This window comes from Oncorhynchus kisutch, linkage group LG16 (assembly GCF_002021735.2).
Source record: "Oncorhynchus kisutch isolate 150728-3 linkage group LG16, Okis_V2, whole genome shotgun sequence".
Lineage (NCBI taxonomy): Eukaryota > Metazoa > Chordata > Actinopteri > Salmoniformes > Salmonidae > Oncorhynchus > Oncorhynchus kisutch.
Genome location: NC_034189.2, coordinates 37,462,493 through 37,523,190, shown reverse-complemented (window position 1 = coordinate 37,523,190; position 60,698 = coordinate 37,462,493). Strand labels below are relative to the sequence as shown.

Here is a 60,698-nt window from a genome sequence, read left to right as displayed (position 1 = left end):
GCTTTTTGTCTGCACTTTGTCCTTTAGACAAATGGTGCATGGAACTCTGAGGTCCACTTCTGAAAGATACCTGGCAAGAGTCTTTGCCCCCCTCTAGGTAGCCTGCACAGACCATCCAAGGGGAGATGGCACCCTGGTACACTTTCGGTCCACTGCAGTCCCTGCTGGAGAGCACAGGGACCTGGGCAGAATGCATGGACACACTGGTCTCCCCTGGAAAGACAGACAGACACACGTGCATGCTTGCGCATCTATTCAGGTGTTGAATTTGAGCCCATTCACCTCCGTCCACTGTGGCGCCCCACCCAGAGATCCAGCACAACATCCCCTCCTCAAATCTCTCCGCATAGTTCGGCAGGCAGATAGGCTCAACCAGACCTGGAAGAAAGGACTTGCTGCCAATGAACCTGCTGTGCTCCTTCAGATTTGAGGTGAAGAGCAGTTACTCGAAGGGCTCTGTTCAATACGTATCGCGGAAGTTCAGCACTAAAGTCCAGTTGAAATTTAAAGACAATGTTCCTCCATTGGTGGGGACTACATTCACAGTAAACCTTGCATACTGTATGACAGCTCAATCAGAAATGACCTTTGCATTTCTATCGCTCAATCTGTAATGCCTCAGCGATACAGATTGAATATTGAATAAAGCCCTAAATCACTATCAGTCAGTAGGACAGACAGACAGACAGGCAGAATTGGGAAAGTGACATATTTTTGGTTGTTTTGTGTCCTCTGGGGCTTCCATACCGTGCCAGACCTTGATGAAGCGCATGGAAGGTAGGTAGCTGGGTAGGGTGAGCAGGCCCTGGCTCTTTGGGATGGGGGCAGAGCAGTGGGTACATGGGGGTCCTGGACTGGTCTGGCTGCTGAGGGAGCTGACTTTGAAGGTGGTGGGGATCTCCAGGATTGACAGGTCTTCGTTACTCACAGACTCAACCACAATACGGACCGGGTCCGTTCCCTCTGCCCCAGACACCTGTATGGAGTGTGTAGGAGAGAGAGAGAGACAGAGAGAAATGGAGGGAGGGCGCGCGAGAGAGAAGATGGCTGGTGGGAGAGAGAAAATGAGAAAGAGAAAGAAAGAAAAAGCGATGAGTCTTCCTCGTCAGTTTTTCATTCATCTGAACAGCGTTGATGTTAAAACACGCAGACCTCGGGAGGTCAGTCTGGCTACACACCTTCCAGTCTTCGGCTGATCCATCAGCAGCAGTCTTGTCACTATTAGGCATGGCCATATCTCCTCACCCAGCTAATCATCTTGGCCCCATGGTAGTAAGATGACCACAGTGGAGCGATGGGAGAGTAAGGACTGCACTGACAAACATCAAGGATATAATGCTACTGCCTAGCTGAGTGACTGACCAATTGACCGACCACCACCAATGGAGAACCTGATAGCATAATTTTACAGTGGAGTTTTCAGGGAAGACACTCAGGTCACTATGCTGCTACAGGTGTTGGGGGAATTAGGGAGGGCGGTGGGGGGTCTGGGGTTTTAAGGTGAAAAGTCATATGCCTGCTTACTGGCTGTTCCGTATGATGTGGTCACTCAGGTGTAAAGGCTAATAGAGATGGATGTAAGGAGGCCATGCATCTGTGGAATGCTCCCTCATTTGAATTGCACAGTACGTGACTGATCATTGGCGCACACTGTATATGAGGAAGGTTTCTCTATTGTCAACAGTCAAGATCTTTGATGCGTACTTATCGGAGTCTAAGTGTATGACTAAAATAAAATACTATACGCTAGTATTTGTGTAGTGAGCAGAACCTCTAGTGATCTAACACCACCAATAGCAGTACTGTGTCACCAAGGAGTGGAGGGACAATGAGATCCATTACATCACAGGTCATTAGCTGGTGAGGTTACTGGAGAACCCTTTAGTGTTTGACCCTTTTTCTCTGCTTCCTGTGTCTTGTTTCCTTGGGTGGTGCTTCGGTGTCTATAAGTGTGCGGGTGTATGGCCATGTGCAGTGGCGATTTTAGCATATAAATCTTGGTGGGGCAACAAAAAAAACATGCCAGCAAAGCCACTACACAGCACAACACATTAAACAATACATTAATTGCACTATAACGGTGACAAACGGTGCCCACAAACTGTTAGGGCCTACATAAAGCAGTCCTAACAGGCTATAGGCTACATGTGCACCCCCAAGTCAGAACAGTGGGCTAAGATATGAGGGGGAATGAGAGGGAAAGGGACCAAATTATTAGGGTGAGGCACATGGGCTACTAACAGCTTACTACACAACATACACTTAGTATTACTTTCTTAGCTGCAGTAAGCATACAGTACATTCAGAAAGCATTCAGACCCCTTGACTTTTTCCAAATGTTGTTACATTACAGCCTTATTCTAAAATGGATTTAAATATTCTCATCAATCTACACACAATACCCCATGATGAAAAAGTGAAAACAGGTTTTTAGAAATTTTAGGGAGGTGACCAAGAACCCGATGGTCAGTCTGACAGAACTCCAAAGTTCCTCTGTGGAGATGGGAGAACCTTCCAGAAGGACAACAATATCTGCAGCGACTCCCCAGTAAAAGGCACTTGACAGCCCACTTAGAGTTTACCAAAAGGCACTTAAAGTACTCTCAGACCATGAGAAACAAACTCTTTTGGACTGATTGCCAAGCGTCACGTCTGGAGGAAACCTGGCACCATCCCCACGGTGATGCATGGTGCTGGCAGCATCATGCTGTGGGGATATTGTTCAGAGGCAGGTACTGGGAGACTAGTCAGGATCCAGGGAAAGATGAACAGAGCAATGTACAGAGAGATCCTTGATGAAAACCTGCTCCAGAGTGCTCAGGACCTCAGACTGGGGTGAAGGTTCACCTTCCAAGGCTTCAGGACAAGCAGCCGTGGCTTCAGGACAAGTCTCTGAATGTCCTTGAGTGGCCCAGCCAGAGCCCGAACTTGAACCCGATCGACATCTCTGGAGGGACCTGAAAATAGCTGTGCAGCGACGCTCCCCATCCGACCTGACAGAGCTCGAGAGGATCTGCAGAGAAGAATGGGAGAAACTCCCTAAATACAGGTGTACCCAAGAAGACTCAAGGCTGTACTCGATGCCAAAGGTGCTTCAACAAAGTACTGAGTAAAGGGTCTGAATACTTTAAAAACAAAACATTTTACAAGCATTTCTAAAAAAAAACTGCTTTTGCTTTGTCATTATGGGGTATTGTGTGTAGATTGATGAGGGGAAAAAACGATATAATCCATTTTAGAATAAGGCTGTAACGTAACAAAATGTGGAAAAAGTCAAGGGGTCTCAATACTTTCTGAATGCACTGCATCTCCCTGACATATTACATAATTTATGCAGCAGCAAACAATACATTTTTGGACTCACCGTTGCTGCTGTGCTCACTTGAACAGGAGGGTGGCGCAGTGGTCCTTCTTGTGGGCAAATTTTGTCATCACACTTTGTCATCTGGCATTCTCTGGATTTATGGTGCTTTCAAGACAACTGTTTGAATCATGACGTCAGTGATCTTCAGGTCGGAGCTCTAGAAAGAGGCCCGAGTTCCCGACTTGGAACTTCGAGTTGGATGCTGAAAACGTATTTTCCCAGTTGGAGCTCGTTTTCTTCTGAGTTCCCAGTTGTCTTGAACTCACTGAAATCTGATTTCCCAGTTCCGAGTTTCTAGTTGTTTTGAACGAGGCAGAAGTCATGCTGGATTGACAGCATGGCCAATGTATTCAACCTTTTCTGGTCCATGGTGTTACAAAATGAATGTTTATCCTTTTTAGCTTGGAAAACAAACCCTTTCAGACAGATGTTTTAAATCCTTAAACCAAGACTTGGACCACATATCCTCTCAAAAGCAAAATAGTGATTGCTTTGCAACGCTTGCAGTTAGCCAGATTCCTTCCAAACCACTCATTGTTGAATTTGTGATTTCCACCTTGTTGTGTAATGTTTATGGCCAATGACCACAGATACATTTTATCTACAGTATAATTTCTCTTCATATGACAAGGATTGAGAAGGATTTGCCAGTAGATTGTTGACATGATTCATGGTGATGAATGATTGCCTAGCTTGCTAGCTAAGGTTTTGAATGTATGATGTTGACATGAACAGTCCAATCAAAGCTACGGGAGATATAACGTGATTTGACGTCATTTTATCAGTGGCCAATGACCTTGAGCCTTCTTGGATGGGCACTTCTAATGTAAATCTATGGCAGTACCCAAGGGGGCCTGAGCTTTCTAGCTCTCCCTGTAGATTTTGCGGTGACGTAGGGCCCCCATGAGTGACAGAACACTGAGCCAATCACGGCGCAACTAGAGAACCTTACCAACCCCTATGCTCTGTATTATCCGCTGGATACCCCTCTATTTAGTTTTCTTTATTTATTTTACCCTTATTTTACCAGGTAAGTTGACTGAGAACACATTCTCATTTACAGCAACGACCTGGAGAATAGTTACAGGGGAGAGGAGGGGGATGAATGAACCAATTCAGCACAGAAAGCACTGAGCTAGGCTGAAACAACTGCATTTTGGAGCTGCCTTACTCAAGAAAGCAAAAAAGAGACCATGTTTGTATGCAGCTTTAATCAACTCAATACATTTTTAAAAATATTGTTTGCAAACTGATATGTGACACGTTTTAATGCCAAAATAACATGCTCTGCCCCATCTGCCCTGAATGGTAGGTCGCCACTGGCCATGTGTATGTGAATGGTCTTTCTCTTTCAACGTCTCGCCATACACGTGTAGGAATAAGGAGAGGGCATTCATAAATGAGGACAATGATGTAATGACAATATCTTACCAGCAGATGTCAGAACCTTATTCTTTGTTCAACCCTACAGCTAAAGGTTCTCAATGGGCTATATCTAAATGTGTCTTTCCAATGTGATAATTTGAATCCTATCTCCTAGCTTCCTTCTCAACTGTATTGACGGAGAACGTCCATGATCCCTCCTCCAATGGATTTCGAAGAAGGAGACGAGGAGAGAGGCTGCGAGGAATCGAGGAAAGATTCATTGAGAAAGAGACCTGGACGTAGAATTGTCCACATAGCCTGGGACACAGCCAGACTACAGTTAAACTATGGGAACCATGTTCATACAGAGAAACCCAATCGCCCATGAAGACAGCTAACTAAAAGCTAGGAAGAAGCTAAATCAGTGTTGGGTAGCTTGGTAGCTATGATTCAATTTCACAGTTTTGGGTACAGTGATATCACGAAGCCAAAGTTAGGCTCCCCTTTTAATCCCCTCCTCTTCCTCCTCCTCTCAGCTCTCTACTCTCAGTCACGACTGTGCAGATAAAGACTGTGTGACTCAGCAGCCCGAACCGAACAGCACGCACAGTCAGAATGAACACCTCAAATAACCACAACCATCCGGCTTAAATGCATCCATTATAATGATGTCTATTATAATGGTGATTGGTTAGCGCGATAGTTGGGGTCGCTATGGAGTCAGTTTGGGGGGTGAGTGTGTAGCAGATGGGGATTTGTGACGCTTGCTCCTTAGCCTGAAATTTAAAAGAGGTACGGCTAAGCAAGCAGCGTGACGTCTGCTCACATCTTCTCGCCTTGCCTCCTCAAAACGAATTGGAAAAGGTTTGAGAGACCTTGAACCTTGTCCTCCAATATGGTCGAGAAAGCGGCGAGGAGTACGATCCGAGGAATTGCGAGTGACAAATTGAAAAAGAACCCTCGTCTTGACTTGGTCAACAATGTATACGAAATGCTTCAGTCTGGTTTTAGACCCCATCATAGCACTGAGACGGCACTTGTGAAGGTGGTAAATGACATTTTAATGGCATCGGACCGAGGCTCTGCATCTGTCCTCATGCTCCTAGACCTTAGTGCTGCTTTTGATACCATCGATCACCACATTCTTTTGGAGAGATTGGAAACCCAAATTGGTCTACACGGACAAGTTCTGGCCTGGTTTAGATCTTATCTGTCGGAAAGATATCAGTTTGTCTCTGTGAATGGTTTGTCCTCTGACAAATCAACTGTAAATTTCGGTGTTCCTCAAGGTTCCGTTTTAGGACCACTATTGTTTTCACTATATATTTTACCTCTTGGGGATGTTATTCGAAAACATAATGTTAACTTTCACTGCTATGCGGATGACACACAGCTGTACATTTCAATGAAACATGGTGAAGCCCCAACATTGCCCTTGCTAGAAGCATGTGTTTCAGACATAAGGAAGTGGATGGCTGCAAACTTTCTACTTTTAAACTCGGACAAAACAGAGATGCTTGTTCTAGGTCCCAAGAAACAAAGAGATCTTCTGTTGAATCTGACAATTAATCTTAATGGTTGTACAGTCGTCTCAAATAAAACTGTGAAGGACCTCGGCGTTACTCTGGACCCTGATCTCTCTTTTGAAGAACATATCAAGACCATTTCAAGGACAGCTTTTTTCCATCTACGTAACATTGCAAAAATCAGAAACTTTCTGTCCAAAAATGATGCAGAAAAATTAATCCATGCTTTTGTCACTTCTAGATTAGACTACTGCAATGCTCTGCTTTCCGGCTACCCGGATAAAGCACTAAATAAACTTCAGTTGGTGCTAAATACGGCTGCTAGAATCCTGACTAGAACCAAAAAAAATTATCATATTACTCCAGTGCTAGCCTCTCTACACTGGCTTCCTGTCAAAGCAAGGGCTGATTTCAAGGTTTTACTGCTAACCTACAAAGCATTACATGGGCTTGCTCCTACCTATCTCTCTGATTTGGTCCTGCCGTACATACCTACACGTACGCTACGGTCACAAGACGCAGGCCTCCTAATTGTCCCTAGAATTTCTAAGCAAACAGCTGGAGGCAGGGCTTTCTCCTATAGAGCTCCATTTTTATGGAACGGTCTGCCTACCCATGTCAGAGACGCAAACTCGGTCTCAACCTTTAAGTCTTTACTGAAGACTCATCTCTTCAGTGGGTCATATGATTGAGTGTAGTCTGGCCCAGGAGTGGGAAGGTGAACGGAAAGGCTGGAGCAACGAACCGCCCTTGCTGTCTCTGCCTGATCGGTTCCCCTCTTTCCACTGGGATTCTCTGCCTCTAACCCTATTACAGGGGCTGAGTCACTGGCTTACTGGGGCTCTCTCATGCCGTCCCTGGAAGGGGTGCGTCACCTGAGTGGGTTGATTCACTGATGTGGTCATCCTGTCTGGGTTGGCGCCCCCTCTTAGGTTGTGCCATGGCGGAGATCTTTGTGGGCTATACTCGGCCCTGTCTCAGGATGGTAAGTTGGTGGTTGAAGATATCCCTCTAGTGGTGTGGGGGCTGTGCTTTGGCAAAGTGGGTGGGGTTATATCCTTCCTGTTTGGCCCTGTCCTTGGATGGGTCCACAGTGTCTCCTGACCCCTCCTGTCTCAGCCTCCAGTATTTATGCTGCAGTAGTTTGTGTCGGGGGGCTAGGGTCAGTTTGTTATATCTGGAGTACTTCTCCTGTCCTATTCGGTGTCCTGTGTGAATTTAAGTGTGCGTTCTCTAATTCTCTCCTTCTCTCTTTCTTTCTCTCTCTCAGAGGACCTGAGCCCTAGGACCATGCCCCAGGATTACCTGACATGATGACTCCTTGCTGTCCCCAGTCCACCTGGCCGTGCTGCTGCTCCAGTTTCAACTGTTCTGCCTTATTATTATACGACCATGCTGGTCATTTATGAACATTTGAACATCTTGGCCATGTTCTGTTATAATCTCCACCCGGCACAGCCAGAAGAGGACTGGCCACCCCACATAGCCTGGTTCCTCTCTAGGTTTCTTCCTAGGTTTTGGCCTTTCTATGGAGTTTTTCCTAGCCACCGTGCTTCTACACCTGCATTGCTTGCTGTTTGGGGTTTTAGGCTGGGTTTCTGTACAGCACTTTGAGATATCAGCTGATGTACGAAGGGCTATATAAATACATTTGATTTGATTTGATTTGTTGACCTTCCTTTCTGTAGACTGGGTTAGTGCTCTAAATAATTTGCTGCTCGATATTCCCACAGTTAAAATTGTCCATTATTTCAAGTCTAATTGAGAATAAATATTTTCCCTCTCTTTAAGTATCAACACGAGTCTGGCTTGGCTTGATTCAGTGGGCTCTATTGCGTGTGTGTGTATGTATGTGTATTAGCTGAAGGCTGCTACAGGTCCCATTATCTCCCAGTGATGGGGTTATACTGTTACCTTCCCAGTCAGTGTCACATTCTCAATATCCTACTGTACATTCATATCCATACATCTTCCATTGAATCCCTCTAGTCCATGTTCACATCATTTTGTATTCGTGACCATTCAGAGAGCCTATTCATTGGCACCATTTCCCAGCTCCCCTATTATTTCTGATAGAGGATGTTCACAATGTGACAAATATAACCTGGGGTCCAAGCTCTGCAGGCTGCAGTGCAGGGGGTGTCAGGGCCTCTATGATAAACCGACAAGGGACAAGGCCAAGCACACATCATAGAGGACCCCACACACAATCCCAATGTTTTGAGCTGCTGCCCTCCAAGAGGGTCCGGTCCCACTGTTCAGCAAGAACAGGAAGGAGGCAAGTTTCATTCCATCAGCCATCAGGCTGCTGAACAGTGGGACATAGGATGATGCAGGCCCAATACAAGGTCAGACAGTAAGCCGCAGAGACTTTGAATATGTGAAAATGTAGCCTAAATGTGTGACTTGCTACTAACTTTCCAGTTTTCCGTGCTGCATGTAATATATTGTGTTGTGTTTGTGTATTTGCATGCTGACGTCACAAAATGCCTTTCCATGTAAATGGTCAATAAAGTATATATTCGTGCGTGTTATACAGGATTCTTGGGACGACCCTACCCCATTGAAGTTGAAATGTACAATGGTTATGGTAAGGGTTAAGGTTAGGGTTAGGTAAGGGTTATGGTTAAGGTTAGGGGTTAAGATTAGGATTAGGGGTTAGGCTAGGGCATAGCTGCGGTAAGTAGTTTGTGGGTGGGCATGCTGCAAAAAAGAATTGCGCGCTACAGACGTCAGCTAACACAGGACTAGTAAAGGTCCAGTGCACTACTTTTGTGATTTTTTTTGTCTAAATGTATTTGAGTGTTTACCAGCATTTGTAACTTGAGTCTCATAATTATCTGTACAAAACAGTTAATCTGAAAACATTTGCTTGATATACATTTTCCAGTTTCTTGAAATACTTTGCAGATGCAACATATTTCTATGTGAAAACTTGAATGGTCTATTCATTCCTTTTACTAAATGCTCTTATCCAGAGGAACCTACAGCAGTTAGTGTATACATTTTCTTTCTGGCCCCCCTTGGGAATTGAACCCACAACCCTAGCATTGTAAGCACCATGCTCTACCAAATGAGCATCATCATCTTATCACATCATCATAAACCACATGATGTCTCAATGTACTCAATTACTGTATTGTGCATCGTTTTTCTTGATGGTGATGGAAAGTCTACAGGTACAAACATAGATGACCAGCATATGTACAATACAGTAATGTACATTTACATTAAGTGGTTTGTAAGTATGGTAAATTAGTACTGCACAAAAAGTGGTTGTTTTCCATGTTATTTGATCAAGAAACATATTTAATTTGATGTGGGCATGTTTTAGGTCGTTGCACATAACTGTACAGGACCAGTAAAGGACCAGTGCACTACTTTGTAATTTGTTTTAATCAGGTCTGTCATAGATGCTGCAGCACCTCTTCTTCCCGCGGCTATGGTGTAGGGACGTCCCAATGACCCCGGATAGCAATGCCCATAACGTGTAACATAATGAAGGACCCCAACCAGATTCCCACACTGCCTCTTGTTCCAAATAAATTTCTAATATCCTCGCTCTGCTTGCTCCCATTACAGTCCTTTTAGACAGGGTTCTTTGCTTCTATTAATAATTCTATAGTAACAAAATCCCTGGCTCCAAATGTTGGGCTCCACCTACAACATTTGTATTAATTTCATTCGTATTAGCCCCATGCTTCGCGTGTGCGCACAACACCTGCCCTTGAAATCCACCGATAACATCATAAAGGGCTACGGGTGGTAAATCAGACTCATTCCTCTAGTTATTTTTGTTGTTATAGAGGCAACACACTTCTATTTCACAATATTGCTGTCACGTCCGTTTCATTGTTGCGCTTGTGATGTCAGTGGATTTAGGTGCCCGTCACGAAAGCCTGAAGAATAATGATGTGTCTCGTCAATGAGCGTTTCTGTGTGGGTTCTATGTCCTTCAGTTTTGTGGCTGGATTCTGATTTTACCCTCACTGAAAACACCTTGGATTGTGGACTCGGGATCGCTGCTTTACGTGCAGCCCTGAACACAAAACCTGCGTTTGTTTTGCGCGGATTGTGTAGCGTGTTTTATTCTAACTTTATGCACGAAATGGAATGCAGAGTATTGTCAATTCAGAGTCATGTTGTCAGGGGATATGTTGGCAATAAATCGGCATCATTTCCGTTACAGGTAGGTATCTATTATATTCTGATTCAATGTTTTGATGAGCTAATGTAACGCAATTGTGCGCGCGTGCAGGTAGCAAAAGGTCACATGGCAAATACCCTTTTGGCGCTCCCAATGGTGATGACAATTCCTGAACACTCCAAATACATAGCAATGATGGTGTATTTGACATGTTATAATCATTAGACATTTTGTTATCAGCAGTGATAAATTGCGAGAATATTCATTCCATGTTCATGCCTGTCGGATTATGCACAACACTGTAGTATGGACGTGTGTGACATTCGTGACGGATTTTACTCATTCGGATTTTACTCTTGCAGCAATGCAATCTTGTCAATAGGGTCCGGGTGTCATCCGTTCATCCTCTTCCTCCTCATAATCAATACCATCGTGACATCACCATTTTCTCATCCTCCTCATCACATTAGACACTGCTGTGATTTGGGTACCATGGTGGTCATTATTTCCCTGAACAGCGTTGTTTGTCATCCAAATGTACAGATCCGTCATAGATGATGACCGTAAAGGCGTTTCAATTAGCTGGGAATCCTCAGTTTCTGCTGTCCTAAATTAGCTGGGAATCCGATGTTTCTGCTATCCTATCAGTCAAGAAAGACAGCAGAGAGCTTCTGCATGAATGACTGACGTATTTAGCGTATATTCCTCTGACTGACGTCACTAAAGAGGAGACAGGAGCTTTTAATATAATTATCTTGATTAAACCCTTAGGCCAAAAATTATTCACAAAAATGATTTACCTCCTGTTTCAATTGGTTATGTCAAGTGGCGATTTTAGCATGTAAATCTTGGTGGGGCAGATGCATGCAAGCAAAGCCATTACACAACACTAAACAATACATTAATTGTACTATGATGGACTGTTAGGGCCTACATAAAGCTGTCCCAAGAGCAGAGCCTTCTTTTCAGCACCATGGAGTGAATCATTACCACCGCTACACCTTGTCTGGCAGCTTAACATTTCATTTAGCCTCATTTACTGCCCATAGCCTATATGGCTGACTTGCTTAAACAAATGTGGCTTCTACTGACAATTGAGATGTACAAACTATGGCATAAGGGGACAAAAAGCGGATAAGAGGCAATCCGTAATTTCGATTAAGACGTTATTGAGCGAGTCTAGACAGACGTAGTCAATATAAGTATTTGTTCAGCACTTTTGAAATGTGCAGCGACAGAATTCAGGGCATGGGCCGTTCTTACACTATTCTCCCTGTACACCAAGTCAGAACCATAGGATGAATAAAAGGGGGAATATAAGCAGACAATGAAAGTTCTTTCAATATTCAATGATGACATTTCTCTAAAACAGGCTATAGGCTACATGTGCACTACCAAATCAGAACAGTAGGCTAAGTTATGGGGGGGGGGAAAGGTACCAAATTATTAGGGAGAGGCACATGGGCTACTAACAGTTTACTACACAACATACACTTAGTATTACTTTCTTAGCTACAGTATACATAACTCCCTGGCATATTACATAATTTATTCAGCAGCATGCAATACATTTTTCGTCTCACCTTTTTGTGCTGTAATCAGTTGAACAGGAAGGTGGCGCGGCCATTCTTCTTGTGGGCAAATTTTGTCATCAAACTTTGTGATCAAAGTCTGCCATTCTCTGGATTTATGGTGTTTTCAAGACAACTGGGAACCCAAAAAACAAGGTTGAATCATGACGTCAGTGATCTTCAGGTTGCAGCTCTAGAAAGAGGCCAGAGTTCCCGACTTGGAATTCCGAGTTAGATGACTGTTCAAAACGTATTTTCCCAGTCAGAGCTAGTTTTTTTCTGAGTTCCGATGTTTCTGATGTTGAAATGATCAGTCCTATCAAAGCTACGGTAGATGCAGTCAAAAGTTTGGACACACCTACTCATTCAAGGTATTTTGACTATGTTTTACATTGTAGAATAATAGTGAAGACATCAAAACTATGAAATAACACATGGAATCATGTAGCAATTAAACAAGTGTTAAAAACATATATTTTAGATTCTTCAAAGTAACCACCCTTTGTCTTGATGACAGCTTTGCACACTCTTGGCATTCTCTCAACCAGCTTCACTTGAAGTGCTTTTCCAACAGTCTTGAAGGAGTTCCCACATATGCTGAGCACTTGTCGGCTGCTTTTCCTACACTCTGCGGTCCAACACATCCCAAACCATCTCTATTGGGTTGAGGTCGGGTGATTGTGGTCAGGTCTTCTGATGCAGCACTCCATCACTCTCCTTGATCAAATAGCCCTTACACAGCCTGGAGGTGTGCTGGGTCATTGTCCTGTTGAAAAACAAATGATAGATGGGATGGCGTATCGCTGCAGAATGCTGTGGTAGCCATGCTGGTTAAGTGTGCCTTGAATTCTAAATAAATCACTATACAGTGTCACCAGCAAAGCACCCCCACACCATCACACCTCCTCTTCCAATCTTCACAATGGGAACCACACATGCGGAGATAATCATGCGGCTTTGTTTACTCTGTGTCTCACAAACACCAAAAATCTCAAATTTGGACTCATCAGACCAAAGACAGATTTCCACTGGACTAATGTCCATTGCTCATGTTTCTTGGCCCAAGTAAGTCTCTTCTTATTATTGGTGTCCTTTAGTTGTGGTTTCTTTGCAGCAATTTGATCACGATGGCCTGATTCATGCTTTCTCCTCTAAACAGTTGATGTTGAGATGTGTCTGTTACTTGAACTCTGTGAAGCATTTATTTGGGCTGCAATCTGAGGTGCAGTTACCTCGAATGAACTTATCCTCTGCAGCAGAGTTAACTCTGGGTCTTCCTTTCCTGTTGCGGTTCTCATGAGAGCCAGTTTCATCATAGCTCTTGATGGTTTTTGCGACTGCACTTGAAGAAACCATCAAATTTCTTGAAATGTTCCGGATTGACTGACCTTCATGTCTTAAAGTAATGATGGACTGTTGTTTCTCTTTGCTTACTTGAGCTGTTCTTGCCATAATGGACTTGGTCTTTTACCAAATAGGGTAAATATATTAAATGTAATATATTATATTAAATATACCTGCCCTACCTTGTCACAACACAACTGATTTTCTCAAACGCATTAAGAAGGAAAGAAATTCCACAAACAAACTTTTAGCAATCACACCTGTTAATTGAAATGCATTCCAGGTGACGACCTCGTGAAGGTGGTTGTGAGAATTCCAAGAGTGTGCAAAGCTGTCATCAAGGCAAAGGGTGGCTACTTTGAAGAATATCAAATATATTTTGATTTGGTTACTACATGATTCCATATATGTTATTTCATCATTTGGATGTCTTCACTATTATTCTACAATGTATAAAATGATTAAAAAAAAAAAAATGTAATGAGTAGGTGTGTCCTTTTGACTGGTACTGTATAACGTGATTTAACATCATTTTATCTGTGTCCAATGACCTTGAGCCTTCTTGAATGGACACTTCTAATGTAAACCTATGGCAGCACCCAAGGGGCTTGAGTTTTCAAGCTCTCCCCGGTTTTGCGGTGACGTTGGGTCCCAATGAGTGACAGAACACTGAGCCAATCGCGGCGCAACTAGAGAACATTACCAACCCCTACGCTCTGTATTTTCCTCTGGCTGCCCCACCCAAAAAAATGGGCTAGCCTGCTCAATACAGTGCAGGAGTCAGTGTAAACATGAGGCTTTCCACCAGTTACATTATGTAATTTTAGTTGAAGACAACTAGGAACCCTATTGTACAGGTAGCTGAAACTGCTAGTCCAAATATAAGTAAAATGGCTGGTCATTTAAAACGTGTAGGGCTGTACTAGCTTTGTGGACTATTTCCACCATATGATGTGGACTTAGACAAATTAAATGGGCCCCAATAGCCCAGGGGATGCTCACTGTTAGTCACTGACTCAACAGCTGTATAGGTACAATACATTTCAGAATTGCATGCATTAAACACTACGAAAAATGTATTTTTAGTTGTGGAATAATATAAATGTATGGGGGTGGAATTTCCCTTTTGGGGGCTGGTTCAATGGCATTTTTAAATGGACCACCTAATCTCTAAATCTGGCCTTTTGTATAGCCTAGATCAGTAGTGTTCAACTCTTACCCTACGAGCTCCGGAGCCTGCTGGTTTTTTATTCTACCTGATAATTAATTGCACCCACCTGGTGTCCCAGGTCTAAATCAGTCCTTGATTAGAGGGGAACAATGGAAAAAAAGCAGTGGAATTGGCTTCAAGGGCCAGAGTTGAGTTTGAGGGGCCTAAGTAATTAACCTACCCACCAGTAGAGGCTGCTGAGGGGAGGACAGCTCATAATAATGGCTAGAATGGATCAAATGGAATGGCATATGATACGATTCCACATTGTTCGTCTTCAGCACGATGCTTTGATTAATGCTCTGTCTGTCTCTTCCACAGGTGCTGGGGTTTGAGGTGGATTCAATCAACTCGGTACAATTCTCCAATCATACAGGTACATAAATGTACAGCAGGGTTGGGGTTAATTCTATTTACATTTTATCAATTCAGGAAATACACTGAAATCTTACCTACCAAGAGAATTCCTGTCAGTTATAGTCACAGCTGTGTACATTCCCCCTCAAGCGAACACCAAGACGGCCCTCAAGGAACTTCACTGGACTCTATGTAAACTGGAAACTATGTATCCGGAGGCTGCATTCATTGTAGCTGGGGATTTTAACAAAGCAAATTTGAGAACAAGGCTACCTAAATTCTATCAGCATATTGATTGCACGACACGCAGGGCTAATACTCTCGACCACTGCTACTCTAACTTCCGCGACGCATACAAAGCCCTCCCCGCCCTTCCTTCGGCAAATCCGACCACGACTCCATCTTGCTCGTTCTGTCTTATAGGCAGAAACTCAAACAGGATGTACCAGTGACGAGAACCATTCATTGGAAGCCACACTTCATGATTGTTTTGATCACTTGGACTGAAATATGTTCCGGTCAGCCTCAGAAGACCAACATTGATCTATACACTGACTCGTGAGTGCATTTATAAAGAAGTGCATTGGAGATGTTGTACCCACTGTGACTATTAAAACCTACCCTAACCAGAAACTGTGGCTGGATGGTGGCATTCACGCAAAACTGAAAGCGCAATCCACCACATTTAACCATGGAAAGAGGTCTGGAAATATGTCTGAAAATGAACAGTGTAGTTATTCCCTCCGCAAGGCAATCAAACAAGTGAAATGCCGGTACGGGGACAAGGTGGAGTCACGATTCAGCGGCTCAGACACGGGACATATGTGGCAGGGTCTACAGGAAATCTACAAAAACAAAAACAGCCATGTCACGACACTGACGTCACGCTTCCAGACAAACTAAACACGTTCTTTGCCCGCTTTGAGGATAATACAGTGCCACTCTTTAACAAAGACTGCGTCTCCTTTTCCGTGGCCAACGTGAGAAAAACATTTAAACTTGTTAACCCTCGTAAGGCTGCTGGCCCAGACGGCATCCCTAGCTGCGTCCTCAGAGCATGACCAGCTGGCTGGTGTGTTTACGGACAGATTCAATCGCTCCCCATCCTGGTCTGTTGTCCCCACATGCTTCAAGATTGTTCCTGTACCCAAGAAAGCAAAGATAACTGAACTAAATGACTACCGCCCCGTAGCACTCACTTCTGTCATCATGAAGTGCTTTGAGAGGCTAGTCAAGGATCATATCACCGCCACCTTACCGGCCACACTAGACCCACTTCAGTTTGCATAGTGCCCCAACAGGTCAACAGATGATGCTCTCGCCATCACAGTGCACACTGCACTACCCCCTCTGGACAAAAAGAATACCTATGTAAGAATGCTGTTCATTGACTACAGCTCACCATTCAACACCATAGTACCCTCCAAGCTCATCATCAAGTTGGAGGCCCTGGGTCTCAACCCCGCCCTGTGCAACTGGGTCCTGGACTTTCTAACGGGCCGCACCCAGGTGGTGAAGGTAGGAAACAACATCTCCACTTCGCTGACCCTCAACACAGGGGCCCCACAAGGGTGTGTGCTCAGCCCTCTCCTGTACTCCCTGTTCAGCCACGACTGCGGGGCCATGCACACCTCCAACTCAATCATCAAGTTTGCAGACGACACAACAGTTATGGGCTTGATCACCAACAACGACGAGACAGACTACAGGGAGGAGGTGAGGGCACTTGGAGTGTGGTGTCAGGAAAACAACCTCTCACTCAACGTCAACAAAACAAAGGAGATGATCGTGGACTTCAGGAAACAGCAGAGGGGCACACCCCTATCCACATCGAAGGGACAGCAGTGGAGAAGGTGAAAAGTTTTGTTCCTGGGCGTACACATCACAGACAGACTGAAATGGTCCACCCACACAGACAGTGTGGTGAAGAAGGTTCAACAGCGCCTCTTCAACCTCAGGAGGCTGAAGAAATTTAGCTTGTCTCCCAAAACCCTGACAAACTTTTACAGATGCACAATTGAGAGCATCCTGTCGAGCTGTATCACAGCCTGGTATGGCAACTGCACCGCCCTCAACCGCAAGGCTCTCCAGAGGGTGGTGCGGTCTGTACAATGCATCACTGGTGGCAAACTACCTGCCCTCCATGACACCTACAGCACCCAATGTCACAGGAAGGACAAAAAGATCATCAAGGACCTCAACCACCCGAGCCACTACCTGTTCACACCGCTATCATCCAGAAGGTGAGGTCAGTACAGGTGCATCCAAGCTGGGACAGACTGGACACTTTAATAAACGGATCACTAGTCACTTTATACAACGCCACTTTAATAATGTTTACATATCTACATTACTCATATCACATGTATATACTGTATTTTAAACCATCTATTGCACCTTGCCTATGCCGCTCGGCCATCGCTCATTCATTTACTTATATGTACATATTCTCATTCACCCCTTTAGATTTGTGTGTATTAGGTAGTTGTTGGGGAATTGTTAGATTACTTGTTAGATATTACTGCATTGTCGGAACTAGAAGCACAAGAATTTTGCTACACTCGCATCAACATCTGCTAACCATGTGCACGGTATATATGACCAATAAAATTTGATTTAATTTTGAATTCCAATTCTCTTCAATGAAGAAAATGTAGAATTAGAATTTGGTGTACTTTCTGAATTGCCTGGAATTGAAATGGAATTTAGAAGTATAGAATTACCATGTGTTGCTGTCTTGTATATTTTTAATCCTTCTTGATAGGAAATTATTTCACATTTTTGAGAGAAGAACAGTGGTACCGTTACTATCATTGCTGAAAGATCTTGCCATATTTAGCATATGCTAACAATCAGTCATATACACTAAAGCTACCTGCCTCGCCCCACCATTATATTTTCACTATGACTGCAATCAACCTTTATCACACGAAACAAAATCTCTTCCAGATTGAAAGTGGAGCTGTTGTGTGATGAAAAGATATGGGTTTTGTGCTTTGTGTCACATTCCTCATTGTGTCAAGTTATCAGTTGTCACTGGTTGTAATGGCTAAAGTGACGCCACATGTACAATTTGTCCTCCCTTAAGTGGAGGAGATGAATTGTCTGTCAGGGCCAGTTCAGGACAGGATTGTACAGGATTGTATTTAGCTCTACATGGGATCTGACTGGGGGATAGACTACACGCTGACAGTGCGGGTGATCTGAGAGAAACTGAAACGATGGTATGACAAGAGGCCGCTTTTGAGCCGCACTACAATATAGGCTACTGCACTTATTGACTCTCTCACTCTTACACACACACCTGCCCTGCTTAATAGGCCTTTGACGTTACTAAATAAAATAGCAAGTTTGTGGCCATCTTCAGTGCCACTGGTGTGTCTTGGATCCTCCATTGAGAAGTGTTCCCAGCAGGGTTCAAACCTGGGTCTTTTGTGCCCTACAAAACTGTGTTAGCCCACTAAGCCAGGTCTCAGGTCTCAGACAAGGTTACTCATGACGCAAGCTTACATGACCCACCTCCTTTACACTTTACTCCCCTTTGACTTCCGCCTGATGAACCCATCCAGGTTACAGCACCAATGTGACCAAATGTAGTTCTCTTGTATGTCACAAGATTGTGTTAGCCGGCTTAGTCTCAGGAAAGGTTACTAATCAACATGCGAGCAAGGTTCTCTGAACCACCCTTGTTACAGGAGCCCCGTTTTGAAGTCAGTCAGACTCACAGTAATCTCGCTCAAATATCCAGGGATTCTATGAAGACTGTCAGGCTGTGTCCCAAACCATGGACCCCTATTCCCTATATAGTGTGCTACTTTTGACCAGGGCTGGTCAAAAGTAGTGCACTATGTAGGGAATAGGGCGTCATTTTGGACGTAACCTCCAGGCACCGCCAATCACAGCCCAATCACTTCGCTGCCTGTTCACGCCTCGCTGCCCGACGAGTCACCTGCCGGCGGCCCAATGAGCGCATCACATCCACCACAGAGGAAACTCCAGCTCTGTTGTGATGTCAATAGTGACAGCAGAATGCAATGGATGCCACTAGTGCTATTGTGTAACAATTGTGCCAAACGTTTTGTTGTTGTGGATACTGTTATAGCCTAGGATGGGAGGGGGCTGTTGCTCTTCGAGCTGAAGGTGAATGACATGGTAGACACCAGTGTGTTTGTGTGTGCACACGTCCGTGTGTGTCTGTGAAAGGAACATGTGAATGAGTGCTAATTGAGATCACACCACTGTCAGGCTCCTCTCGGTTTCCGTCTCACTTCATGTATCGCTCCGTCTGGAAAACCACGGATGCCTGCCTCACCCTGATGAGCAGCGTGAGGGAGAGGAAGTGAGTGATTGTGAGGGAGATTAAAAGGGAGCAGAGGGAAAAGTCAACTGTATCTGACGTAGGTTTGGGGAAGGACCCTATCTATTGCACCGCATCAGTCAACATATGAATCAGCCAGCCTCGTGTGCCCGCTGGTGTGTTCTTGCTAAGTGTTCATTCATGGACAGATGTCCTGGAGAGCACAACTGTGTCAAAGAGCCAACTTGGCTGTGCTGACCTCATCCGCTTGAATGATCCAGGTCGCCCTTGTGAAAGAGGTTTTAACCTCAAAGATCTTTCCTGGTTAAATAACGGTAAACATTTATCTAGAAGGGTCTGTACTGTTCAACGAGGGGAGGCACTGTCCTGCTATCGTCACCCCTATTAGAGCTCTCCTCTCTGGGCTTGGGGCCCAAGCTAATCCCTGGCCCCTCAGCCCTCACCATGCTGTATGCTAGTCCCATAGCCCTCTCTGTCCACTTGTCACACGGCTGCCTGTGTCCTCTCAGCCTCCCTACGCTCCCACAGCTTCTGGATAATTGGGTAAACGTCCCCCATTTGCTTTGATACAGAGTTCACACCTAACCGACTGCATACAGTCCAACAGTACAAATCAACCGTGTTTAAATCCGCTTTAAGTCCTGAAGTTTACATGATACCTCTGAGTCAGGGGAAGACTTAGACAACCAGGTGATGGGTTTTCCTTACTAATCAGTGACCTTAATCCATCAATCAAGAACAAGAGCAGAGTGAAAACCCGCAGACACTCGGCCCTCCGTGGAATGAGTTTGACACGTGCTCTGAGTGATTTAAGCTTAAGTTTGTTATTATGTTCAGGTTTTAAGTTATTTAGAATGCACCGAGGGGGGAAAAAAAGAGTTGGTGCCTCTAGGGCAATTCAAACAGCTAATTAAGAACCTTTTTACTGAAGAATGTGTTTGTTTTCTATGATTTAATTAGCTTTTTGTGTATTGGTTTATGTTAATGTGTATTGATGTGTATTTGATACAAGGCTCATCTGTAAAAGAGACCTTGGTCTCAGCATGACTCTCTGTCAAAACAAAGATACAAATAAATTCAAAAATACAGATGTTTTTGGGACATCATGATGCCCAAAAAGTGTATCATAATTAAAAGACCCCATACACGTCGCTCATGAATTATCCGTCTGTGAATGGCTTAAAATGTGTTGCCACCTAAATCAGACTCATTCCTCTGGTTATTTTTGTTGTTAGCTGCCATTCTTATGTCCCTGCACTGGGTTAATGGAAACTAGTTTCTGAAAAGACTTGGCTCAGACTTATCCTTTATAAGCAGTTCCGTTTTGGCTAAGGATGAGAGGATGCCACCTCTTTACTACTGCTTAAGGGTGCCCATTGTTACAGGTTTTTACTGTGGTTTCTTTCGAGACAGGAACATGCTATATCGATTGGATCATTACTGTATCTACTAACTCAGCAGTCTTTTTTTCTCATAAGCACACAATCACACACAGTTCATTGAGTTGCTGTGTGGAACATCACACATCATTTAGATTCTGGAACATCATAGCAATGTAGGCCAAAACCCTGCCCCAGTCACAAGGGTCTCTCCGCTCATCACACATCAAACATTACTGCAATGAGGAGGATCAAGACTTTATTTATGTGAATGACTTAGGCTAGCCACTGCAGTTTTATTTCTGATTGTGTACCAAATGGCACCCTATTTCCTATAGTGGCAAAAGGGCTCTGGTCAAAAGTAGTGCACTATATTGGGAATGGGTACCATTTGGGATGTAACATTTTGTCTTTTCCCTTGCCCAATAGTATTCTTGCAAGGTTTTAAAGAACAGTGTTTTTGCTGTGTGTGTCTGTGTAAGTGTCTCTCTGTGTTAGCTTTAGGGGGGCAAAGAGAAGCAGGGCCTGATGGGTAGATTCAGCTCAAAACGCAGTGGCGGTTATCTTCCCAGTGGGGAAGGATACGCAGTGTCTATCTCTGTCTCTTCTTCACTCTGCACGTGCTGAAGAAAACGTGTGTGTGTTTGTGTATGTGTGTGTGTCTTGGATTGTGACGAGCTGAAAATGCTCTTCCCAGCAGCGAGTTATGCAATTGCGACAACAGAAAATTATGACGAATAGAGCCATTCCTTCCTCTCCTCTCCTCTCCTCACACACACACACACACACACACACACACACACACACACACACACACACATACACACACACATACACACACGCACACGCACACACACGCACACACACACATACAGAAGAGCAGCAGCAACTCTTTATTGCTCTCAGCCCCTCAGGCTTTCTTCTGGCCTGTTACTAGGCAACCAGCACCACACCATGTGATATGCTGGGTGACTCACCTGAAGTGTGACATCACAATTCCTGCGGCACCGTCTCACTGTGGCTGGGGGCTTCTCTAGGCCTCCTCTGTGTAGAAGAAACATCAACTGTAGTTTTAATCATTTAAACCATAGAAATTAATGAAGATACTAACCTATGTTGTGATCTGTCAGTTGGTCTGATGGTTTTCCCGATTCTCCACAATTTCCCCAAAGTTGCACTGGCTCAATCCCCGTCATAGATTGAAAAGCATTGGTGGACGGAGCTTTCACCATTGTTAAATCCATTACAGGGGAAGTGTTGTCACTGTCTTGTGGAAATTGTCATGTTGTCTCCCTGACCCCTCACCTCTAACCCCTGACCTCTGTCCTAGGCTACTCCCACTGGAAAGGCCAGGTGCTGACTGCTGACGAGCTGCACGTCCTCTACGAGGGGATCAAGCTCAACAACGTCCACCACTACGACTATGTTCTCACAGGTGAGACGCACACACAGAAAGAAGTGAAGGCTAGCGGTAGCAGTGCTAGCAGACTGGGGATGGTTGTTAGTTTACATCAAGTATTTATTTATGATTGGTTAGACTGCCTTGTACACGTTCACTGCTAAAAGTGGAATTGCAGTATACAGTCAAAAAAGAAACTAGAAGAAAAAGGAGATAACAGTTAGCTAGCTGAAGAAACATTTTATAGAGAGCAGCTAGCTAAGTCAATAGCTTCAGAGAGTGCCTGCTTCTGGTCAAGGTGTACATTCTCTTCAGACAGATGTTGTTCTCGTCAGTCCTCAGCTCCCCCTGTAGCTTTCCAGGGAGAACACAGGAAGCAGTAGATGGATATGAGCCTCATGAGGTCACCTAGACAGAGATGGTGTCAGGCTGCAGGGTTTACAGAACCTAATGTCAGTCAGGCTGTCAGATGTTCGCCCACAGCCACTGTTCTGTGGTAGCCGTCGTGCTCTGCTAGCCCTGGCCCAGAGAGAGAGAGAGACGGAACAGAAACGCTGGCACTCCCTGATGGATTACGTCTCCTCTCCTATCACCTTGAGAGGGAGAGGAGAAGAGAGAGGGAGAGAGAAAGAGGGAGCAGACAAGCAGAGGAGAGGAGAGAGTGAAGGTCATGGTTTTATTCTTTCCCGAGTCCTTGTGAATCTGTCAAGGTGTGAAACGTAGCTAAACTGGAATGTGTTGGAACAGCTACATTCTAATTACCAGACTATTGGTTGGTCAGCTCTTTTATTAAGACAGACTGCTAGACATTTGGAAGTAATTGTTACGGACACACTAGAGTAGTTGAGACTTAAGAGGTGAGCACAGCTAAAAACATCAGTTAGGCTACGTACTGTATATCACCAACAATTAAAAGGTTCACCTTAAATAGACTCTTAGGAGTGACCAAGACTCTTTGCGTGTGAGACAGACAGCATTTGTCAGTTGAAACTTTGTCTGTAAGAAACATAGCTTACAAATGGGACTTACAGATGTATCTGCGGTCACATACATGGCATGAAGTACACTGCGTATATCATCCAATAAGTGGATAAACTGAATGAGTGTAGTTTGAGTTAGAATCTAGCCGTGCCAATTTGCTCCCTATTCCCAACTCTTCCCGGGGCCCTAAATCTTTGTAATTAACAGATCGGTAAAATGTACGAAATATGGTGGAAGCTCAACTAGTACACTGCTCATGTAGTGCATAGAGATGTGTGAAAGTCACACCTTAGTCTGAAGTGTCCCCACTTGCGCTGCCAAGTAGCTAGCGTCAGGAGGGCGGTCACATATGTTTGCAAGCCAGAGGTCCTGTGTTCGAGCCCTCGGTATGAGCCAAGTTAGGAGGAAGCATTAGTCGCTAAGCAAGCAGTGTGACCTTATTTACACTCATACCTATCCAGACCCTTCAGACTGGCAAAAATCTAGGGTTAGGGACTAGGAAGGGAATTGGTGTTGAGACAGTTATCCCCTGTGTGTTTAAATTGGCCATGAGGACATGGGCTTTCTCACTGAGAGCCTGGTGGCCGAGCACAAAAGTGAGGCACCCACACAAACAAGCCTTACGTCAGCATTCCCATTGAATCTTCTCCCTCTCTGTCTTCCTCTCTTCTGGCCCTTATCTCCTACCTACTGTACGTACAGCCAGCACTGCAGCGACAGCAGGTCCTGCTCTCATGCACACAAACACTGCAGAAAAGACTCCACCTGCCTCTATGCAAATACAATGAGAATCTCAGGCGTGACATGGTCCACGAAGAAGCATTAATTGTGTCCACTCTGAGAAAGCACTGACACACTCACTGTCACACCATGATCCCTGATCCTCTCATTAGAGCCCTGGGTGAGGGTTTGGTTTTGTCTGCAGTGAACTGTATAAAACTTTATTGAGACATTGAGGAGTTGGATTTGACCCAGAATCATGTTCTCCCTTCAGGGTACACTCGAGACACTTCCTTTCTGGAGATGGTTGTGGACATCGTACAAGAGCTGAAGAGGGCCAATCCTAACCTTGTGTATGGTGTGTATCCCTCGCTGTCACCCCTATGTGTGTGTGTCTTGCACATCTGTTCAAATCAACAGGGTGGGGTTCGACCACTGCTGATCACAAGCTCAAGATGCCTGTATGGGTTATTGTTAGGGCCAAGAGTTTTTCCTGACCACCTGACCAGGGAGAACTGGTCTGGAAAAACTCATGGCCCTAGCTATTGTATCACCCTCTTCAGGTTGGTGTTGGCAGAAGGGTAAGGACACAAAGAAAAGAAAATGCTCACACTCTCATGGCTCCAGAAGCAATACATTTAATAGATTTGACATTTTATTTTTATTTCACCTTTATTTAACCAGGTAGGCCAGTTGAGAACAAGTTCTCATTTACAACTGCGACCTGGCCAAGATAGAGCAAAGCAGTGCGACAAAAACAACACAGAGATACACATGGGATAAACAAACATACAGTCAATAACACAATAGAAAAATCTATGTACAGTGTGTGCAAATGTAGTAAGATTAGGGAGGTAAGGCAATAAATAGGCCATAGTGGGGGAAAAAATACAATTTAGCAATTAAAGACTGGAGTGATAGATGTACAGAAGATGAATGTGCCAGTAGAGGTACTGGGGTGCAAAGGAGCAAAAAAACAAAAACAATATGGGGATGAGGCAGTTGGGTGGGCTATTTACAGATGGGCTATGTACAGGTGCAATCGGTAAGCTGCTCTGACAGCTGATGTCAGAGCAGCTGACAGCTGTTATTCGACAGCTAACCTGCCTTCATCCGGGTTTCAGGGTAATGACAAGCTTGATGTAGAATATAGCTTGCCGTATGCTTCCCAGTTGAAACAGGTCATGCATATATTATGACAACATTTTGTTTGTTTTGGTCTTCAGCAGGTTCTTTTTGGGCTGTTTGTGCACACAACATTTTTTCCTGAGGCAAGCCGAAGTTCGGTAGGCGAAGTCTAGCCCCCTTTGTCAGTGATTGGTCAACAGTACTACTCCTAGTAGGAGTGAGAACATGAAGTGTTGTCAGTCGACAAGTGACGACTAGTTTTCATGCACATTTTTTCACATGAGAAATACTGCACCAAACATCTTAGTCACATGTAAAATTGCGTGATTAAGACTAACCCCTGCAAAAACTGGGGTTAGTAGGTTGAAGCAGGAAGTAGGAAGTTTACATACACTTAGGTTGGAGTCATTAAAACTTGTTTTTCATCCACTCCACAAATTTGCTCAGTCTGGCTGGGAGGCCATCTCTATTAAGTCTTCCAAACTTCTTCCATTTAAGAATTATGGAGGCCACTTTGTTCTTGCAGACCTTCAATGCTGCATACATTTTTTGGTACACTTCCCCAGATCTGTGCCTTGACACAATCCTGTCTCGGAGCTCTACGGACAATTCCTTCTACCTCAAGGCTTTGTTTTTTTTCTGACATACACTGTCAACTGTGGGACCTTATATCGACAGGTGTGTGCCATCCCAAATCATGTCCAATCAATTGAATTTACCACAGGTGAACTCCAATCAGGTTGTAGAAACATCTCAAAGATGAAACAGGATGCACCTGAACTCAATTTCAAGTCTCATAGCAAAGGTGTCTGAATACTTATGTAAATAAGATTTATTTTAAATATATTTTTCAATAAATTACCAAAGAAAATTGCTTCATCATTATGGGGTATTGTGTGTAGATTGATGAGGATTTTTTTATTGAATACATTTTAGAATAAGTCTATAAAGTAACAAAATGTGGAAAAAGGGAAGGGGTCTGAATACTTTCCCGAATGCCCTCTATTTTAGATGAATTCTGCCTATTTTTTAAATTCTGAACCTAAGTATGCGGACGCCTTAAGCCCTTAATGCATTTAGGAAAAGTGCTGACAGGACCGGTGTATCTGTATCAGCGAGTCCCAAGTAAATAATTGTCAATTAAGTTGCAAACTAAGATTAAAGTTGACATAATTTAATAACGCCCATGCATTTCCATGTAAATTAGCTGAACAACATGTAGGAGCAGGATGAATAAAACTGCTGTAAGCGCATGTTTACAGTCTGTTCTGAGGGCAGTGTCGTATTCATTAGTGTACAACATAGCAAAACATTTTGCAACGGAAAATGAAAACGAAAATTTCTTTGTTCGTGTGGTCCATCCCCATTTCGTCCCATTCTCTTCTGTGTGGTGTCTAGTGACTATGACCCAGGTGTTTGATGTAATTAGCTGATGATGAACCTAGTCAGAAGACGTCTTGGGTCAGGTTAACTTCGATACAAAAACATCTGTAATGTCTGTGTAAAACTTGAGAGATCTGTGTTAGGGATTGAGTGTGTTCTCGTTTGCCTTTTCAGTGTGTGACCCGGTGCTGGGGGACCATGGCTCCATGGTGAGTACTTTGTGTTTTTGTGTTACGCTGCCTGTATTTCGTATGTTTTATTGAACAGAGCAGAAAAGATCATGAAAAGAGAATAGTGGGGAAGAGTTCATTGGAAGAGTTCATCATAGACAGTGGGTCGGATTTGAACCCACACTGACAGTGGTAGAAATGTATCCTACACAATCCAGGCCACCAGAGAGTACTGTGCCTTTTAATGAGGGATCAGATGGTACTAGTAAGTGATGTCACTACTCCTGCTCAATCTCATTGAATGGGGCAACGCTGACCTTCAGCTTTACCTGAACCAATGAGTTAAGCCTAAGACCGCAGCCACACTGAGACACATGAACGGAAATCGTATATGCACTCATCAGTTTTCTGTTCAAGACAACTCTTTTTGGATGAGCTGCATAGGTAAAAGGGCATGTTGAGCATTTTTTGATGGATAATGATCTCCATTGTCCGTTGAAAAACCACTGACACCCGTACGGGAGTTGTAGCGATGAGACAAGATAGTAGCTACTAAACAATTGGATACCACCAAATTGGGGAGAAAAAGGGGTAAAAATTCAACAACAAAAAAGAAAGACAAAAGAAAAACCACTGGCAAGTTTTTCAGACACAAAGTCACAATGTGGCCGTGGCCTTAGAGACCCACTTTCTGCTGTCCCATGTCCCTTCTCTTTCTGTCCCTGTCTTTCTCCCTCTATCTCGCCCCCCCCGAGCATCAGGGATCAGTTGACATTATGTCATTGTTGCATCAAGGTGTGGGTGTGTGTGTGACGTGTGAGTATTGCAGAGGGTGGATTGGGGAAGGTTAGACCACATCTCATTTCACAGTGACAGATGAAATTAACATGAGCCGAGCTGCCCTCGCTGTTTCTACGGAGAGAATTATGCGGAATAATTTGCTCGATTGTGACTCATAGTGCGTGCGTGCGTACGTGTTACAGTGTGTGTGTGTGTGTATGTGCGTACACTAGAGTTTGTATGTGTGTTTGATAGGTAGAGAGAGCACAAGGGCATACATGCAAACTGTTTGTTGATGTATATAGTGGCATTGAGAAAAATGGTGTGTATACTTGTTTGTTTGGACAAGATGTGCTCATCATTCTGATTGGCTCAATGCATCCATCCTTTCCTTGCTAAGCATCTCAGTAGTCTAAAGTTGCTTCCTTTCCTCGTCCCCTTTCCTTGCCCTCTTTCCTTCGTCTGCTCTGATCTGAGCTAGGCAGCAATTTCAGCTCGGTGTAGATAAATAAGGGCTGATGAGGAGAGGCAGCCACTTCAGGTGATTGAGATGCACCCTGTGTGTGTGCTTGCGTGTGTGTGTGTGTGCGCGAGTGTGTGTACCTGCTCACCGGTACTGATGTGTTTCTTCCTGTCTCCAGTACGTTCCTGAGAACCTGCACCCGGTCTACAAGAACAAGGTAGTGCCAGTGGCCGACATCATCACACCCAATCAGTTTGAAGCAGAGTGAGTAATAGTGAACCTATAAGGCTGCTCCTGCTGTGTGAGTAATAGTGAACCTATAAGGCTGCTCCTGCTATGTGTGTGTGTGTGTGTGTGTGTGTGTGTGTGTGTGTGTGTGTGTGTGTGTGTGTGTGTGTGTGTGTGTGTGTGTGTGTGTGTGTGTGTGTGTGTGTGTGTGTGTGTGTGAGAGATGGAGCGTTAAAGCACCCCAGGGATTGTGCCGTATCTGTTACTATCAGTATCACAAAGCCTCATCCACATCCTAATCAACTACATTGATGTAATTTTACTCAATATCCCATCAAATGATATACAGATACACTAAAGGCCTATGTATGGTGTGTAGCATGTCAGTAAGGTGGTTGCTACACTGAGTTGATGGTTCTTGATACCCAGTCACTCCTCTCTGTGTTTGTTTGCTTGTGTTTTTGTCTTTATTCTTCCATCATTGTTCCTGTGTTGGTTTGTGTGTGCTGTATTGGTTTGTGTGTGCTGTGTTGGTTTGTGTGTGCTGTGTTGGTTTGTGTGTGCTGTGTCGGTTTGTGTGTGCTGTGTCGGTTTGTGTGTGTCTGCTCCACTGCTTCTACCCTCCCTCCTTTCAACCCTACTTCTGAATCACCTCCTCGCTCATCACTACAATCCCTGTTCTAGTGGTGCACAGGGTCCCTCTGGTGGATACCCATGGAATTACAGATGAATAATAATATACTGTCCATTGTGTGGACAACACTATAGAAGAACACTAAACAGACTCTTCCTTAGACTGTTTGTTGGTTGCTGTTTACAATGAATGTGGTGTTAGTGTCAAGCAGAGGAGGCTGGTGGGGGGAGATATAGGAGGACGGGCTCATTCTAATGACTGGAATGTTATGAATGGAACAGATGTGTTTGTTCCATTTATTCCATTCCAGCCATTACAATGTGCCCGTCCTCCTATAGCTCCCCCCACCAGCCTCCTCTGGTGTCAAGGTTAAATTACCATGGGTGTGTTTGTGTGTGTGTGTGACCTTATTAATGTGCACATGTTTGTCCTCCAGGCTCCTGACAGGGAAGAACATTAGCACAGAGAAAGATGCAGTGGAGGTGAGTCTTAGATGCCATAGAACATGCAACAGATATATTATGTTGCAAAGTTGTCATCAAGTCATGTCAAACCTTGTACATAATCCATGGGCCATGTTTAAACACCAATAAAATGGATTCTTCCTTCCTGGAGGTATTCACTGATATGTAAGTAAGCAGATGGCATCCACACCATTGTTTTCACCAAGCCTTCCATGACAGTTGTGATTTCCTCAAGGCAAAAATAAATGGTGTATTTGAAAAAAATAATGTCTCAAGTTTTGAGGGAGTGTGCAATTAGCATGCTGACTGCAGGAATGTCGACCAGAGATGTTGCCAGATATTTGAATGTTCATTTCTCTACCATAAGCCGCCTCCAACTTTGTTTTAGAGAATTTGGCACTTTGTCCAACCGGCCTCACAACCGCAGACCACGTGTAATCACACCAGTCCAGGACCTCCACATCCAGCTTCTTCACCTGCGGGATCGTCTGAGACCAGCCCCCGGGAGAGCTGATAGAACTGGGTTTGCACAACCGAAGAGAAACTGTCAGAAACCTTCTCAGGGAAGCTCATCTGTGTGCTCGTCATCCTCACCATGGTGTTGACCTGACTGCAGTTCGGCATCGTAACTGACTTCAGTGGGCAAATACGCACCTACGATAGTCACTGGCATGCTGGATAAGAGTGCTTTTCATGGATGAATCCAGGTTTCATCTGTACCGGGCAGATAGCAGACAGTGTATATGGCGTTGTGTGGGCGAGCAGTTTGCTGATGTCAACATTGTGAACAGAGTGCCCCATGGTGGCGGTGGGGTTATGGTATGGGCAGGCATAAGCTTTGGACATCAAACACAATTGCATTTTATTTATGGTAATTTCAATGCACAGATATACTGTGACGTGCCATTGTCGTGCCGTTCATCTGCCACCATCACCTCATGTTTCAGCATGATAATACACAGCCCCATGCCACAAGGATCTGTACACAACTCCTGGAAGCTGAACATTTCCCAGTTCTTCCATGGCCTGCATACTCACCAGACATGTCACCCGTTGAGCATGTTTGGGATGATCTGGATCTATGTGTACGACAACGTGTTCCAATTCCTGCCAATATCTTGCATCTTCACACAGCCATTGAAGAGGAGTGGGACAACGTTCCACAGGCCACAATCAACAGCCTGATCAACTCTATGCGAAGGAGATGTGTTGCGCTGCATGAGGCAAATGGTGGTCACACCAGATACTGACTGGTTTTCTGATCCATGCACCTACCTTTTTTTAAAGGTATCTGTGACCAACAGATGCATATCTGTATTCCCAAGAAGGGTGCAGACGGGGATTGAAGCCCTGTCTCTGCTGGGGAGGCATGAATATGTGCTGGGTGTTACCAGCTCAACCATGGCTCTACATAGAAGGGTGCATTTTTTAAGTATTTGAATAGGGACGTGGCACCATTAGATGTAGCAGGTAGTTGACCTTTGACCCTTTTCCCCTGGCTGCTGCCTCTTTTCCCAGGTGATGGACCTGCTCCATAAGATGGGTCCTGACACGGTGGTCATCACCAGCTCTGACCTGCCCTCGCGTCTGGGTGACCGCTTCCTTGTGTCCCTGGGCAGCCAGAGGACGTGTAAGTGTGTGTGGTCAAGAGTGGGCAAACTAACAATGAACATTAGTAATTGATGTAACTGTCATGGTTTTATATCCCATCTGTGAATCATTGGTCATTGGTGTAACATTTCCTCTTCATGCATCTCCAGTGATGCCTGATGGTACCAAGTCCACCCAGAGGGTCCGTATGGAGATCCCCAAGGTGGACGCTGTGTTTGTGGGGACAGGGGACCTGTTTGCTGCGATGCTGCTGGCCTGGACTCACCACTACCCCAACGACCTCAAGGTTTGCAGTGTACACTAAAGCCAGTTATAAAACCTAGAGGACTGATTTGGCACCAAAGACTGAGGTGAAGTTTCCCATAGATCATTGGTCACTAACCATTTCTGAGTCAAAATGCATGTCGAGATCTACTGCTCAGATTTTTTTTTTTAAACATGACTTAAAAAAACGGAAGCCTATGCAACATTAACCAATTAAAAACAGTTCTGTAGCAATGAGGTTTGTTCAATAGGCTATAGGCCCAATATAGTATCACTGCGCATATTGGCTACGCTTGAATTGCCCTACCAAAGTTATTCTTCTCAGACCATTTTGAAATTGTTTCAAAATGTTTGGAATCAGGTACAAAGGTAAGACCCAGGTGCAGACTGTGTGAAGTAACAATGTTTAATGTAACCACAGGGGCAGGGAAACGACAGGTCAAGGCAGGCAGGGGTCGAAAATCCAGAGTAGGAGCAAAGGTACATGACGGCCGGCAGGCTCAGGGACTGGCAGATTGATCAGGCGGGCGGTTACAGGGTCAGGACAGACTAGGGTCAAAAACCAGGAAGACGAGAAAAAGAGAGGCTGGGAAAAGACAGGCGCTGACAGGACAAACGCTGGTAAGCTTGACAAAACAAGATGAACTGGCAACAGACAGACAGAAAACACAGGTATAAATACACAGGGGATAATGGTGAAACGGGCGACACCTGGAGGCGGGTGGAGACAATCAACAAGGACAGGTGAAACAGATCAGGGCGTGACAGTTTGGTATATGATCAGACTGGTAATAGATCATTTGTTATATTCCTTGTGAGGCACAGCTGAGTGAGCATAATAATTAGCTTTTTCTTTTTTACTAGACTGATGGCCTGCGTCTGATGATCAATCTGAGGGGAGGGAGCAGCGTTGAGGCTGCCTCTTATCCGACTCACCATCCCTCTCTCTCCCTCAGCTCGGAAAAGGGGACACAGTCTTCCAGCTGATGGCGAAACTTAAGTCGCACTGCATTATTTCTGCCTTATGCACCAATTCATGTTGTTACTCCAATGACCAGAGAAGTGAAATACTCTTTGATATTAAAAAAGACACAAGCCACTACTAATAACTATGCAAGCTTATTGAAACACTTTGCTATACTCATTCATTGCAGCTGCAGTGCTGGTTGTAGGGAAGTAGGGAGAACGCACATTGTATGACTTATAAAACTGTTGAACAAAGTGTTGACAGTGCTGAATAATAACTTAAACAGGAACTTACTCATAAAAACATCAGCACTTTGCTGTATTCGTTGAGTCTCTCTCTAGTCGGGGTTTTAAACGTTTTGAAATCTCACATTACCAACTTTGCTGTGCGTTCGAGGCTTCCTTTTACAGCATATGGTGCAAGGAAACTAGAGACGGTGATCTGAGCTATGTGATTGGCTAGCGGTAGACCTTTAGGTGCACTTGATCTGCTCTCTGGGCCTGCCGGGTAGGCGGTGTTCTACCTTCAGACACATGAAATCGTTTAAAATGGTAACACTTTGCCTTCCTGGCACTAGGGCTGCTGAATCAAGTGCACCTACCCCAACAGCATGAAACCATTTTTTTTTTAAAGAATGCAAGGCTTTATCATTCGTTTTTTTTACAGACATTTTTGGGTGATTGAGTAGGAATGGCTTGGAGATGGACCAATCGCGATCGACCGGTTGGGGACCACTGCCCTACATGCTGATCTTGAGTCAGTTTTGCATTTCCCCCACTAATGGTGAAGATTGGGGAAGGGGAAGATGATCTGAGATCTAGGGGAAACTTCACCCCGGAGTGTGATAGTAATGGCCCTCCGTGGCGCTGTCCCTGCTGTCACAGAAGCAATCAATAGAATAGATTGGAGGGGCACCGTCTAGGTTTTATAGCTCTCTCTCTCTTACAGCTAAATCTCACCACTGATACTGTCAGCATCATACTTAGAATAATAGTGATATCAATCAGTCAGCTACGTTACCACCATTCGAACTTCCCCGAAAAATTCTCAAGGTAACTTGAAAGTTGTGGTATGCTGGCGCTCTTCCCAATGTTTCAAAAGTTGTCTGGACCACTGACGGGGTGCTCAGTCCTAGGATTTTAAAACTGCAATTGTAAAAGAAGGATCAGGATGGCAGCTTAATTTCCTTTGAAAGTTTCAATATTGCTTTGACAAACAAGTCTCTGTCTTTCTCTCTCTCTCTGTTAGACTGCATGTGAGAAGACTTTCTCAGTCATGCATCACGTTATCAAGAGGACCATCTCCTATGCTCACGGTAAGACAAAATCAAGCATAATTTTACTCACTCTAAGAAGTGTTTGTGTGTACATGTGCTCGTGTTTAAGATTCTTGAGCGTTCCTTTGCTCCTTCTGTCTTTGTTTTTCTCTTTCTCTGGGTGATTCTCTCTCTCCTCTTTTCCCCCCCTCCATCTTTCTCTCTCCTTTCTCTCTTTCAGAGTTAGCAGGGCCTGGCCGAAAACCCAGCCCACCTCAACTGGAGCTGAGAATGGTTCAGAGCAAAGCGGACATCGAGGACCCCGCCATCGTGATGGAGGCTACTGTCCTAACCCTATAGAGCCCCCACATCCCATCCCCCTCCCCCACCCACCCCTCCACCCGCTCCACAACCGCACAATGTATAGGTGTTGTACATTTTTATCTGTAATGTGACATTGCCTTAGAAATCTCTTACAGAGCACAACATTTCCATATGAGGAGACTTAGCAGGGTATGGATGGACAGACTGGGGGGTGAGCAGAGGAGGGGAAGACCTGAGTGGACTGGGGTGGGGGCTACTGCACCTCGCGCACCTCCCTTTGACAACCTGGTCTCTCTCGGTCTCTCTTCATCTCTCCCACTCCCTCTATGAGCTCGCCTAACCTCTTGGTTTGTCCTGCACACACAGCTTCACAGCCCAGCCCAGGCCTAGACTATTCCAAGGCCAGGCATCACAGGGCTTAGGCCTATTGGAGTTGCAGCACTAGCTAACTACGGTGGCAATGTGGTGGCCGAGGCCGAGGTTATATCTGGTAGAGGTTGATCGATTATGATTTTTCAACGTCAATACCGATTATTGGAGGACCAAAAAAAGCCGATAGCGATTAATTGGCCGACTTTTATATATATATTTGTAATAAGGACAATTACAACAATAATGAATGAACACTTTTATTTTAACCTAATATAATACATAAATAAAAATCTATTTAGTCTCAAATAAATAATGAAACATGTTCAGTTTTGTTTAAATAATGCAAAAACACAGTGTTAGAGAAGAAAGTAAATGTGCAATATGTGTCATGTAAAAAAGCTTACGTTTAAGTTTGAGAACATATGAAAGCTGGTGGTTCCTTTTAACATGAGTCTTCAATATTCTCAGTTAAGAAGTTTTAGGTTGTAGTTGTTATAGGAATTATAGGGCTATTTGTATTTCATATACCTTTGACTATTGGATGTTCTTATAGGCACTATAGTATTGCCAGCCTAATCTCGGGAATTGATAGGCTTGAAGTCATAAACAGCGCTGTGATTCAAGCATTGCGAAGAGCTGCTGGAAAACGCAGGAAAGTGCTGTTTGAATAAATGCTTATGAGCCTGCTTCTGCCTACCACCGCTCAGTCAGACTGCTCTATAAAAAATCATAGACTTAATTATAAGATAATAAACACACAGAAATACGAGCCTTAGGTCATAAATATGGTCAAATCCAGAAACTATCATTTCGAAAACAAAACATTTATTATTTCTGTGAAATACGGAACCATTCTATATTTTATCGAATGGGTGGGATCCATAAATCTAAATATTGCTGTTACATTGCACAATCTTCAATGTTATGTCATAATTATGTACAATTCTGGAAAATTAATTACGGTCTTTGTTAGGAAGAAATGGTCTTCACACAGTTTGCAACAAGCCAGGCGGCCCAAACTGCTGCATATACCCTGACTCTGCTTGCACAGAACGCAAGAGAAGTGACCCAATTTCCCTTGTTAATATTGCCTGCTAACATGAATTTCTTTAATCTAAGTATGCAGGTTTAAAAAAATATTCTTGTGTATTGATTTTAAGAAAGGCATTGATGTTTATGGTTAGGTACATTGGTGCAGCAACAGTGCTTTTTTCGCGAATGTGCTTGTTAAATCATCAACCGTTTGGCGAAGTAGGCTGTGATTCGATGATAAATTAACAGGCACCGCATTGATTATTTGCAATGCAGGACAAGCTAGTTAAACTAGTAATATCATCAACCATGTGTAGTTAACTAGTGATTATGTTAAGATTGATTGTTTTTTATAAGATAAGTTTAATGCTAGCTAGCAACTTACCTTGGCTCCTTGCTGCACTCGCGTAACAGGTGGTCAGCCTGCCACGAAGTCTCCTCGTGGCGTGCAATGTAATCGGCCATAAACGGTGTCCAAAAATGACGATTACCGATTGTTATGAAAACTGGAAATTGACCTTAATTAATCGGCCATGCCGAATAATCGTTCGACCTCTAATATCTGGCCTGCAAAAATCAACCAACCAACAATCTGTCAATCAATCAAGCCTTGTAAAATACATGCATAGCTGAGGGCAGAATACTGATCAGGGATAGGATAGAACCTGAGGCACTTATTTCAGTGGAGGAGTGGTGGTTTAGACACGTTTTACCTCATATGTCACAACAGGACAATGGTTTTGGGTATGTTGATTCTTAAATCAATTGTCCATGTTCGGTGCTTAGATCATGATCAGTGTATGATCATTGTAAGCACGTCACTAACTTTGTGGTTGTATGTTTTTGTGTTGTTTGTTATTTGTTATTTACAATGTGTGAAATGCTGGAGATCTATCATTTCAACATTTGTTGATATATGATCCTTGCGTGTTCAAATTTCAATGTTATTGGAATTACCATGCGTATGTCTTTTATTTTGGTCTTAATTGGATGTAAGGTCTAGCAAGGATAATCTACACTGTTCGTTTTATATGTGCAAAACATTCATATACTTTGTTGTGTATTTGTATATTTACATATCTTGGGCAGATATAATATTGATATGGTTTCTCTGTCTGTGCCAAACTTGTGAAATCAAATTATGTTAGAGAGTGCCGAACTGGCTGTTTCCTGATACAGACATGAAATTGCAATAAAGTTAATATGAATCCTGTTATTTAGCCAACTTGCTGTAAGTTTTCTGTCTGCCCCTGCTTTGTAGGGAATTCTCCATATCTTACCCTCTGTTCTGAAAAATTAACAATGTGGAGAAAGCCGATTTGATCTTTCTGGAGATGCTCTGTTACAGGGACTCAAAGTTGAGGAACCAACCATTTCTCATCAGACAGGGGGGGGTGTCCGTGTGCAGGACCAATCAGGGGTTAGTTCTGCTCTGACTGACATGTACTTACTCCTCAGCTTTTCATGAAACCAGTGAACTGTTTAATATATGTTCCAACTGTGCGTTACTGTACATTTGTGTGTTTGCGTGTGTGTGTGAGAGTATGTACATGTATGTAAGTGTATATTTCCTGTAATGGGGTTTGGGGGTTTTATGGGAGGGCATGGGGTGGGGTGGGGTGGGGTGGGGGGAAACTAGTAAAAAAAAAAGAAGAAGAAGAGAAGCAATGACTTATCATCCAGAAACTAGCCTTTCCGGTGCTCTCGTAGGAATAGCCCAGCTGCTGACTAAGTCAGTGGTGGTGAGGTTTGTTGGCTGTGCCAGCTTTTGAACCCAAATACTGTATGTGGTCATTGAACTCCAAAACGGAAGCACCTAAAACTGCCATTGAGTGGTCCGAGTGTGTACTTTGAGTAGGAGCTTTGGGGAGTTGGATGGTCGAGGCTGTCTGTGTCTTCTGGCAAGATATATATGTTGGTCTGAAGTGGGTTGCCTTGCAAAACGGAGTCTGGTCATAACCAAATCTTCAGCTCTCCCAGTATTCTGTGGGAAACTATGGAAACAGTTTGAACATATTGACTGTTGTTGCAGCAATATTTTAGCACATTCCCTGGGGGAAACGGAGTGGGATAGTTTACAGTGGATTACAAAATATATGTTATTTATACATATATAAATATATATATATAGTATATGTATAAATATGTCGTGGACAGTGGAATATGTATGTACTGTGGATCATGAATCTGTGCTAAAGACATGGCCAATTTCTGAAACATATTTGAGGGCACTGCCTTGAATCAGATGGGACATTCCGGAATCTCTTCTTCCCTAATATTCAGCCAATAGCACGTGGCTCGATTGCAGTAGTGATGAAAATAAAAAAATTAGGTTAAGGATGATTGTTGACATGGTGTGCAACATTTTGTGTCTTAGGTCTTAGAAAAAGTGAGAAAAAAATGCCCACCCCTACATGTTTCTTTGTTTGGACCACTGTGTTTGCTGTAGTGTTGACTCTCTCCTAAAATAGTCCCTTTGGCAAAGTATCATAACATATACTCTTGCCATATGTATACAAGAAACAGTAGGCAACACTAGAACATTAACCATGATGTCAGTACAGAAAGGGAGATCTTTGACTAATGCAGCATTCGTAACCAAGTGGGAGGTGGGAAATACTAGTTGGTTGCAATTACCTGCTTTGAACTTGTCGAGAAACGCTGATTGACTAATGGCCAACAAACTGCGAAAACCATAAACTAAAAGTACAGCTGTCACACTTGTAAACAAATTATAGTGTTCAAAAACTATATTAATAGATTTTTTATAAATAATGTTTGTTGCATTTAACTGCCGGAAATGCAGTTTCGAGGTTATGTCCTTAGTAGATGATGTCAGCATGTAGGAGAAAGGGGAGCTCAGGATGGTGAACGAGTTTCCCACAAGTAATTACCAGTTGGAGGCCTGTTCAAGTGGATTTTTCCCAGTTGTATCTGGTAAATTCCCACTTCTCACTTGGTTACGAACAAAGCATTAAGCGTAACTGAGTGCCCCCTACTACCCCCTGCCTTTGTAACTGTATCTGTCCCTTAGTGGTTTTAACAGTGACCAGTCTATGCTTGGCTCTTCTTTTTGTTCTTATGTTGAAGATTTCCTTTTTACATTTTCTTTTCTCAATGGGCAAACAATGAAATGTATTAACTGTTTGGTAAAGTTTTTAGTGCTTCGTTTTTTGAGCCTGAATATTTTATAACATGTTACAATGAAGATTGTAGTGTACAAATCCACATTTATAATATATAATATGTATGTTATGATGCAATAAAAAATAAAGTAATGATTATATTATATCCACCTGCTTTTTTTCTGTAAGTAAATTAGTATCAACACACTGCCAATGTTAGGCGTGTATATGGGAGGCGAAGTCAAGTGCAGGAGAGCGGATTATAGTAAACAGGCGCACTTTAATACCGGTCAACAATGACAGCACATAAAACATACTAGTGCCAAAAACACGGTACATAACAAAAGTGCAGCGCCTGACAAATATCCACGTAACAATAAACAATTACACACAAAGACATGGAGGGGAACAGAGGACTAAATACACGTAGTGTGATTATGGAATGAAAACCAGGTGTGTATGAAACAAGACAAAACAAATGGATATATGAGAAATGGAGCGGCGATGGCTAGAAAGCCTGTGACGTCGATCGCCGAACGCCGCCCGAACAAGGAGAGGAGCCGACTTCGTCGGAAGTCGTGACAGCCAAAGGAAGGGGCAGGTCATGGAAGTCCATAATTGGCTGAAACTGAAAGTACGTAAAGAATGTGGCATATAAAAATGACATTCAAAAATATATATTTGAAATAGACGTGTTTGAATTTTGTACATTCAATATCTACCTGCAATGTTGGGTAACTATCTTTCCTGGTAACATATGCCATACGATGCTTGTCATGTACGTAAGTCAATGCATGCCTATCAGGGGACACTTTACTACAAGCAACTAATATGTATATTAGTTTCCTCCAATACAGCAGACAAACAAAGGTTGACAATTTCATTGAATTCATGAACATGACACTGGTAGGGTGCTTGCCGAAAACCGTATTCTGTACATCTGTATGGCATGGTCAATGAATGATCGTACTCACATATGCTGTCTACCTATACTCAACTGAACACAGGTATACCAGTTTGCACAGAGTTAGAATACCTAAGAGGATACCTATAGCCAGTGCTTGACTTGGGCTTAAATAGGTGCCGGTACTCATTTTGGGTGCCGGTACTGTTTATATTTATGTGCAGGAGCTCCACAACACTTTTGAGCTAATATTATATAAGAGGAACAGGAGCTCAAGCAGGTGAGCTCCTTAGCTCCGGTGAGGTCCTGCCCAAGTCAAGCATTGCTTATACACCTACTTTCTGGAGGGTCATCAATACTCTCTGCCGAAAGCTGCATCCCCTCTCCCTGCATGGGGCTGTCAATTAATGATTATAAATGTTTCATGAGTGTATACCTCAGTTATTATAAGACACAAAACGCATAAACAGCTTGTGGAGAACATTTAAAATCTGAAAGTGTTGCCATGGAAACCCATAAAATGACATTACTCTGTGGTCACCCTTGACTGAACTGGCTAAAAGTATGTATGATCTGAAGGAATTCACAAGTTCAAGGTACAGTAGGAATAACCCCTAACATATTCAGGATGAAAAGAGGCACAGAGACATCTACCTGCATTACAATTCAGTCACAGGTGTTTGGAGAGAAAGGGGACATAATGAGAATTCTGGCTTGTTATCAAAGAGGAAGAGGCAGAGCGAGAGTGTTTACTCTCTGCCAACGAGGTCGATGAGAGATTCGAATTTGGTCAACAACAAAAACAATGAATTTGCTACGTGAGGCTTATTTGATCCAATATAAGTTTGGTAATGGTTAGGTTGTTACGAATACACTGATATAATTGTATGCACGTAGCATTTCGGCAGAAATAAACAACAACGTTATTAGCGAGTTGTGTCTATGGAGTTGTGACCGTTGTGCACACGCGTATCTGGCCTCTCATTGGGTAGAATTGTCCCACCTGATCTCGCCACCTCCCGTATGCCTTCCATCTTTGAGGACATGTATTTCCATTGTTAGATCGGTCACTCGATTATCTTGAAAATATAATAGATCATCTTTATTGTTATGCATTGTATCCAGGGGACAAATGTTGTGGTTGGATAGACAGGAAGTTGCATGTTTCACAGAAGGATGTAGCTAGCTAGAAGTTAGTTAGCTCAAAGATAAATCTTTATGTTGAAAAATAAATAATTCTATGGCTCTGGGGTGCAAAGACACCAATGTTGTTTCAGTGTTGAGTTGAAAACCAACGCGTCGGATCTGTTTGGTAACGTTAATCGTCGTCAGGATCCAGAAATCAGGTAACTTTAGCTAGCTAAAATGCTATCCAAGTTAGCAGGGGTGTAAAATCATCTTTACGTCGATTCTGTTGCAAAACGTTTACTCAGACGGAAAACGTAAACCAGAGCTTCTATTGGACAAATTATGGTCGGTCCCTCCTCGTTTCATTCAGTTTGTTTCCGTTTGGTTGTTAAACGGTAAACGGTTTTCGTAATGAATACACCCCTGGTTAACTAGATAGCTGAAACCACTGCAGTAGCCAGCTAACATGCCACCTAATTTAACATATCACGGCGTAGCAGTCTGTCTGGACTCAGACATAATGTGTTGGCACAGACTGCCTTCGTGGTTTGGGAGTTGTGACCACAGTATGTGAACTTGACTGGAGCGCAGAACGAGTTTCCCCTAGGCTGGAACTTCGGCCTTCTCCAGTAGCGTTCACTTCATGAGCTCACGCCTCGATCACACTGACAGTGTTTTGCATTTTGGTAGCAGAAGTACATTAATTTCAAATGGAACGCTGCGTTTGCCTTGCAGCATTGCGTTGCAGAGGCAGCTGTAGTACGTTCAGTGTGGCGCGTACATTGGATTTATTGAACATGTGCATCAAACTGTAGACAGTTTGACAGAAATGGTAGTAGAAGCTGAATGTTCTTTTGTTGCACCACATCCAGATGATAGTGCATACCATTTTGCGCAATAACACTGGCGGTGTGCCTGCCCATGATGCATTTGTAGGCTACTTGTGTGCTTCTATAGAGTACCACAGCATGAGTCATAATACCCATAAAACCTAGTGGTCAAACAGGAAATGGTTCCAATCATTTTTCCACCATTCATTTTCCACATAAGGGATTTTAGAAACACTTAAAGACTGTTTTGTGTAGGCTTACCTTGGCGTGATGTTTTGCACAAGACTGGTTAACTTTGCTATTATGCACATAGCAACATGGTCTAGGAAAAGGCGCCAATTCAATTCATCACTGATGTTTCAGAACCGCGAACAGTGACCGTTATCCAATGCGGGAGAATGTGCATTTGTTATAAAATAATATCATTTATTAGTGTTGCACCATTGTTCTTACATAATATAAAATAGCCTAGTGGTTAGTGTTGGGCCAGTAACCGAAAGGTTGCTGGATCGAATCCCCGAGCTGACAAGGTAAAAATATGTCGTTCTGCCTCTGAGTAGAAGGCAGTTAACCCCCCTGAAGAGTTAAGAAAATATTTACCAAATAAACAAAAGTAAAAAATAACACAATACAATAACAAGGCTATATATAGGGGGTCCCGATACTGAGTCAATGTGCGGGGGTACAGGTTAGTCAAGGTCATTTGTACTTGTAGGTAGTGGTGAAGTGATAGATAATGCATAGATAATAAACACAGAGTAGCAGCAGTGTACAAAACAAATGGAGGGGGGGTGTCAATGTAAATAGTCCGGTTGACATTTTATTAATTGTTCAGCAGTCTTATGGCTTGTGGGTAGAAGCTGTTAAGGAGCCTTTTGGTCGTAGACTTGGCGCTCTGGTACTGCTTGCCATGTGGTAGCAGAGAAAACAGTCTATGACTTGGTGACTGGAGTCTCTGACAATTTTTGGGTATTTCCTCTGACACCGCCTATTATATAGGTCCTGGATGGCAGGAAGCTTGGCCCCAGTAATGTACTGGGCTGTACACACTACCCTCTGTAGCGCCTTATGATCAGATGCCGAGTAGTTGCCATACCAGGCTGTGATGCAACCGGTCAAGATGCTCTCGATGGTGCAGCTATAGAACTTTTTGAGGATCTGGGGACTCATGCCAAATGTTTTCAGTCTCCTGAGGGGGAAAAGGTGTTACCGTGCCCTCTTCACGACTGTCTTGGTATGTCTGGACCATGATAGTTCGTTGGTGATGTGGACACCAAGGAACTTAAAACTCTCACCCGGCTCCACTACAGCCCCATCGATGTTAATGGGGGCCTAGTGTGTCGCACACGCAAATGCTTCACAATTGATTTATTTGTAGGCTATAGCCTTGAAATAATTGAAATAATAGGCTCAACTCCATTCACATATTATGGTTATGACCAAGTTCGAGTTGACGTTAGAGAGAAACTAGATAGCTAGCAGAAGTTAGCCTAGCTAGCCGTGACTTTCAGTTGAAGCTGTCATTCACATGAAAATTGGACTGTGTTAGCTAACTAACTATTTTGCTAACTAAAATCTGTTTAAATATGCATGTGGAATTAACCAACAAGTATTTATGTTTATAATACCCTCCCACGTGTGAATGAATTAGACCAGCTAATGTCAGTCAACCACTAGCCCTTGACCATGACTCAGTTCCATTACATTACACATAAGAGTCACATAAGAGTAAATGCATCTTCTGTAGGGGGAGTTTTGTTAAGAGCCTCGAAGCTCAATCTGAGCATTAACACGGAGCGCTTGTGGTATGGTTTCGGAAACCATAATGACCGTATCTTTCATTTCAGCGAGAAATCATTTTCAAAAAAACAAGGTTAAATTGATACAAACTCTGATCTATTTAGGGCGTAAATCGTTATTTTCTTTTGGCCAGTTGTTTTTAGGTATTGGGACAATCAGCGAAACCGCTTCTGGAACGGTAATGCGAGCTGGTAAAGGCAAGCCTGAAGTGGACCACCAGTTTTGAGTCCAAGATAGGACAGTGGTGTGGGGCCTGATCGCCTCCGTGAAAGCACTGTAACAAAGTGTTTTAAAACGTTTAGCAACGGAAGGTTAAAATGTGCATCTTATCAGTCCAATTCAGGCACGCCCTGTTTCCATCTGTTTTCTTCCATTTGGTGACTGGCTGGACCCATCACAGCAGCTGAACTTCTCCACCCAACCCCCCCATACAGATGGATGGAAATGAGAGGTGACTTATCCAGGGTGCTGCTGCAAGAGCACTAATCAGTGCTAATCTGTTCTGGACCAGATTAGAGCTTTGTTAGAGATTAGAGCATCTCTCATTATTCTCTGTGTACAAAGGAGAGGCTCCTCCTCTGTTCTGTCTGTTTTAACACTTTTAAAACAGTGTGTCTTGGTTTTTGTTCTCGTCTCGCGGCGATCTGGTACGAAGCCGTCGCCGACTAGCTCTTTCGTTTCTCACCTGAGTTGCTTTCCTGTTGCGCCGATGGACGCTCCCTCCTCATCCTCCTCTTTTCCTTGGGACTTAGTGTTCATGCTGTCATCATCATAATTTATCTTGTCTCCTATGGGGATTAACATTAGCATGAGTCTCCGGCACCGTGGACACTGACTCCCATTTGTCCTCCTCTTAAAACGCTGTGGAGATTTTTATCTCTTTTTTTCCGTGATCCTTTTTTAAAATTTCTCCTGGGGGGGAAGGTAATCAAGGAGGGGGGCTAAGATGCTGAACCAGGGGGCCGTGATGCTCTTTACAGGGCTCTGTGGGGCACTGGTGGTGCTGGCGATCGCCTACTATACCTACTGGTAAGTCCTGTTGAGGGAGCAGTCGAGGACCGCGTCAGAACTTTATAGACATGACTGGTCCCGGTTCCACAGTGACTCCAACTGCGTGAGGCTGTGTGCAACCACAAACTATAATCTAAAATCTCTTGAACTACCTGACACTGTTTATTTGGGAGAGTGTAGACTGGGCTTGGTTGGTTGTTGTCTCTGAAGCACTTTAAATTAAGTTGATTTCTTTGGGTTTGTCTTGTTATTTGTTCTGGAGTGGCTCGGGTCCTTCTGCTGCTGGACATCTTGGCCAAGTTTAGCCTGTTTTGGCCTTTGGAAGGCCAATGGAGGCCAGGCTGTTTCTCCCTGTTAATCAGTTTAGCCCTGAGTGGCTATTGCTAATCTCTGCCACGTCCCACGTCCAATCAGGCCTTGTGTGTGTGTGTACCCTTGCATACTTGGTAGCCTGCTAAATGGCTTTAACCTAGTACATAATCAATGGCAATTTAAATCCTTTGCATGCCTTGTAGGCTAGGACAGGGGTTGTAAATATTTTCTGTTTCAAGACTCACTCAAATGCTTAAACAAATATATGGGGACCCCCTACATCAGAAATCACATTTTGAAATGTTATTTTTATAACTGTCAATGCATACATAAATACTAAATGTGAGATGTTTTAGCCTTACTGCTGTTATTTTCAATTTGTAGTTTTATCTATTGAAAACTGTCTGAGGCCCCCTAGTTGAGAAACAGTGGACTTCTTAGGAAATGTTTGGGTAAATTATCATCAAATAACACAGACACACCAGTTGGTTTCAAACTAATAGACAAGCAGCCTATACAAGCACCATGCCCATAGAAAGCAAGATATGAGTTGAGATACATCTGAACATCCCCCAAAAATCTCTAGGCCTGGGTATAGACTTCTTTTTTTGTGTATGTTATTTTTTATTCTTTTTCTATTGTTCTATTTCTTCCACTCAATTTCCTTCAGTAATTAGTATAGTGTGTGTGTGGAGGAGAGGAGAAGGCAGGACACAGTCTCCCCCACCCCCTTGTACCTGGGGGGAAATTATGGCAGAACTTTTTTAACCTCCTTGTGTGTGTGTGTCTCACACCCGGTTCGTTGGCCCAGTATTGACGGCCAGCCATTCGTCTGAGGGGATCAGGTGATTGCAGACACTCCCCTCCCTCTCCCCCCAAACACACCCACTCCACCAGGCAGCGCTTTGTCAGGCAGGCTAGGGGGAGCGTCTCCCTCTCTCTCTCTTCTTTTGTCTCTCTCTCCCTTTTTCTTCTGTGTGGGGACAATTTTCCCACTCTGCTAATGGATGGCCTTGTGAGATGTCATTTGTCTCCTAGGCAAGACTCCAAAGTTAACTCATGTTTACTGAGGAGCGCTGGTGTTTCTCGCACTCTCTTTCCCACTACTTGTAATTCTCACTCTGTTCCTGACTGTGGGCAAAGCTAGGACTTCACACTTTGACAAAACTACTTGCTCTCTCTTCCAGAACAAGGTTAGTGGTATTTCTGCTCCTTTCCCAGGGGTTATTGGCGTGAATGGGATGTTATTAATGAATATTGACCTCGTTGAGACGATGGAGCCATTTTTTTTATTTGACTAGTAATACCGTGTTAAAACTCAGAATCACCTGTTTTGACTGTGAACTGATGCTCCTACTGTAGAGAGATAGATAGGCTATACCGGATGCAGCTTTGACGTTTGACTGCCGTGGTTGTTTGGTGAAGGAAGCAGTCCAAGGCATTGCAACCTGATGTCAATGTGGGACAAACCTGAAGTTTGATAGCCTATGCCAAAGATCAGTATCCATAGAGAATGTCACCCTTGTGGATGTCTGCTTGATTCTTGAGCTTCGGATAAGGTGGTTTTCTGGTCCTCTTCAGTGCTATCTGCAGGAAACGGCCTTAGTTTAATGGGCCGTTTAAAACATGGGTCCTACAGACCTACACCACACCCTGTTATGCCTTGGCTTTATGGCATCCATCACAACTCCTCGGGGCAGTGAAGTTAGAACAGAATCTTGAAGTATTAAGAAAGTGTATTGGGAAATCATAGTCAGCCTACAGAAAAATATGCACATGCTCACTGTGCTTGCTCAACAGTATAGCTTCCTTCCTCACAAGTCCTTACCCACCCTTGATCTCGGATCCTCTGCTTTTCAAACACAAGTGACCTGCACTTGACTACACTGTTGGCTACACTGTTGAAAAGATAGCAGTACGATAGCACAGGTGGAGACGTTTCAAGCCGGGGAATGAGGTTACAAAACCAACTTGTTTACACTCGCACCTCTAAACTCATTCCACAGTGACCCCAGTCGTTGAGCAGAGTGCAGCTGCAGATCCGGGTCACGGCACCACTACTGTCCTCTTGACCGTGTCTTAGCCAACTATAGAATACCTAGCAGTTCAATAGCTTGAAATGTCTCCACCCACGCTAAGTAGTGAGGTTATGAATCCAACTCTGTTACACACACACAGAGGATGGTGAGTGTTTGTTCAGCGGGACCAAGTTAATGTTCTCTCAGCCCTATGTTCCCTCAGTTCCCACAGCTATATCCTCCCTCAGTTCCCACAGCCCTATGTTCCCACAGCCCTATGTTCCCTCAGTTCCCTCAGCCCTCTGTTCTCTCAGTCCTCAGTTCCCACAGCCCTATGTTCCCTCAGCCCTCTGTTCTCTCAGTCCTCAGTTCCCACAGCCCTATGTTCCCTCAGTTCCCTCAGCCCTCTGTTCTCTCAGTCCTCAGTTCCCACAGCCCTATGTTCCCTCAGCCCTCTGTTCTCTCAGTCCTCAGTTCCCACAGCCCTATGTTCCCTCAGTTCCCTCAGCCCTCTGTTCTCTCAGTCCTCAGTTCCCACAGCCCTATGTTCCCTCAGCCCTCTGTTCTCTCAGTCCTCAGTTCCCACAGCCCTATGTTCCCTCAGCCCTCTGTTCTCTCAGTCCTCAGTTCCCACAGCCCTATGTTCCCTCAGCCCTCTGTTCTCTCAGTCCTCAGTTCCCACAGCCCTATGTTGCCTCAGATCCCACAGCCATATGTTCCCTCAGCCCTCTGTTCTCTCAGTCCTCAGTTCCCACAGCCCTATGTTCCCTCAGCCCTCTGTTCTCTCAGTCCTCAGTTCCCACAGCCCTATGTTGCCTCAGTTCCCACAGCTATATCCTCCCTCAGTTCCCACAGCCCTTTGTTCCCTCAGCCCCCTGTTCCCTCAGTTCCCACAGTCCTATATGTTCAAATTACTTGAGTAGATGCTGAGATACATACATCTCAGAAAATGTATTTTGGGCTGCTGGAATATTGACAAAAGGTCAAAGTCATAGTGATTTAAACAATTCAGTAGGTTCCATATATACTCTCACATTTGTGTAGATGCTGAAATACTCAGCATGTTCTACATTTATAACAATAAGCATTGGTGCCAATTTTGATTGAAATTGGTTCAGTTGGTACTGAGGGACCACAGGGCTGGAGGGACCACAGAGCTGGACCCCTGATCAGATGCTTGAGGTCACTCAAGTCCACGCTCTGTGGGTGGGACCTCCTGTGTAGTTGGTACTACAGGCCTGTAGTACACACACACACACAGCCATTGATTTGACTCTTTGTTTCTAGGATGTGATTTGACAAAAATAGTGTGACTGACTTAATGCTCATTCTGGTATTAGGCCACTGTGTAGTTATCAGTGTTTTAGGATGGGTTAAGTATAGCTTTGGAAAGTAGTCTGTTTTATTCTTGAGACTGGACATAGGAATTGGGGCACAGTAGGTGAAATGTCTGTCGTGGATACAGTATTACTAATTCTGTAGTATTACTAATGATTTTAACATGTGGGAGGGAGTGGAGTGGTGCAGGCCTGCTGTTTGAGGGTGTGTGTGGGGTCTAGAGTTAGCGAAGAGGACATATCAGAATCCCAGAGATGCTGAATGGGGCCATTGTTGCCAATTTAGAGACATTGTTGCTATATTTAGCAAGTTTTGATACTGCTCCAGAGACTGTTACTGTTAAAAGAGCCTAGCAACAAATGCAGCTACTTATCAGGCTGCCTTGGAGAGTTTTGATAGCATTTGGTGACTTTTCCCATTCAATTCTGGAAGTAAATATCTGCAACAGAGGTCACAGCAAGAGCGCACAAACATTTAACACTTTGTTAAACTGCTGATGTAAAAAGGGCTATGTAAAATATATTTGATTGATAGATTGACAGGCACAGAAGCCAGGGGAGAGGGTGTGCGTCGGGAGAAGGGGCGAAAACGCTACTTTTGGGGATCGCAGCTGTGCTGCAGCAAGGCAAGTTTATGCTGTGACGTTGAGAGAAAAAAGTTGTCAAAACATTGAATTGGGCTAGTTTAGGAGTTGGACACCTGGTGTGGGTTTCTGTGTGAAAAAGAGAGTGAGAAAGGGAGCGAGTTGCTGGCCTTGTTCCAAGGAAGTGAAAGGGCGTGTGTGTGTAGGTATGCGGACATGTACATGTCAGTGAGAGGGAGGTTATGTACAACGCCATTTGGATGAAAGGGAGTTTATTTTTGTGGGCAAGCTGTGTTTTTAGCCTGATAGTTTCCTATTTTATATTGGGGAAATATAAATGGAAATGATTCACAGGAACCAACTGGTTGTCTGCTGAACTCCTCAGAATTAACCTGCTCTTTCTTTTCTTTTTTGTCACAGTTCTCTGAATAATTAACTCTGAATAATTAACAACAACAGTTGTATGTTGTTTGCAGTTTTTTATTTTCTTGTTGCAAGTTAGATTCTGTTTTGGGAAAGAGTTTGTTCAGATCTTCCCCTTTAAACTGGGGGGGGGGGGGGGGGGGGGCAGGTAGCCTAGTGGTTAGAGCATTGGGCCAGTAACCGAAAGGTTACTGGATCGGATCCCCGAGCTGACAAGTTAATCTGTCGTTCTGCCCCTGAACAAGGCAGTTAACCCACTGCTCCCTGGTAGGCCGTCATTGTAAATAAGAATTTGTTCTTAACTGACTTGACTAGTTAAATAAAAAAACAGATTGTGAATAGTTTGTAATGGGGTTCTTCTCTGTCCCACAGGTCTGTGGTGTTGGCTGACGGGCCGTGCAAACGGGGCTTGTGAAGGGATTCCACCGTGGTAAGTTGCACTGGAATTTCAGAAAATGATCACTCCTCCACTATTAACCCAGCCTCATCGAAGGGGTCAGGAGTTTTCCCTGACCGTGTGACATGACTAGGAATCCTCGTCATAGCCAATAAGGCTCAGACTTATTCCTGGTCAGATCAGTTAGTCAGGGGAAACTCCTTGCCCTAATCATATTCATAAACCTCCTCTTTTAAAGGGTAGGAAACATTCATTTTTACTCACCCGAAGTAACAACAGTGTCGTCAAATACTTAGTAACATAGTTACTGTAGTCACGATCAAAGTTGTTTTTATTTTTTACATATCTATTAACTTATTTTGGATATCTTAATAACTACCCACAATGCACTATTTCTCAACATCATATGGAGAACCGGTGCTACCTGGTGACATTTTCCACAGAATGAAATGGAAATGCATAGTTTCTTTATGGTGTTCTCCCCCAGGTCGGCCGTAGTGTGTTGGTAGCCCTGCTAGCCCCCAGACAGCCCTGGCCATGGGGCTGATAGCGTACATCAAGAGCCTGTTCATCCTCCAGCTGCTCGTTGGCTTTGTGTTTGTGGTCAGCGGCCTCATCATCAACTTCATCCAGCTCTGCACCTGCGCCCTATGGCCCATCGACAAGCAGCTCTACAGGAAGATCAACACCCGCCTCTCCTACTCCCTCTGGAGCCGTGAGTCACACTCATATAGGCTCGGCTAAATTACCATAAATGTTTGCTTATCGACAAGTCACCAAATGAATATTGTTGGTTTTGATATTTCAACCTGCCTTTCCTGATCGCGTCTGGTGTGGGGCGACAAAATTGACACCATTTTGCGACTGGGTGGTTCATTGTGACGGAGTTTACACTGGTTCGTTGTTAACTCTCTGCTTTCCCTCTCTGTCCTGTAGAGCTGGTGATGCTGCTGGAGTGGTGGTCAAGTACAGAATGCACCATATTCACAGACCAGGCCACGGTGGACAAATTTGGCAAGGAGCACGTCATCATCATCCTCAACCACAACTACGAGATCGACTTCCTCTGCGGCTGGACCATGTGTGAACGCTACGGCGTGCTTGGAGTGAGTATGTGTGTGTGTGATAGAGGGGGAATGAGTTTAGCTGCTGTTTATGAAAATATAATGTTTGGTAGGTTGGCTGAACAAAGTCGTTTCGTCTTCTCAGGCTTCAAAGGTCTTGGCCAAGTACGAACTGCTGAAGGTGCCTCTGATTGGCTGGACATGGTACTTCCTGGAGATTGTCTTCTGTAAGAGGAAGTGGGAGGAGGACAGAGATACCGTGTTCAAAGGCCTGACCCAGCTGAAGGATTACCCTGAGTTTATGTGGGTGAGTAAGACGACAAACTGAAACACAGTGACGTTTGCCCCTCTCCCTTTGACCATCAGCGTGTGTCTGTATGGAGTTGTACCCCGGGGTGTGTTCATTAAGCATCAAACAGATGAAAAATGCACATTTCTGTTTACCGTTGAATAATGTTTTCCACTGAGTGCCCAAATTAACACGCTCCAGATTCGTTTGCGGCTACGTGCACACAATTTAAGCCAGTAATCTGACAAACTCTCATGGGGGAAAATGCAAAGAAATACAACTGAGATTCTGTGTGTATGTTGTTTGTGCATGTGTACGTGTTACTGTGGACAGTGTTGCCAGAAATGCACATCAGGGTGTGTCTGAGGTAGTGCACCTCTGTTGGCGTTCCTACCTTCTGTTGTTTCCAGTGGGACACGTAGGGATTACAAGGTCATGAGCTTAGTGTGTTTACCGCTCCAAAGACATCAACAGGGTCACCTCCAAAGACCGCAACAGTGGTTGTGCGTGTGTGTCGACTTGTCTCTCTCTCTCTCTTTCTTCAGTTCCTATTGTACTGTGAAGGCACCCGTTTCACACCGAAGAAGCATGAGATCAGTATGGAGGTAGCAGAGAGTAAAGGTCTACCAAAACTCAAATACCATCTACTGCCCAGAACCAAAGGCTTCACCACAACACTGAGCTGTCTCAAAGGCACAGGTGGGACACAAGCACACACAAGCACGTGCACACACACATTTGCTGCATCACACTCATGGTCGCACTCTTTCCTTTCTCAGTATCTGCTGTGTACGACGTGACACTAAATTTCAGAGACAAGAAGGTCCCAACACTGCTGGGAATCGTCAGTGGAAAGAAGTACATGGCAGATATGAATATCACGTAGGTGGCGCCTGTCCCTCTCCCACAGACAAAGGCAGTGCACTGGTCCTTTGACCCGCTGACATACTGTATCACCAGACTTGCTGCCCTTTAGTAGCGTTGTACTGAATTGAGTTCCCCTCCTTCCTGTATAGACGGTACCCAGTGGAGGAAATCCCAGAGGACGAGAAGGAGTGTGCAACCTGGCTTCACAAGCTCTACCAGCGGAAGGTGCTGGAAACTCAGCTTTCCCTCCCATTTCTTTACCCTTTCTAGCCATAAGTCAATGACTCTCCACTAATTAAATATTGACAACATTCTCTCTTTCTTCCTTTCTCTTTCTGTAGGATGCACTGCAGGAGCACTACGAGAAGGAGGGCAGTTTCCCCGGTCCCGCTATCAAGCCCCCCCGTCGGCTGTGGACGCTGCTCAACTTCCTCTTCTGGGCCACCCTGCTTCTTACCCCCCTCCTCAACTTCGCCTGTGGGGTGTTTGTCAGCGGCTCTCCCCTCCTTATCGTCGTCTTCTTGATCTTCTGCATTATCGGTGCGGATGCCACCCATTTAGCCTGCTAAGCCTACTACTTTTTCCAAGTTCTTATGCTGTTAGGACCTGCCTATACTATATAATCTCATTTTGACTCGTTATTGCCTGGTTTCCCGAACACAGAATAAGCCTAGTCCTAGACTAAAAAGCTATTTCAATAGAGATTCTCCATTAAGCATGCATTTTAGTTCAGGACTAGGGCTCTCGAGTGGCGCAGTGGTCGAAGGCACTGCATCCCAGTGCAAGAGGCACCACTACAGTCCCTGGTTCGAATCCAGGCTGTATAACATCCGGCCGTGATTAGGAGACTCATAGGGCGGCGCACAATTGGCCCGGGTTTGGCCGGGGTAGGCCGTCATTGTAAATAAGAATTTGTTCTTACCTGACTTGCCTAGTTAAATAAATAAATATTAAATTATTCTGCTCTAAATGTATAGTTTTATAAAGCATTGCTCTATACTACCTTTTTCCACTGGTGGGACTTTTTCAGTTGATGGCACCAGCACAAGATTTCGTACCAATTTTTTCGCAACCGAGCGCCAGTTAATGACTTGACCCCTATGGTTTTGCATTCCATACAGAACAAGGCTGATAATGACTAGCCATCTTTTAAATCATGTAAGCGCCCCTGCAGAAATAAAATGAGCATAAAAAAATTCCCTTCAAAGTCTATCTCTCTCCTTATGATAGTTATGTTGTTTTTGCGTGGGCTGCTCAATCCACCGCATCCTCCGATGTCGGCCTTCTGCATTTGGGGTGGAAGGTGGCAGAACTACAGCTGTGTTTGTCAGACCAGGAGACATCCTGAAAATCAGTCTTCTCACGAAAACTTTTGTAGTGTCGGAACGGTTTGAGGCACAAACTAATATGACCCCTCTATGGAAAGATAACTCTCACAAACACATACAGGATTCCCACAAGCCTCGTCTGAAGGTAGACAGACCGATATGAGTAAAAAAAAAAAAAATGAATGGGAAAATATATGGAAGTACTTTAGTGCCCAAAGAAGGGGTTAAATACAGGTAAAAATAATTATAATTTGTCTCTTAGATATTGGACAGGCACTTCTAAACATATCTCCCTTTGATGTATTTTTGGACTGTCTGTTGTGCCATGTATGAATATGTTATTCAATACATTAATAAGGGCTAATAGCAGTAAGACCAAATAAAAAATTTCATAAAAAAATTAGTTTAAAAGAAAAATGTTATACTTACAGGCGTCCTAAAATTCTAAATCAAATTGCTAACCCAGCCTTGGGCCCTTTGACCTAAGGGGGTTTTAACTTGACTATCATATTCACATTGATTGTTTGTTGAGGGAAAAAAATCTATCCTTTGCGCAATCTCTAAAAAGGTGCTATTGTTAAAAATGTTGAACAGTGTCACTCTACAGTTGTAGGGCCCTATTAAAAGCAGTTTTATCTTTTCGTAAAATCTGTTTTCCAGATTCTATCTTTGCAGTCAACATTTTAATTGGGGAAGTTTTTGGGGAAATACTTTAGAAATGTTAATTCAAACAGCGCATGATGACTGAAATGTGAGTGTTTTGGTCGCAGTGTTGAGCCCTGTATAGTATGTATATGTGATTATCTGCACTTTGTTGATTTGTATTATACCTCAGAAATGTTTGTTGTTGTCTTCTTTCTTTCTACTGTTATTGACAAATCTCTCTCTGTCTCCTCTCTCCACAGCCTCCATAGCAGTGCGCCGCCTGATCAGTGTATCTGAGGTGAACAAAACCGGCTCTACTTACGGCAAAATGGAGGGCAAAAAGGAAAACTAGAACTCTTTATGGCAGTCACGTTACGGTCCCTCTACTGTCAACGCTCGGTGTCTGAGCGGTTGTTGCGGTCCCCGCACAGACAGACCCTGTGCAGCCACCCTCCTTCAAAAATAGGTTAAAACTCAGCAGGAGGGTGGGGGGGATATAACTGAATAGACTTTTTAGACGTAAGTTAAAATATTAATTATGATGATTGTGACACAGAACAACATTTTTAATGGAATTGTTGCATTTGACTCCCAGTGAATGCATCCGTCCAGTGAGAGGGGGGGTGACAGACAGCAGGTCTGAATGGTAAATACCAGAGGGTGTATCTCTCTAGCACCAAACGCTCCCTGCACCCCAGCTCGAAGGCCCCCTGTCGGTCTCCTCCGCACAGCTTTGTGGTTCTCCTCAGCGACATGCTCCAGAACTTTCCTGTTTCAGCGGTACCACTTCCTCCAACATGCACCCCACTTCCTGCCACAGCAGCCCACCCTAAAGAAGTGCTCTCCACCTATCAAATATTCACATTTTCTCCTTCAGTATCTCTGACTGGGCCAGCCCAACGTCCCTCTGTAGTTTCAGCAAGGGGCTTTACTGTCTGGAAAATACAGATTCCCAGCATGCTTTAGCTCCCCACCCTTAGCCCCATGAAGGTTGGGTGTGGAGGTGAAGGAATCTGAACACCTCTGAGCACATCCTGTTATTTGTTTGTCCGTCTCCTCATGAAACTTGTGCTGAATCCTGACACAAACGAGATTGAGCATGCTGCTACTCCTCCCGTCCTTCCCAGAAAAGCACAGACGTGATGGCCAACCTCGCACCAATAAAATGCAGTATTTAATGTTAATTTAAAGCCAGGTTTGGACCTGAGTTGATTTCTGAATTGCTTGTAGATCCCATAAATACTGATTGTTATAAACAATAAAACAATTATCATTTGGTTTCCATTTAATATACAAAAGTGATTTAATGATGGGATTACATTTATTTCCCTACAGTACTCCAGAGTGACTTGTTCAGAGGTTTTTGAAGAGCATTGTTTTGGCAATGGTGGATCGACATCTAACACCAATTAAGTTTAAAATAGTTAGGCCTACCACCACACCCCGGTCCCCCGTCTATTCGACCCCATTAGTGTATGCAATATAAAATATGTAACCACCGTTTGAATGCCTTTAGGCCCATCATAAGGTGACACAAAGCTAGTATAGCAGTCGTCCAGTGACCAAGAGCTGAGGACTCGTCTGAGGACAACACCATCACTAACACTGGCTGTCCCTACCATCCAACTCGGCTGCCAGCAGAATAGATTCATGCTTTTACAAAGAGCAGGTGAAGTGCCCCACAGGCCATTTGCAGAGTGGATTTTCCCATATCCATGATTGGATTTTACAGCATAAAAAAAAAATAAGCATAACACTTTGTACATGGCCAGTTATTGGCATTTTAAAATTCTATGACCCTCCCACCCCCTAAAATGATCCCAATAACATATTATTAAAAAGTAGGCCTCAATATTATCAGACAGGTGTGTTATTTTAGCAATAAGATTGATCACCTACAGTGTAAAACTGATGAAGCATAGTGGCTATATATAGATGGCTAAAGCTTGGGGTTAACCATATGCATTAATACCCCACTGGTCTAATAATTAGATCAGACTAGATTATCTTTTTGCTAGTTAGCCAGGTATGTATTGATGATTCCAGTATGGGGCAGTTGGACAGTGGAGGAAGGAAAGCTGTTAGCAGCCTACTGATTCATCTGCAATTGCTGCTGCTCCTACTACTGTTTCTGCTGCTCCTGCTGTTGCCGTGTGGCTCCTACTGCTGTTGCTGCTGCTCATACTGCTGCTTCTTCTGCTGCTGCTGCTTGGATCAGCAGAGTCAACAGAACCAGCATATCCAAATGATGGAGCTGCTGGTCCATGATCAGCCACAGAAGGCAGGACAGAAGCCCAGGGTGGAGTTGGGCTCTGGCTTGGGCAGGGGCATGGGTACTCTGGGTGGTGGGCAATGGTATTTGCCTCTGGGTCCATTGATCATGCCAGAGTGGTGGAAAGGGGCTCCATCTGTTACGTGGATAACCCGGGGACCAGGTAGGATTGGGGCACCAGGTGACAGAGGTTTGGCGCCAGGTAGGACTTGCTAGGCATGGGCACCAGATGGCAGATGGGTTCCATGCTGACGCTGCTTTCGAAGGCCTGTCACCACTTCTTCCAATTCTGACCAGTATCTGATTGTCTCAAACTACTTGAGCATGGTGTTAACACTAAAACTGTTGCCTACCTAATGTTTGACAAGGGTCTCTAAGTAAATCATATGGTTAAAATCATATGTGTGTTTGTGAATTGTGAGTTTTCTACTGTACAATGAACTCCATTAATGTTGGACATATCTCTACTGGAGGAGGCCATTTCATTTCCCTTTCCAACAAATCCTTAGCAGCACAGGCTTCGTTTTAGAAACGAGAGGGATGCACCTTACACCCATATAAATACAGTATTACACCCCCCCCCCCCCAAAAAAAGTAAATACTACAGTAATGTACACAAAAATACCAATACCAAATATGTTATTTTTCAGTGCATTATGGCAAGCAAAGTTGATCATTTAATCAAGTCTATGAAGCCAAAGTCATGATAAACTATAGGCTAGATAAATAAAGTTGAAACGTTATTAGAATTTGTGGAATTATTCAGTCAATAATATTTCATAAATACCGGAGCCTGTGAGTTTAAATAGACTTGTATTACGACATAATAAAAGCGGAGCTGGTTCATGAAAACAACTAACTTTCCAGTCTTGGCACATCATTTTTATACATTTTTCCTCCTTCACACACAGTAACTCCTCTTAATGACTCATCCCCTTTGGCATTTAGCCACCATTATCTTATTGTCTTTCACTAATTTTAGTTTGGTTTCATATTAGGGCATGGAAACTGTAGAGCCACACCAATAGTTCTAAAATACAGGCTTGTATCTCGACTAAGACAGGTGCATGCATGTAGGACCATAGCAACAGTCCATAGCACTTTACAAAAAATAACCAGACATGTCATCCTGCTAGCTCCTCTAAACACCCATGTTCTGGAAAAGTCCCAAGGGGTGTAAGCATAGCAACAGTACATATTAGGCCATACCACTTGAACAGGTTGTGTCTCAGGTGGCTGAGGCCCTTGATTGATTTTCTTGGCCTTCCTGTGACACGGTGCTGTAGATGCCCTTGAGGCAGGCAGTGTGCCCCAGGTGATGCGTTGGGGAGACCTCCCCACCCTCTGGAGAGCCCTGCGGGTGCGCACAGCCCGATAGGATGCTCTCAGTTCTTTGTAGAAGTTCATGTGGATCTTAGGGGCCAAGCCAAATTTCTTCAACCTCCTGAATTTGAACCTTGCACCTTCTTCACCACACCGTCTACATGGATGGACCATTCCACTGTGGCCCGTCAATGTGGATGGGGGCTTGCTCTCTCTGCTGTCTCCTGAAGCTCCTTTGTTTTGCTGAAGTTGAATTTTCCACCCTCATGATGCCATCTATTTTGTGAAGTGCACCAGTATCTTCTGCAGCAAAGCACCCTCACAACATGATGCTGCCACCTCCATGCTTCATGGTTCCCCCAAGCCTCCCCCTTTATCTTCCAAATATAGTGATGGTCATTATGGCCAAACAGTTCTATTTTTGTTTCATCAGACCAGAGGACATTTCTCAAAAAAGTACGATATTTGTCCCCATGTGCAGTTGCAAACCGTAGTCTGGCTTTTTTATGGCGGTTTTGGAGCAGTGGCTTCTTCCTTGCTGAACGGCCTTTCGGGTTTATGTCAATATAGGACTCGTTTTACTGTGGATATAGATACTTTTGTACCTGTTTCCTCCAGCATCTTGACAAGGTCCTTTGCTGTTGTTCTGGGATTGATTTCCACTTTTCGCACCAAAGTAGGTTCATCTCTAGGAGAGAGAGCGTGTCTCCTACCTGAGCTGTATGACGGCTGCGTGGTCCCATGGTGTTTATACTTGTGTACTATTGTTTGTACAGATGAACGTGGTACCTTCAGACATTTGGAAATTGCTCCCAAGGATAAACCAGACTTGTGGAGTTCCACATTTTTTTTCTGAGGTCTTGGCTGATTTCTTTTGATGTTTCCATGATGTCAAGCAAAGAGGCACTGAGTTCGAAGGTAGGCCTTGAAATACATCCACAGGTACACCTCCAATTGACTCAAATTATGTCAATTAGCGTATCAGAAGCTTCTAAAGCCATGACATCATTTTCTGGAATTTTCCAAGATGTTTAAAGCCACAGTCAACTTAGTGTATGTAATGTAAACTTCTGACCCACTGGAATTGCCTCCCATACCATAACCCCACCGCCACCATGGGGCCCTCTGTTCACACCGTAGACATCAGCAAACCACTAGCCCACACAACGCCATACACGCTGTCTGCCATCTGCCCAGGACAGTTGAAACCGGGATTTATTCTTGAGAGCACACTTCTCCAGCGTGCCAGTGGCCATCGAAGGTGGGCATTTTCCCACTGAAGTCAGTTACGACGGCAAACTGCAGTCAGGTCAAGACCCTGGTGACGACGACGAGCACGCAGATGAGCTTCCATGAGATGGTTTCTGAAAGTATGTTCACAAATTCTTTGGTTGTGCAAACCCACAGTTTCATCAGCTGCCCGGGTGGCTGGTTACAGAGGATCCTGCAGGTGAAGAAGCCGGATGTAGAGGTCCTGAGCTGGCGTTTAAAAAAAAAAAATTGGTGTATTTTTACCCCTTTTTCTCCCCAATTTTGTGATATCCAACTGGTAGTTACAGTCTTGTCCCATCGCTCCAACTCCCCTACAGACCCGGGAGAGGTTAAAGGTCGAGAGCCATGCGTCCTCCAAAACACAACCCTGCCAAGCCGCATTGTTTCTTGACACACTGCTCGCTTAATCCCGGAAGCCAGCCGCACCAAGGTGTCGGAGGAAACACCATCCAGCTGGTGACTGAAGTCAGCTTGTAGGCACCGGGCTCACCACAAGGAGTCACTAGAGCACGATGGTACAAGGAAATCCTGGCTGGCCAAACTCTCTCCTAACCTGGACGACGCTGGGCCAATTGTGCGCTGCCTCATGGGTCTGCAGGTCACGGCCGGCTGTGACACAGGCTGGGATCTTTGTGATTGTGTCTACTTTTGTAGATGTATAATGTATAATCGTCAATACATTAAAAAAACACATACCAGGCAAGGTTTACACCCAGGTTTAGAGTTGTACATCTGCAATAGTTGTTCAATTGTAAGAAACACTCCAACAGTATGGGACTTAGCTGTACTTGAAGCAACTCAAAGTGGCAGGAAACCTGTATATACTCAATAGGATTTTGTGCAAATCTGTTTACCTGTTTACCCATACAGTATCCCAGTGAGACTTCAGTCCTGCACAGTGCTAAGTGTGTGTGTGCGCAAGCGCTTGTTGTAAATGTGTGATGGTTGGCACCTTAGGAAGTTGAGTAGAACTACCACATGATGTGAATTACATTTTAGTTGTTTTTCTTCTTCTTAAAAAGACTTACTTAAATTCAACGAGTTTGCATAAGCCCCTTTGGAGGCCGCTGTGTCCACCACATGAATGTTCTTCAAATCAACCATGCTGGCTGCCAGCCTCCCAACACTCGCGGACAGTTCCCGATTCTCTCCTAGAAAGAGAAAGACAAACAGAAGAAAAAAAGAGAGACACAGAAAGATATTTTAATAATTTAGTTGGTCTTATTTGGTGATTGAATCTATGATAACAATGTACAGTATGAAATTAAAATAATCATAAATAAACTAAAAGTTATTCTTTTTTTAGCTGGTTCTAATTCCTAAGCCCAGTATTTGTATACAATTGCTGCAGTGAACTGAGATGGTGTAAGCGAAACTGTACTGTACCCGTGATAGGGCGGCGCACAATTGGACCAGCGCCGTTAGGGTTTGGCCGGGGTAGGCCGTCATTGTAAATAACAATTTGTTCTTAACTGACTTGCCAAGCAAAATAAAATAAAAAGGCAGAGATGGATTAAAGTGAGCAAAAATGAATCACTTGTACAGGATGTGAAGTGACTGACGTTTTGATGTCAAGCTGTCTTCCTCAGAGTGACCTGATCATTGCACTTAGATCCTATTTATAGCCTAGTGGCCCATTGAGAGACAACAATGTAAACAAATATAATGATAATATGTTTCAAAGGTAAATGGCAAATTATAGCACAAATAAGCGAGACACCCTATTTAGTCTATCATTAAGCCATATCAAAATATATATGCAGTATGTGATATTTGGGTGTGAATCAGGAGACACAGAGACCAAACAAATATATGCAACAACACTATAGAAATGAGGACAGTGAAATATCATTGTTTAGCGTCTTTGGATCCACAGTGTCTAAGCAGTACCGCCAGAATGCCTCTCTTTGTTTTAGTTTAAGTACGATGTGACCGCTTGGTGAAATCTGGATATTTTCTATGGCTACATAGCGCAGGGAGGAAGTTTATGGGGTGTTTTGTCCTGGTTTCTATTAGTACCACAGATCAGGGTGTGACAGTCTGGAGGAAACCTGGCACCACCCCTACGGTGGTGGCAGCATCATGCTGTGGGGATGTTTTTCAGCAGCAGGGACTGGGAGACTAGTCAGGATCGAGGGAAAGATGAACGGAGCAAAGTACAGAGAGATCCTTGATGAAAACCTGCTCCGGAGCGCTCAGAACCTCAGACCGGGCGAAGGTTCACCTTCCAACAGGACAAAGACCCTAAGCACACAGCCAAGACAATGCAGGAATGGCTTTGTCTCTGAATGTCCTTGAGTGGCCCAGCCAAAGCCCAGACTTGAACCCAATCAAACATCTCTGGAGAGACCTGAAAATAGCTGTGCAGCAACGCTCGCCACCCAACCTCGCAAAGCTTGAGAGGATATGCAGAGAAGAATGGGAGAAACTCCCCAAATACAGGTGTGCCAAGCTTGCAGCATCATACCCAAGAAGACTTGAGGCAGTAATCACTGCCAAAGGTGCTTCAACAAAGTACTGAGTAAAAAGTCTGAATACTTATGTAAATGTGATATTTCCATTATTTATTTTGAATGCATTTGCAAAAAATTCTATAAACCTGTTTTTGCTCTGTCATTACGGGGTATTGTGTGTAGATTGGTGAGGAAAAAAAGCAATTTAATCCATTTTAGAATAAGGCTGTGACGTACAAAATGTGGCAAAAGTCAAAGGGTCTATAAACTTTCCGAATGCACTGTAAATGTCAACCGGTGTAATTTGGAAATAGTCTTGCCATTTCAGTGTTTTAGAAGGTTAGCCAGTATAATATGAAAGTAGTCTTGCCATTTATTTATTTTTGTGTGTTTTTTGATGCAATGTGCTTACCTTTTTGATGTGCTAAAGTTAGCTAGCTGTGAAGGTCACTACAGTGGAAAATAGTTGTTCTTTCTCAATGGCACATTTGGTGTTTAAATTTGATTGGCTGATGGGGAAGAATGGGTGGAGTTGAATGACTGAATGAATGACTGCCCAG

The 60,698-nt window shown here is 43.9% G+C and overlaps 2 protein-coding genes across 4 annotated transcripts; both read left to right on the top strand.

Moving 5' to 3' along the window:
- Window positions 1-10,004: 10,004 nt before the first annotated feature.
- On the top strand, window positions 10,005-35,976 carry LOC109906666 (pyridoxal kinase). Its single transcript, XM_031792328.1, has 11 exons — window positions 10,005-10,444; window positions 14,849-14,903; window positions 21,912-22,016; window positions 23,956-24,039; window positions 26,367-26,401; window positions 27,784-27,869; window positions 28,904-28,949; window positions 30,450-30,561; window positions 30,692-30,828; window positions 33,022-33,088; window positions 33,270-35,976. The coding sequence occupies exons 1-11, from the start codon at window positions 10,181-10,183 to the stop codon at window positions 33,386-33,388; spliced, it is 1,110 nt and encodes a 369-aa protein (XP_031648188.1). The 5' UTR covers window positions 10,005-10,180; the 3' UTR covers window positions 33,389-35,976.
- A 3,931-nt stretch (window positions 35,977-39,907) lies between these two features.
- On the top strand, window positions 39,908-54,102 carry LOC109906659 (1-acyl-sn-glycerol-3-phosphate acyltransferase gamma-like). Of its 3 annotated transcripts, none has more exons than XM_020504482.2 (10): window positions 39,908-40,131; window positions 48,601-48,658; window positions 49,113-49,340; window positions 49,562-49,731; window positions 49,835-49,996; window positions 50,524-50,677; window positions 50,758-50,860; window positions 50,995-51,070; window positions 51,187-51,385; window positions 53,079-54,102. In XM_020504482.2, the coding sequence occupies exons 3-10, from the start codon at window positions 49,163-49,165 to the stop codon at window positions 53,168-53,170; spliced, it is 1,134 nt and encodes a 377-aa protein (XP_020360071.1). In that variant the 5' UTR covers window positions 39,908-40,131; window positions 48,601-48,658; window positions 49,113-49,162; the 3' UTR covers window positions 53,171-54,102. The 3 variants fall into 3 exon arrangements, with proteins under 3 accessions (XP_020360071.1, XP_031648187.1, XP_020360072.1); XM_031792327.1 differs by lacking the exon at window positions 39,908-40,131 and adding an exon at window positions 43,085-43,572; XM_020504483.2 differs by lacking the exon at window positions 39,908-40,131 and adding an exon at window positions 44,767-45,059.
- Window positions 54,103-60,698: the final 6,596 nt, after the last annotated feature.

Bases quoted from the DNA above. Each gene is read 5' to 3' on its own strand.
- LOC109906666 (XM_031792328.1), top strand. From the start codon at position 10,181: ATGAGCGTTTCTGTGTGGGTTCTATGTCCTTCAGTTTTGTGGCTGGAT. The intron at 24,040-26,366 runs GTGTGTATCCCT...TTGCCTTTTCAG, and splicing joins CAATCCTAACCTTGTGTATG to TGTGTGACCCGGTGCTGGGG. The intron at 30,829-33,021 runs GTTTGCAGTGTA...TCTCTCTGTTAG, and splicing joins ACTACCCCAACGACCTCAAG to ACTGCATGTGAGAAGACTTT.
- LOC109906659 (XM_020504482.2), top strand. From the start codon at position 49,163: ATGGGGCTGATAGCGTACATCAAGAGCCTGTTCATCCTCCAGCTGCTC. The intron at 50,678-50,757 runs GTGGGACACAAG...TTCCTTTCTCAG, and splicing joins GAGCTGTCTCAAAGGCACAG to TATCTGCTGTGTACGACGTG. The intron at 51,071-51,186 runs GTGCTGGAAACT...CTCTTTCTGTAG, and splicing joins ACAAGCTCTACCAGCGGAAG to GATGCACTGCAGGAGCACTA.